Source organism: Urocitellus parryii, chromosome Y (genome assembly GCF_045843805.1).
Source record: "Urocitellus parryii isolate mUroPar1 chromosome Y, mUroPar1.hap1, whole genome shotgun sequence".
Lineage (NCBI taxonomy): Eukaryota > Metazoa > Chordata > Mammalia > Rodentia > Sciuridae > Urocitellus > Urocitellus parryii.
This window is the reverse complement of record NC_135548.1, coordinates 56,836,314-56,908,402: the sequence shown is the minus strand read 5'-3', so window position 1 is coordinate 56,908,402 and position 72,089 is coordinate 56,836,314.

Genomic DNA, 72,089 nt, shown 5'->3' with positions numbered 1-72,089 from the left:
TGCTGTCGGGCTTATCGGGATGCGCTTTGTCTCCCTCAGGCTCTGTCCCTCTAGGAGGATGTGAACAACGCGGCTGTCTTCCACCTGCTCGCTGGAGTGAAGCAGTGAGGAGCTGCTACTCACAGCTGCTGGGGTCCTGGATGCCACTGCCACAGAAGGTTCCAAGAACTGTGGGGGATGACAACATCAGCAAAGCCCAGCAACTGCACCCCACCCAGCCTGGCAGTTGGCTCTGTGGGCATTCTACAACATCCATCCAGAACCTGAGGTTCTTGTCCCCTTGGAGGATGTGGAGTGGCACCAGGAGTAAAGACTGAAGAAGGTGGCTGTTTTGGGAACAAGAGATCCAGCACCTGCTGGGTGGGGATGAAATCCCAGGAGATTAACCCCATGTTGCTGCTGAAATGTAGGTTCCTCCCACAAATGACAGGCAGGAGCTCATTCCTAAGCTGGTCCTGCCTGTAAGGTTCAAGGCTCTGAACCCTGAAGGGCTCCTCCGTGTTCTGATCATTTTCACCCTGGGTTGGGACCAAGAATGGTGGGTTCAAAATGGAAATGGTGACAAACAGAAAAATGACTTGTGCCAATACACTAGAGTCAAAGCACAATGGGACAGTTCCCATCAGTACAAACACACACACACACACACACACACACACACACACACACACACAGAGTCAGAATAGGAGTCCTGGGCCATTCATCAGGGATCAGACTAGAGGGCCTGCTGGGCTCACCTGCCCTGTGCTACTCACTGTTACTCTTGAGCTCCTCTGCGACAATCGCCAGAGGCTCTGGCGTCTAAGATGAAGCCTCACCCAGTGTATCCACAAAAGGGCTAGTTGCCCCCCCTGAGATTCCTGGGAGCCTGAGGCTCGGCATTGTCTGCAACCACAGGAGAACATCCTTCTCCCTCCAGTGGCTCCAACCAAGTGAGCTCGGATGGCTTGGTCAGTGAAGTGGGTGCCTGGATACCAGGGTTCCATGTTCTGTTTGATCCATTGTCAAGGCAATGATGTCATTTCCTGTGCCCATACCTGAGCCTCTTTTCACATAAGACCACTTTCAACAGCCCTATGGGCTGCCGATTTCTCCTCCATGCCTACCCATCTCAGGTGCACAGGTGTTCACCAACAACTACCCAAACATCCCCACCAGCATCTGCCCTGCTTGGTGCCACTAGAGTTCCAGCTTGGAGCCTTCAAAAATGCATTCACAACCAGTCCTTCCCTCTCAGCAGCTTTTGGACCCTGGTCCCATCATTGTGCAACTCATGGTGTGCCCAGTCTTTTCTGGAAAGTAGGGTAGCATCTAATCTCTAGGGTTTATTGTGTCTATTGGCCCATAACACCCTCTGTTCTCTCTGAAACCAGAGATGGGACTCACAGGTGGCTAAAGCACGAATGTAGAGATGGGATAATCACAAGAAAGGGAGAGACAAAGAATGCACCCTAACTCAATCAGGCCTGTGTCCCACACAGGGACATGGCCAATGTCCGTCCCATCGTGGCTGCAGTTCCCTCTCTACACCATGGCAAGTTGGAGGGGACTGAGATGCAGAGGCTGCTCCCCTCTGCCATACAACTTCCCAAGGCTTCTCCTAAGATTTCAAAAGGGCCAAGTGTGTCTAGTGTTGGGGTCTCACAGAGACTCCGAGGTACCACAGCATCCTGCTGCCCAGAACCGGTTCACCCCTCACCTCAAGGGGGCTCAGCCTCTGGATTCATGGGAATTGAAGTGGGTACAGGTGATGGGATATCACCTCCAAGACTGAGTTATGCCAAGTCCATGACCCCTGTCTGCATCCCTGTCTCCAGCACCACTCCCCCCTCTCTCTTTCCTCCTCAGAGCAAACAAATCCATTTAGCAAGTGTGTCCTGTGATAAAGACATGACGGTCACCCATCCTCTCATTACAGAAACACTGAGGCTCAGCCAACATGGATCCTACAGGGAACACAGGCATAAACTCAGACTCCGATCCTCCCAGCCGAGCCTCAGTGGAGCCTGGACTCCCAGCCTCCTGAGTCAAGGAAACAGAGGTTCCTAGCCGAGCCACCTTGGATGCAGCCGCACACAAACTGAACTCATCAATGCCCCTTGCTCTCAGTTGTGAGTAAGAGGGGAAGTGGTGTTTCACAACCCTGGACATCAAGTGCAGTCTCCAGGCTTTGGGGTGTGCCCTGGCCTCTGTCTATCTGCCCAGGCTCTCCAACCCACACTGGCCTCTTACCAACCTCCTCCTAGGGCCAAACTCAATCCTGCCTCTCAATTTCTGCTGCCTTCCCCAACACACTGCTCCCCAAAATGAGCAGGGCTGGCTCTCGGTTATCATGCTGGTGCCAGCAGCAATGCCACCCCACTGACATAATTCTGAGTCCCAACCTAGGCACTCCAGCTGTCTTTGCCACACCTGGCCTGTTTGGGCTCTGGCTCTTGCTCTTTTCTTTCATGTGCATGTGTTTTGAGGTTTTGAGTTTCTCCCACTGCAGAACTGCAGCTGTGGCAGGGTAGAGCTCATGAGGGTGACATTCTGAGCCACATCCAATCCCATCAGGACTGTTCACTGGGGTGACTGCTGGAACACAGTGATGAGTGAACACATGGGAGGTGGTTGGACCCACCTTGCCTCTGAGTGGCTTCCTTTCAGGACAGGAATGTAGGCATGGGTGCCCCTGGCGTGGGATGCTTTGCACAAGGCGTGACCATGGGCTCTCTTTCCTGGCAAAAATGGCTCCACTCAGCATGGAGAGCACTGTCATTCCTGGTGGCTAACAAGAGCCCTGGACCCCAGAAAGGAACCCACACTCAAGATTAACGTCTGAGTGTGTGTGTCCTCGAGGAAATGAGGTCTCCTGATCCCAGGTGCAAAGGGGTAAGTCCTCTAACTCCAGTGGCCATGAAGGGACATCTGAGTTTCCCTTGTCCTTCTTTCCCTCTCTAACTAACCACAGTTAGGACCCTGGCCTCATTCCCCAGTGAGGATCATTAGGCTCCATAAAGGAGAGTCTCTAAGATGCTCAGTGGACCAACACCCTCTGCACAACCCATAACCCTATTCACCCAAGAGGCAAGAGGATTTCTATTCAGGAAAACCAGGAAAGGGAGAGCCTTTCTCAAGGACACAAGGACATTAGTGAGTGAGGGAGTGATTAATGGATGGAGAACTATTTCCAACACCAACTTCCAGGAGCATATATGGCCCCCTGGAGAATTCTGCAGTGTGTTGGTGATTAAGGAGAACGTGTGAATTCAGGGGTCACTAGGTCCTCTCAGCCATAAGGAGGGAAACTGCCATAAAGGAACTAGGACAAGGGTGCGAGGAATGCTCACTGGTGGGAGATCGGAAGGAAGGAAAGTGTACTCATTAGAAAAGTGTCGCCTGAAAATTCTTAGCCAGCCAAAAGCCGTGCGAACTTGTGTGGGAAAAGAGTCTTTGCACAGTGATGAAGCTAAGAGCTCACATGATGGAACACAGCATCAACTGGGACCAAATCCAATATCTGATATTCTTGTAGGAAGAGGAGAGTCTGGACCCAGATACCAGGGAGACTGGGGGATACCGGATATGTGAGGTTGGAGCCAGGGCGGGATGCCCATATGGGAACCACAGATCGTGGGCAGCAATAGGAGAGTGGGCAAGGGCTGGGACAGTTGGGGAGACAGTCCCCTTGAAACCTGGGAGGGGTTATGGCACTGGGACAGCCCAACACCTACTGTGTTGAGCCTCTGGAGCTCAACGGAAGACACTTCCTCTGTTGTCGGCCACCCAGTTAACAGAGTTTGGTTGCAGCAGCCTAGGACCCAGCTGAAGGTCTGAGCATGTTGGCCATGCAGGTTGGATCTGGACCACAGACACCCTCATCAGAGATTGTAGGGTCTCAGCCCTGAGGCAAGACAGGCACTAAGTCAGGCCAGGTGGGGAAACGGATAGGCACACACTCTGGGGGCTGGTGCCTGTGTTACTGGGAGCACTTCTGATCGCAATTCCCTGATCTGCTGCCAACACAGGCTACAGAGGAGGGTACAGAAACACAGACCACGGATCTGCCCCACTCAGTGGGCCCAGGCCAACACCACACCCAGCAGCCTCGTGCCATACCCAATGAGTCTCGAAGCGGCCCCCTCTTCCCATCCTGAGAGCTCTTCCCTTCCTCATGTGCCAATAGCTCCCTACTGTCACTGGCAATATCTACTCTGTGAGATGTCAACATCCGTGGGTACTGTTCTCTCATCCCAGGACAGTGTGGTCCCACACACCCTGGTGAAATGGGCCACCTGGAGGCTGGACCTGGAGGTTGTTGAGGCTGAATGGCAGCGGTGGTCCTCTGGCACTTAATATTATTTAAGTTAAAAAAAAAAAAAAAACAAAAACAAAAATCGGGTCTTGGTGCTCAAAAATGTTTGATTTGCATATTCTCATCCCCTAACCCCAATATTTTCATTATTTCCTCACATATGAAATCTTACTAGCATAAAGGTAATTTCGTATTAAACAAAGTGGATTGAAATAACATTGGTAAAAATAATCAATCACCATACTTTCAATTTTTGTTCTGCTTTCCTATTAGAAACCACTTGGATACAAGAGAACAGAGGACAGACTCATGGAAATGCTTGAAATGACAAGAAGCTCCCACTCAAGCTCAGCATTCAGTCCTGGACAGGGTAAGACCAGGCCACTTTGACATCTGTGCCAAAGAGTCTACCAGACAGAATCCTCTGACTGATCCCTGACTGAGCCATAGGAACTGGCTAGAAAAGCCTTCACATCCTCAATACATTCTTCACGTCAGAATACTTGACAACCATTGATATCCATCTCTCGTTAACTTGCTCCCCAGCCAACCATTCTTCAACAAATTCAAAGGAGAAACTCATGCAAGCACACAGAAAGGGGTGTTCACTACACACATCCATGTGCGAAAAAGACAACTGGTATTTCTTGTTTGGGCTATTTCAAATGAAATCCCTTCTGCATGCCCTCCACAAACCAAAGGAAAATATTTGTGAAATTCCCACGTAGAAGACAAGATACACTTGCCAAGGAGGCAGTGGCAAGAATTTTGACACTCCAAATGTAGAGTGTGTGTTTAGGAAGCAGTCACAGTTTCCATGAGAGAGTCCCATGAAATCAATTAGGAAGATCCATGCTCTAGCCCTACCATGCAAGTGATGTGACTTGAAAGAGTCACTTAGTCTTAGAAACCATAATCACTAACAACTAAGTCAATGAATAAAGGTCCTCAGGTGCCAAGCTACAAAATGTGGGATGAGCATGGATGAGGACGGGTGGGAGAAGTCTCCAACTCTAACACAATTAGGGAAGGATGTGCTGACCTCAAGTGGCTGGGGGGCTGGGATCCTGCCACAGAGGGGGATTCCAAACCTCACATCCCCTGACCCAGGCCAGAAGACCAGGTAGAGTCCAAGGACACTGGGGTGGCCCAATGGCAATAAAGGTCAAAAGGAACTAGGGATCTGCCTGGTCCCTCAATCCCCTACTCTGAGCAGGGCTGCATGACGAGGCCAGAGGCCATCCACAGCAATCGGCCTTTACAGGAAAACAGGGACTGCAGGCTGCCTCTGGCTCACTGAATCAGGGTGGTGTTTTCATAAAGCAAGACCACTTCCTCACATTTGACCAGCAGCTCATGTGTTGACAGCACAATGACTGACTTGACTCAGGCCCTGATGAATGAAATAGAAAATTCATAGCAAACCCATCTTTAGCTCTTCCACATCATCAGGGGCTCTGATTCAATTCCGTCCAGAAAGGTGTCTGAAATGATTTCTAAACATGCTGGGGACTCACCTCTGTGTGGAACTTTTCAGGAAAAAGGGGATCAAATCTCATGAAGCAACTCTTCTCTCTTCTAGCCCATGGGCAATGCAAGGAACCTGCATGATACCAGAGGCTCACTTCTCTCTTCTCATGTCTTCTGGAAAGGATTCGTTAATGCTTCCTGCAAGGTGAAGCAGAAGCCTGCATCCCCAGCTGCACAGAAGTGTTTTAGGGCAGTGTCTCCCTTAAAACCCAAAAATAAAAAAAACAGGTCATTCAACAGGCACATGGATTCGAGTACATGTTCAATGATCCCTCCTCCCTGGAGCCTTCCACATGCCCATCTTCCACATTCACAGAGCAATGCTTGGCCATTCTCAAGACCAGGAGACCATGATGCTCATCACCAGGAAGTCAATAAGGAACATGAAGAGAGCAGCATGGATTGCAGAAGGTGGCACATCAAGGATCTTCAGCTCTGCTGCTAGAACACAAGAGCTTAACTTCAGTATTGACTTTTTGCCAACTACCAAGTACGATAGCAGTGTCAAGCCCAATATGCAGATATGCAAGTAGTAGGTGACACCCCGCATCCATTCACAAAAGTGGGCAACATCTGCATCAGAACAAGGAAGTATCTTACCCTTACTCATAAAAATCATCAGAAACAAAATAAAATGGATGCAAGACTTCTCATTTCACTATTAGGTAGCTGTTGGAATTCCCTATTAAATAATACCTCCTCCAAAATAAAAAGTATCTCAGACATGTGTCAACTATTCAATGGATGACATTTTAAAAACTATGGACTTTACTTAATATTTATGTATGCTATATCCCTGCCTAAGGCTCTATGAGAAAGGAGCACATAGAATTGGATCTTTGAAAATCTCACATTTGCTGATAAATATTACTGCTGATCTCAGGCATGGCGAAGTAAAAAGTGGGACTTTGGATATTCCAAGAATGCTATGTTGTGGGATTGGTGTCCCTGATTCATACATAGCATATGGTTTCTATGAAATCCAGTGAGGGAGCAGGAGTAACGAAGCTGATTGCACAGATGACCTCAGGGAATACTGACAGATAGGCCAAATGAAAAATATGCTCCAGCTAACCATTGGTATTTGGGCTTCTGATCCCAGTCCTGTTTTTAAAAAAGGTGCAGACAGGCAGTGTTCATTAAAAACTGTCTACCATGTAAAAGTGGGTAATTTAAATGGCATCTAGTTACACATCTGATAGAATGGTCTGGCAACATATGAATTTCATTCTAACAACAACAACAACAACAAAACATAGAAAATGAGACATAAAGATAAAACCTTGTCTTCACCAGGATGCCTAAAAATAGGTTTTATTTGGCTCATGCAAATAAATATCTTTCAATAGAATTTCTGATTTCTGAATGAATCCATTCAACTTCATACTGCACAGATCACAAGGTTTTCTTTACAGAATATTCTCTTCTTCTTCTTAAAGCCTCACATAGAAAATGTCTCACAGGACATAGGAGGGGAATGACCCAAAGGATGAGAGAATGGCTGGAACCGTTCTCAAATGTGCCCATGTAGCCTAAAGTTTGAAGGCATCTAATTGTACTCTAAAACAATTATGAACCTATTCGATCCATTATTAATAAATATCACCACTTTACCACTTGAACCAAATCACACAAAATTGGAAACAGATGATCATTGGCTTTGATACCTTTACTTCTGTTTCATTACTCAGAGTCGATCAACTCTATACTTCAAGTGACACAGATTTATTACAGAATGCCTAAGATCCTAAGGATCTATTTTAGCTCAGCCCATGGTATTGCTTCATTATTTTATTATTTTGTAAGTAATAAAATATAACTTCATGTTGGATGATATATTCAAGCCATGAATATATCATCCAACATTGTTCTTCCCAAAATATTAGCCCAATTTCTGCGCGTGCTCACTTACTGTTCAGGAATTTTACTAATTGTTTGAAGGTTCTAGAGGACCTGTTAGACTCCTAATGGACAAACCATACAACATACTCCAGAGAACGGACGAGTGCCATAAGAAGAAAATAAGGTCAGCCTACAGCAATGGGCAGCTGCCTGCCCTCGGCTGGGAGGAGCCCTGGCCATGGCACCAGGGCTGCTGGGCAGCAGAAGCCTCCACAGCCCTGCAGGGAGCCTGGAGCACAGCTCTGCCTAACCATGCTCAGCCCTGGACAGATGCACATGAGTTCCCATCACAGGCTCGAGTGTGACAGTCCCAGGTGCATGCCTGTCATGCCAGCCACCAGGGAGGCTGAGGCAAGAGGAACGTTTGAGGTCAGCCTTGGCAACTTAGACCCCGAGGCAAAGGGGAAATACTTTTACAGGGGTCTCTGAGGGTGTAGCTCAGGTAGGTCACTTGCCTCACAGGCTCAAGGCCCTGGGTTCAATCCCCAGAACCCACGTACACACAAAAAGTGAACTTGGAATATTGTTTAAAATGATGGGTCAGGTACACACAAGGACTTCAATATGACCTCTCAGAGGAGCTCAATTTGAGATCAGACTGAACAAAAGACCACCTGGACCATTGACTCAGTGTCTGAAACCCTCTGTGAGCATGGGAAGCACTGCTGGCAAGACACCAGAGGGCCAAAGCACTTGTGCCCCCTGCAGGGGCGTCTCTTGCCTACCGCCAAAGACTGTTCCCCTCCTGGGGCAGCTGAGAGCAAGCTGGGCCTTGGAGCAAGGACTAGTGCTTTAGATATAGACTATGCAAGCAAGGGGCAATGTCTTTAATAAAACTAAAATTAAAAAGTCACATTGAAAAAATTTTAAAAAGAAGAAAATAAGGTCAAGTAGAGGAAGCCCATTTTCACAGGAAAAAATCCCCCAGTGAAAAGCATCAGAATAGATACCAAGAAAAATACCAACAAAAACAGTGTGCTCCCACTATGTATCTACTCAACATGCAAAAGTTAGAAAGCTAGATAATACAATCCTGGCCACAGGTAGAGCTATGCAGAAGAGCCACCTGGCAGTGCTTAGTCAAAGAAGTAAACATGCACACTTTGACCTAGAAATTCCACCTGTGTGTAAACCAGGCGGTGCTTAAGCAGTTTCACAAGGGGACATGCACAGGGAAATTTATCCTCAGGTTCTTATAGAGTTGTCTGTGCTTACAGGGAGTTGATGGTTGTCAAGATGCCCACAGCTGCGAAAGTCAAAAGCTAAAAAAATAATAGATGCCAACCTGGATATATTAATAATCCCGTATCTATGATCACCTTCATAAGGTAGCTTCCCAACTTCTGTGTGGAAGTGTGTTTCTCCTTGGCCCTTACACTGTTGTGGAGACCACTAGGAGTTCAGCTTTGTGCAGGATCATCTGACCTGGGCTTTTGGCAAGACCTGTACAGCCCTCACACATGCTCAGATGCTACAGGACTTTTCAGACCAGTCCAGACAACAGTAGGCATCCATTCATTGTCTGCACTCTACAGATTCCTAGATGCACGACATTCATTACCATCAAATGCAGAATTTTCATCAAAAACTAATATATATATATCATTCCAATCTGAATCAAGAAAATCGGAAATATCCCCAAATCCAAAGAGTGGATCCCCATTGTGATGCTACAAGTTGAAAATTCCACAGCTGACCTCATGGGATGGTTCACAGTCAAAAGACAGCTGCATGAAAAATATTACATGACCTTCCTGCTATGTGAAAAGTGGCATGTGAAGTACACATGCATGTCTTCCTCAGACATGGGTTCATTTGCAAGACACCTTGTGCAATTGAAAATACTCCAAAAGGGGAGAAATCAGAACCATGTCTCCAAAGTATTTCAGCAGAGACCAACTCCATCTGTCTATCTATCTCTCAGTGAGTGTGTGTGCTCTTGTGTGTGTTTGTGTGTCTTTGTTTGTGTTTGTACCATCATAGCTGATACTTCATTGCCCCCATTGGAAAACTGACTCAGATAATGCCATCTGCCAAACTCCTAAAAACCAAAGTTCTTGCTGATAGAATGAAACATTCCTTCCTGTTGGTTTGGATGTGTCCTTTAGGAATCACTGCTACATTTAGTATACTCAAATCATCACAGTAGATCAGGTAACAAAAACATATATATTTTAAAATAATAATAATATATTAATGGAAACAACAAATACAGGATAGAGTAACAACTGTGTTACTAAACAAGGTCAAGGACAATGGCAAACTATAGATTCAAACTTTGAAGAAAATAGTAATCAATGTAAATATTCCTGGGCTGCCTCAGCCCTGCCCAGGCACACAGCAACAGAATGGTTTTGCAAGCATCCTCAGGAGGGCAGGAGCCTTCTTTGCAGGACGAGAGGGAGGTTGAGGCTCGATCCACCCATCATTCTTTTGGGAGAGGCTCCTTTTCCTCAGCACAAAGTTGGATTTTTTGTGAGGATTCTTGGCATCAAATACGTTGGCCTCTGCTGGAATCCTCAGCTCTGGGGAGAGAGGGGTGTACAAAAAGAAGGTGGTACTCAGGAGGTGCTCCCTAGGACACGCCAACATCTGAGAGCCTGTGCCAGAAGAGGCCAGAGCCACACACCTGAGAGCTCTCCAATTCAGCACCAATACCAACAAAGACAGCCTCCACAGTCCTCCCTGAGGAAGAACTAGGCAGAGCACTTCAACAGACCTAATGTCTGTTCCTACCGAAGGCTTTGGACTCCAGAATATCTCAGGTCCTCTTGCATCTGCCAAAGCACACCACTAGGGTTTGCATCTGAAATCTCCCACAAAAGGCTCCTGTTCTGAAGATTCAGTCCCCACATGAGCCATCTTCATAGGTGGGTTTGGAGGGAAGCATTGGATGGTGAGTGCTCTGATGTCAACATGAAATTCTCATTCAAGATGAATACACTACTGGGGGGTGGGAGGGACTGGAAGAAAGGTTGAGCATGGTTGGAGTAAGACCTAAACAGGGTTGTGCCCTGGGCAACAGTACCTTGTTCCTGTTGGCTCCACTGAATCCTCATTCTCCAAGGAGAGGTCCTCCCTCTCCATCTTTCTCTCTCTCCCTCTCTGCCAGCCTCGTTCTCTCTCTCCCAGTCTATGCCTTTGTGGCAAGGGCTGAGGAGCTCTCCACTGCCACACACTAGAGCTTTATGGACAGCCTCAGTGCACAACCAAAGAGAAAGCTATGAAACCCAGAGAAAACAGGCCTAGGATTCCTCCTCTGAGTTATTTTCCTCAAGTATGGCCACAGTGAGGACAGGCTGACCAGCACGGATACCACGTTAGAGCCATGCTTCTGCGTTGGTGGAGCCCGCCTCCATGTGAACCAGGCTTCTGAGAATGGAGGCCACATTCCAAATACTGCCCTACTGAGAACAATGGTTCCAAAGACCAGCAAAGGGACTGCTTCCCTCCAACATGGTGTATGGCCTAGTGGTGCCATGACCCCGAGTGGGGGAATACAACAGCCGCTTCTCCTTCCTCTGAACATGTGTTTCCTGTCGCCCTCTCTAACCTAGAGCCTGTTCTCCATCCCTTCTGGGTTGGATGTGGAGATCTCTGCTATGAATTTCTTAGGCTACCAAGGCCCCAGACAGACTTCCTCTTCCATAGACTCTACTAACCTAACAGTAGGTTAAGATAGGAGACAAGTGATCCTAGAACTCATAGGGATGGTGGTCTTCAGGGTACATAGGCTGGGATAATGGCTGCTGTGGTGTTTGGCTCACAAAAACCAACCAACCAACCAACGAAAAAGCGCTGGCATTATTATCAGATGAGCTCTGTGGCTACGTGCTCAGGAAGCCCTCATCTGACTTTAGTTAGGGATCACAACCTGGCTATTGTGATCACTCCTTGCCTAGTGGACTCAGGTGCGTAAGACCATGGAATTTATGCAAAAACAGATGATTCAGGCTGTCTCCCAGGCTGTGTTTTCTTCCCAATTTCATCCTGTTACTGCTTGCTAGAATCCTGGCAATGCTCTGCCCAGGCAGTGGTTTTTTGGTCACACAGAAGGCTTTCAATAGTACTGCTTCAGTCCACAAAATGCCAGTTCCCTCTTTAGCCCATGCATTCCCATGTTCCTTTGAAACCACTCCTATCCCAGACCATGAAAACATACTGCTCCTGGAGAGAGGCTTTCCTCCTCACTCCTCAAAGATGTCAGCTTTGGATGCCTGTTCATGTCCAGGGGAGGGCACCTGGTGGGGAGCCGCAATATCCACCGGGGTATACCATTGGACCTCAAGACCTTCCACCAGCAGAAGTGCAGTTGGCTTTGTGCACGAACCCAACACACCTGTTGGAGTGTTCTTGGGGGTCAGAGACTACTCTTTGTTGCTAAGAGTTGACCTGAGTCCACATCCTGACCCTTGCTCTCTGCTATCTGATTGTCTCACTTACTCTGACGGCGAGAGATGATTTGGCCCAGCTCATAATCCTCTGGATTCTCCTCAGTAAGGAAGTGTAGGTCGAGGGCGCTGCGGATGACGACAGGAGCCCTATCGTGGCAGGTCACCTGGAGCAGCATGGGAGACAGGCCTTCAGGAAATGGGCCTTGAAGTGACTACTCAAGGACAGTGGGCAGGGGCATTCTGGAGGCACCTCCACTCTAAATACAAGGGCAACATCCATGACCCTACTACCCGAGGCTGACCTCCTGCTCATCGTGTGGGCTCTTCCCACAGGCTACTAGCCCAATCCTTGTACATAGGACTTCCTGGGCCTGCCATTGCTCTTTGTGGAGCTGCACTCCTCTCGGAGTGAAAGGACCCCACTACCTGCATACAGATGCAATCTCATCCCACAAGTTGGGAGGAATGGGACAATAGCCTCCAAGATCCCAGGTCTGCCCGAGGATGCAGGCGGCATTGGGAATGGCCTAGGCACAAAACCTAGAGGCTTTGGTCTGGATTGCCAGGGCCAAAAACAGACCCAGGAACATGACCACACACAGGAGAGCTGAAAGATAGCCACGAGAGCTCCTGGCCTCCAGAGGCTCAGTGCTGGCTGGGATGTAGGAGGGCACCTCATCCGGCAAGGGTGGTCATTGGGTTACCTGGACATTTAGTGTGCTTGCTCCACATCCATATCGACTCTGCAGAGAGACTCTCTCAGCTCCTTGTTCAAGGAACATGGAGAACCTCACACTGCTGTCCTCCTCCATAGACGTCAGCATCCCATACAAGGGAACCTGCAACCTAGTTCCTGTCCTATTCTCATCTGTCACCCATACCTGTCCCTGCCCTTCTGGACTGCATGCTGCCACCTGACACACAGACTCCCTCAGACATGGCAGTGGACAAGCTGCTGCACTCGCTCATCTCAGCTCCAGCCCTTCACACTGACCTCTCCCTTCTTGATTCCCATCTATCCTCCTGATCATCCAGAAGCTCCAAATTCAAGAGGGCATGAGTAGTCCATGGTATTGGACCAGTGTCTGCTCCCCACCCAGGTGTAAGCACCACGGGACACCCCTGCTCCCAGGCTTACCAGAACACTCTTGGCCATCTCTGGACTTTGTGTTTCTAAGTGGGCACGAATTAAGCAGGTGTCTCCCACCTGCTTGTGGGAAAGCGGCCTGGAGGACTTGCAGGTTGATTCTGAGAACTGTGGGGGATGGACCATCAGCAAACCCAGAAACAGAAAGCCACCCCAGACTGTCAGTTGGCTCTATGGGCTTCCAGCAAATATGTCCAGGTGCTGAGGCTTCTTATTTCCTCAGGTCGGAGTGGAATGGCAGCACATGCACAGCTTGAATAAGGTAGGTGTTTACCTCCTTTCCCTTGAACTGGGGGCGTTTCCTCACCATGAAATATTGTATTCCCAGATTCATGGACAGACACACGAGTGAGTGGTCAGAGACCTTGATTTCTGCAGAGCGAAGTGGAGAGAATTGTTAGGTGGCACTCAAGGATTATACCACAAAACACCCACAACCCCTGAGAGTCTCCGCCAGGCCCATCACACTTTGGTATTTTGGGGCCAAGGCCCACTTTCTCTTGGCTGTCAGTTATCCTGAGCCCACTGTGGATTATGTCTCCCCACTGTCTGATTGTCCTACTTACTCTCATCCTCAGACATCATATACAGCAGCTCAAAGTTGTCCACATCCTCATGCTGCAACAAATTTTGGTCCAAGGCCCTGCGGATGAGGCTTGTCACCGTCTCCTGAAAGGTCACCTGGATCAGGGTGGGACAAATGTCATCAGAGAATGGCTTTTAGAAGAGCTACCCAGAAGACTGTGGTCAAACATTCAGGAGAAATCTCAGCTACATATACAAGGGCACAATCTTGTTATCCTGCTACCTGAGTGTGTCCTCCATATACCACCTGGGTTCTTGCAATGTGCTACTAGAACAATCCTGGTACAAATATCTGCCTGTACCTGCCATCTCCCCTCCCCCTGGGGAGCCACATTCCACTCATGTCAAAGGACCAAACTGCCTATGCACAGACACACTCTCATCTCACTGAGATGAGAGCAATGGGCCAGGGATCTGCGCACCAAGTGTGATCTGGGATGCAGGCTGCCTTTGTGGGTGCAAGAGGCAGATGCACTGAAAATTTGGGTCCTGACTGCCACGACACAAAACAGACTCAGATACAAGAGTGTGCACTTGAGTGCTTCATGATAGCTTTGAGAGGCCCTGGCCTCTGGAAGCTCGGTGCGGGTCTGGTTGTAATGATGTACTTGACTCAGCACTGGCAGTCACTGAACATGTCTCCTCTGCAGCTGGACACCTGCAGCATTAGCGTGTCTACTGCACATCCATAGAAATTCTGCCAAGAACCCCTTTAGCTCCGTATTTACATACATGCAAAGCCTAACATTCCGAAGCTTTGGCATGACCCCCCAGGTGATCCTGACCCCAAATTCCTACACCTAGTCATGCTAAGGAGGTTCTCTTCCCTGCCACCAGGAACACATCCCCTCCTACACATGTGACAAGTCACTGCCACCTCCTCTGCTCCAACTTCACTCATTGAGAATACCAAGTTCTAGGCACTGCAGCCTGCACCCTGGACATATCTCTGCCTTCATCTGTCCACAGCACTTCCGTCTGCACTTCTGGCCTGCAAAACCCACAATACACAGGCCCACTCACCACTGAAGCTGGGCATGCTGATGCTCTCCCTCCTCAGGTCAAGCCCTTAAGACGGACCTCTCTCTTCTTTATTTCCCACCATAGCCCTGGGGTTGGCTGTGTCTCCTGCCTTCCACTGTGTGGACACCCAGGAGGCAGCCCTGCTGTCGGGCTTACCGGGATGCGCTTTGTCTCCCTCAGGCTCTGTCCCTCTAGGAGGACGTGAACAACGCGGCTGTCTTCCACCTGCTCGCTGGAGTGAAGCAGTGAGGAGCTGCTACTCACAGCTGCTGGGGTCCTGGATGCCACTGCCACAGAAGGTTCCAAGAACTGTGGGGGATGACAACATCAGCAAAGCCCAGCAACTGCACCCCACCCAGCCTGGCAGTTGGCTCTGTGGGCATTCTACAACATCCATCCAGAACCTGAGGTTCTTGTCCCCTTGGAGGATGTGGAGTGGCACCAGGAGTAAAGACTGAAGAAGGTGGCTGTTTTGGGAACAAGAGATCCAGCACCTGCTGGGTGGGGATGAAATCCCAGGAGATTAACCCCATGTTGCTGCTGAAATGTAGGTTCCTCCCACAAATGACAGGCAGGAGCTCATTCCTAAGCTGGTCCTGCCTGTAAGGTTCAAGGCTCTGAACCCTGAAGGGCTCCTCCGTGTTCTGATCATTTTCACCCTGGGTTGGGACCAAGAATGGTGGGTTCAAAATGGAAATGGTGACAAACAGAAAAATGACTTGTGCCAATACACTAGAGTCAAAGCACAATGGGACAGTTCCCATCAGTACAAACACACACACACACACACACACACACACACACACACACAGAGTCAGAATAGGAGTCCTGGGCCATTCATCAGGGATCAGACTAGAGGGCCTGCTGGGCTCACCTGCCCTGTGCTACTCACTGTTACTCTTGAGCTCCTCTGCGACAATCGCCAGAGGCTCTGGCGTCTAAGATGAAGCCTCACCCAGTGTATCCACAAAAGGGCTAGTTGCCCCCCCTGAGATTCCTGGGAGCCTGAGGCTCGGCATTGTCTGCAACCACAGGAGAACATCCTTCTCCCTCCAGTGGCTCCAACCAAGTGAGCTCGGATGGCTTGGTCAGTGAAGTGGGTGCCTGGATACCAGGGTTCCATGTTCTGTTTGATCCATTGTCAAGGCAATGATGTCATTTCCTGTGCCCATACCTGAGCCTCTTTTCACATAAGACCACTTTCAACAGCCCTATGGGCTGCCGATTTCTCCTCCATGCCTACCCATCTCAGGTGCACAGGTGTTCACCAACAACTACCCAAACATCCCCACCAGCATCTGCCCTGCTTGGTGCCACTAGAGTTCCAGCTTGGAGCCTTCAAAAATGCATTCACAACCAGTCCTTCCCTCTCAGCAGCTTTTGGACCCTGGTCCCATCATTGTGCAACTCATGGTGTGCCCAGTCTTTTCTGGAAAGTAGGGTAGCATCTAATCTCTAGGGTTTATTGTGTCTATTGGCCCATAACACCCTCTGTTCTCTCTGAAACCAGAGATGGGACTCACAGGTGGCTAAAGCACGAATGTAGAGATGGGATAATCACAAGAAAGGGAGAGACAAAGAATGCACCCTAACTCAATCAGGCCTGTGTCCCACACAGGGACATGGCCAATGTCCGTCCCATCGTGGCTGCAGTTCCCTCTCTACACCATGGCAAGTTGGAGGGGACTGAGATGCAGAGGCTGCTCCCCTCTGCCATACAACTTCCCAAGGCTTCTCCTAAGATTTCAAAAGGGCCAAGTGTGTCTAGTGTTGGGGTCTCACAGAGACTCCGAGGTACCACAGCATCCTGCTGCCCAGAACCGGTTCACCCCTCACCTCAAGGGGGCTCAGCCTCTGGATTCATGGGAATTGAAGTGGGTACAGGTGATGGGATATCACCTCCAAGACTGAGTTATGCCAAGTCCATGACCCCTGTCTGCATCCCTGTCTCCAGCACCACTACCCCCTCTCTCTTTCCTCCTCAGAGCAAACAAATCCATTTAGCAAGTGTGTCCTGTGATAAAGACATGACGGTCACCCATCCTCTCATTACAAAAACACTGAGGCTCAGCCAACATGGATCCTACAGGGAACACAGGCATAAACTCAGACTCCGATCCTCCCAGCCGAGCCTCAGTGGAGCCTGGACTCCCAGCCTCCTGAGTCAAGGAAACAGAGGTTCCTAGCCGAGCCACCTTGGATGCAGCCGCACACAAACTGAACTCATCAATGCCCCTTGCTCTCAGTTGTGAGTAAGAGGGGAAGTGGTGTTTCACAACCCTGGACATCAAGTGCAGTCTCCAGGCTTTGGGGTGTGCCCTGGCCTCTGTCTATCTGCCCAGGCTCTCCAACCCACACTGGCCTCTTACCCAACCTCCTCCTAGGGCCAAACTCAATCCTGCCTCTCAATTTCTGCTGCCTTCCCCAACACACTGCTCCCCAAAATGAGCAGGGCTGGCTCTCGGTTATCATGCTGGTGCCAGCAGCAATGCCACCCCACTGACATAATTCTGAGTCCCAACCTAGGCACTCCAGTTGTCTTTGCCACACCTGGCCTGTTTGGGCTCTGGCTCTTGCTCTTTTCTTTCATGTGCATGTGTTTTGAGGTTTTGAGTTTCTCCCACTGCAGAACTGCAGCTGTGGCAGGGTAGAGCTCATGAGGGTGACATTCTGAGCCACATCCAATCCCATCAGGACTGTTCACTGGGGTGACTGCTGGAACACAGTGATGAGTGAACACATGGGAGGTGGTTGGACCCACCTTGCCTCTGAGTGGCTTCCTTTCAGGACAGGAATGTAGGCATGGGAGCCCCTGGCGTGGGATGCTTTGCACAAGGCGTGACCATGGGCTCTCTTTCCTGGCAAAAATGGCTCCACTCAGCATGGAGAGCACTGTCATTCCTGGTGGCTAACAAGAGCCCTGGACCCCAGAAAGGAACCCACACTCAAGATTAACGTCTGAGTGTGCGTGTCCTCGAGGAAATGAGGTCTCCTGATCCCAGGTGCAAAGGGGTAAGTCCTCTAACTCCAGGGGCCATGAAGGGACATCTGAGTTTCCCTTGTCCTTCTTTCCCTCTCTAACTAACCACAGTTAGGACCCTGGCCTCATTCCCCAGTGAGGATCATTAGGCTCCATAAAGGACAGTCTCTAAGATGCTCAGTGGACCAACACCCTCTGCACAACCCATAACCCTATTCACCCAAGAGGCAAGAGGATTTCTATTCAGGAAAACCAGGAAAGGGAGAGCCTTTCTCAAGGACACAAGGACATTAGTGAGTGAGGGAGTGATTAATGGATGGAGAACTATTTCCAACACCAACTTCCAGGAGCATATATGGCCCCCTGGAGAATTCTGCAGTGTGTTGGTGATTAAGGAGAACGTGTGAATTCAGGGGTCACTAGGTCCTCTCAGCCATAAGGAGGGAAATTGCCATAAAGGAACTAGGACAAGGGTGCGAGGAATGCTCACTGGTGGGAGATCGGAAGGAAGGAAAGTGTACTCATTAGAAAAGTGTCGCCTGAAAATTCTTAGCCAGCCAAAAGTTGCGAACTTGTGTGGGAAGAGTCTTTGCACAGTGATGAAGCTAAGAGCTCACATGATGGAACACAGCATCAACTGGGACCAAATCCAATATCTGATATTCTTGTAGGAAGAGGAGAGTCTGGACCCAGATACCAGGGAGACTGGGGGATACCGGATATGTGAGGTTGGAGCCAGGGCGGGATGCCCATATGGGAACCACAGATCGTGGGCAGCAATAGGAGAGTGGGCAAGGGCTGGGACAGTTGGGGAGACAGTCCCCTTGAAACCTGGGAGGGGTTATGGCACTGGGACAGCCCAACACCTACTGTGTTGAGCCTCTGGAGCTCAACGGAAGACACTTCCTCTGTTGTCGGCCACCCAGTTAACAGAGTTTGGTTGCAGCAGCCTAGGACCCAGCTGAAGGTCTGAGCATGTTGGCCATGCAGGTTGGATCTGGACCACAGACACCCTCATCAGAGATTGTAGGGTCTCAGCCCTGAAGCAAGACAGGCACTAAGTCAGGCCAGGTGGGGAAACGGATAGGCACACACTCTGGGGGCTGGTGCCTGTGTTACTGGGAGCACTTCTGATCGCAATTCCCTGATCTGCTGCCAACACAGGCTACAGAGGAGGGTACAGAAACACAGACCACGGATCTGCCCCACTCAGTGGGCCCAGGCCAACACCACACCCAGCAGCCTCGTGCCATACCCAATGAGTCTCGAAGCGGCCCCCTCTTCCCATCCTGAGAGCTCTTCCCTTCCTCATGTGCCAATAGCTCCCTACTGTCACTGGCAATATCTACTCTGTGAGATGTCAACATCCGTGGGTACTGTTCTCTCATCCCAGGACAGTGTGGTCCCACACACCCTGGTGAAATGGGCCACCTGGAGGCTGGACCTGGAGGTTGTTGAGGCTGAATGGCAGCGGTGGTCCTCTGGCACTTAATATTATTTAAGTTAAACAAAAACAAAAACAAAAACAAAAAACGGGTCTTGGTGCTCAAAAATGTTTGATTTGCATATTCTCATCCCCTAACCCCAATATTTTCATTATTTCCTCACATATGAAATCTTACTAGCATAAAGGTAATTTCGTATTAAACAAAGTGGATTGAAATAACATTGGAAAAAATAATCAATCACCATACTTTCAATTTTTGTTCTGCTTTCCTATTAGAAACCACTTGGATACAAGAGAACAGAGGACAGACTCATGGAAATGCTTGAAATGACAAGAAGCTCCCACTCAAGCTCAGCATTCAGTCCTGGACAGGGTAAGACCAGGCCACTTTGACATCTGTGCCAAAGAGTCTACCAGACAGAATCCTCTGACTGATCCCTGACTGAGCCATAGGAACTGGCTAGAAAAGCCTTCACATCCTCAATACATTCTTCACGTCAGAATACTTGACAACCATTGATATCCATCTCTCGTTAACTTGCTCCCCAGCCAACCATTCTTCAACAAATTCAAAGGAGTAACTCATGCAAGCACACAGAAAGGGATGTTCACTACACACATCCATGTGCGAAAAAGACAACTGGTATTTCTTGTTTGGGCTATTTCAAATGAAATCCCTTCTGCATGACCTCCACAAACCAAAGGAAAATATTTGTGAAATTCCCACGTAGAAGACAAGATACACTTGCCAAGGAGGCAGTGGCAAGAATTTTGACACTCCAAATGTAGAGTGTGTGTTTAGGAAGCAGTCACAGTTTCCATGAGAGAGTCCCATGAAATCAATTAGGAAGATCCATGCTCTAGCCCTACCATGCAAGTGATGTGACTTGAAAGAGTCACTTAGTCTTAGTAACCATCATCACTAACAACTAAGTCAATGAATAAAGGTCCTCAGGTGCCAAGCTACAAAATGTGGGATGAGCATGGATGAGGATGGGTGGGAGAAGTCTCCAACTCTAACACAATTAGGGAAGGATGTGCTGACCTCAAGTGGCTGGGGGGCTGGGATCCTGCCACAGAGGGGGATTCCAAACCTCACATCCCCTGACCCAGGCCAGAAGACCAGGTAGAGTCCAAGGACCCTGGGGTGGCCCAATGGCAATAAAGGTCAAAAGGAACTAGGGATCTGCCTGGTCCCTCAATCCCCTACTCTGAGCAGGGCTGCATGACGAGGCCAGAGGCCTTCCAAAGCAATCTGCCTTTACAGGAAAACAGGGACTGCAGGCTGCCTCTGGCTCACTGAATCAGGGTGGTGTTTTCATAAAGCAAGACCACTTCCTCACATTTGACCAGCAGCTCATGTGTTGACAGCACAATGACTGACTTGACTCAGGCCCTGATGAATGAAATAGAAAATTCATAGCAAACCCATCTTTAGCTCTTCCACATCATCAGGGGCTCTGATTCAATTCCGTCCAGAAAGGTGTCTGAAATGATTTCTAAACATGCTGGGGACTCACCTCTGTGTGGAACTTTTCAGGAAAAAGGGGATCAAATCTCATGAAGCAACTCTTCTCTCTTCTAGCCCATGGGCAATGCAAGGAACCTGCATGATACCAGAGGCTCACTTCTCTCTTCTCATGTCTTCTGGAAAGGATTCGTTAATGCTTCCTGCAAGGTGAAGCAGAAGCCTGCATCCCCAGCTGCACAGAAGTGTTTTAGGGCAGTGTCTCCCTTAAAACCAAAAATTAAAAAAACAGGTCATTCAACAGGCACATGGATTCGAGTACATGTTCAATGATCCCTCCTCCCTGGAGCCTTCCACATGCCCATCTTCCACATTCACAGAGCAATGCTTGGCCATTCTCAAGACCAAGAGACCATGATGCTCATCACCAGGAAGTCAATAAGGAACATGAAGAGAGCAGCATGGATTGCAGAAGGTGGCACATCAAGGATCTTCAGCTCTGCTGCTAGAACACAAGAGCTTAACTTCAGTATTGACTTTTTGCCAACTACCAAGTACGATAGCAGTGTCAAGCCCAATATGCAGATATGCAAGTAGTAGGTGACACCCCGCATCCATTCACAAAAGTGGGCAACATCTGCATCAGAACAAGGAAGTATCTTACCCTTACTCATAAAAATCATCAGAAACAAAATAAAATGGATGCAAGACTTCTCATTTCACTATTAGGTAGCTGTTGGAATTCCCTATTAAATAATACCTCCTCCAAAATAAAAAGTATCTCAGACATGTGTCAACTATTCAATGGATGACATTTTAAAAACTATGGACTTTACTTAATATTTATGTATGCTATATCCCTGCCTAAGGCTCTATGAGAAAGGAGCACATAGAATTGGATATTTGAAAATCTCACATTTGCTGATAAATATTACTGCTGATCTCAGGCATGGCGAAGTGAAAAGTGGGACTTTGGATATTCCAAGAATGCTATGTTGTGGGATTGGTGTCCCTGATTCAAACATAGCATATGGTTTCTATGAAATCCAGTGAGGGAGCAGGAGTAACGAAGCTGATTGCACAGATGACCTCAGGGAATACTGACAGATAGGCCAAATGAAAAATATGCTCCAGCTAACCATTGGTATTTGGGCTTCTGTTCCCAGTCCTGTTTTTAAAAAAGGTGCAGACAGGCAGTGTTCATTAAAAACTGTCTACCATGTAAAAGTGGGTAATTTAAATGGCATCTAGTTACACATCTGATAGAATGGTCTGGCAACATATGAATTTCATTCTAACAACAACAACAACAACAAAACATAGAAAATGAGACATAAAGATAAAACCTTGTCTTCACCAGGATGCCTAAAAATAGGTTTTATTTGGCTCAAGCAAATAAATATCTTTCAATAGAATTTCTGATTTCTGAATGAATCCATTCAACTTCATACTGCACAGATCACAAGGTTTTCTTTACAGAATATTCTCTTCTTCTTCTTAAAGCCTCACATAGAAAATGTCTCACAGGACATAGGAGGGGAATGACCCAAAGGATGAGAGAATGGCTGGAACCGTTCTCAAATGTGCCCATGTAGCCTAAAGTTTGAAGGCATCTAATTGTACTCTAAAACAATTATGAACCTATTCGATCCATTATTAATAAATATCACCACTTTACCACTTGAACCAAATCACAGAAAATTGGAAACAGATGATCATTGGCTTTGATACCTTTACTTCTGTTTCATTACTCAGAGTCGATCAACTCTATACTTCAAGTGACACAGATTTATTACAGAATGCCTAAGATCCTAAGGATCTATTTTAGCTCAGCCCATGGTATTGCTTCATTATTTTATTATTTTGTAAGTAATAAAATATAACTTCATGTTGGATGATATATTCAAGCCATGAATATATCATCCAACATTGTTCTTCCCAAAATATTAGCCCAATTTCTGCGCGTGCTCACTTACTGTTCAGGAATTTTACTAATTGTTTGAAGGTTCTAGAGGACCTGTTAGACTTCTAATGGACAAACCAAACAACATACTCCAGAGAACGGACGAGTGCCATAAGAAGAAAATAAGGTCAGCCTACAGCAATGGGCAGCTGCCTGCCCTTGGCTGGGAGGAGCCCTGGCCATGGCACCAGGGCTGCTGGGCAGCAGAAGCCTCCACAGCCCTGCAGGGAGCCTGGAGCACAGCTCTGCCTAACCATGCTCAGCCCTGGACAGATGCACATGAGTTCCCATCACAGGCTCGAGTGTGACAGTCCCAGGTGCATGCCTGTCATGCCAGCCACCAGGGAGGCTGAGGCAAGAGGAACGTTTGAGGTCAGCCTTGGCAACTTAGACCCCGAGGCAAAGGGGAAATACTTTTACAGGGGTCTCTGAGGGTATAGCTCAGGTAGGTCACTTGCCTCACAGGCTCAAGGCCCTGGGTTCAATCCCCAGAACCCACGTACACACAAAAAGTGAACTTGGAATATTGTTTAAAATGATGGATCAGGTACACACAAGGACTTCAATATGACCTCTCAGAGGAGCTCAATTTGAGATCAGACTGAACAAAAGACCACCTGGACCATTGACTCAGTGTCTGAAACCCTCTGTGAGCATGGGAAGCACTGCTGGCAAGACACCAGAGGGCCAAAGCACTTGTGCCCCCTGCAGGGGCGTCTCTTGTCTACCGCCAAAGACTGTTCCCCTCCTGGGGCAGCTGAGAGCAAGCTGGGCCTTGGAGCAAGGACTAGTGCTTTAGATATAGACTATGCAAGCAAGGGGCAATGTCTTTAATAAAACTAAAATTAAAAAGTCACATTGAAAAAATTTTAAAAAGAAGAAAATAAGGTCAAGTAGAGGAAGCCCATTTTCACAGGAAAAAATCCCCCAGTGAAAAGCATCAGAATAGATACCAAGAAAAATACCAACAAAAACAGTGTGCTCCCACTATGTATCTACTCAACATGCAAAAGTTAGAAAGCTAGATAATACAATCCTGGCCACAGGTAGAGCTATGCAGAAGAGCCACCTGGCAGTGCTTAGTCAAAGAAGTAAACATGCACACTTTGACCTAGAAATTCCACCTGTGTGTAAACCAGGCGGTGCTTAAGCAGTTTCACAAGGGGACATGCACAGGGAAATTTATCCTCAGGTTCTTATAGAGTTGTCTGTGCTTACAGGGAGTTGATGGTTGTCAAGATGCCCACAGCTGCGAAAGTCAAAAGCTAAAAAAATAATAGATGCCAACCTGGATATATTAATAATCCCGTATCTATGATCACCTTCATAAGGTAGCTTCCCAACTTCTGTGTGGAAGTGTGTTTCTCCTTGGCCCTTACACTGTTGTGGAGACCACTAGGAGTTCAGCTTTGTGCAGGATCATCTGACCTGGACTTTTGGCAAGACCTGTACAGCCCTCACACATGCTCAGATGCTACAGGACTTTTCAGACCAGTCCAGACAACAGTAGGCATCCATTCATTGTCTGCACTCTACAGATTCCTAGATGCACGACATTCATTACCATCAAATGCAGAATTTTCATCAAAAACTAATATATATATATATATCATTCCAATCTGAATCAAGAAAATCGGAAATATCCCCAAATCCAAAGAGTGGATCCCCATTGTGATGCTACAAGTTGAAAATTCCACAGCTGACCTCATGGGATGGTTCACAGTCAAAAGACAGCTGCATGAAAAATATTACATGACCTTCCTGCTATGTGAAAAGTGGCATGTGAAGTACACATGCATGTCTTCCTCAGACATGGGTTCATTTGCAAGACACCTTGTGCAATTGAAAATACTCCAAAAGGGGAGAAATCAGAACCATGTCTCCAAAGTATTTCAGCAGAGACCAACTCCATCTGTCTATCTATCTCTCAGTGAGTGTGTGTGCTCTTGTGTGTGTTTGTGTGTCTTTGTTTGTGTTTGTACCATCATAGCTGATACTTCATTGCCCCCATTGGAAAACTGACTCAGATAATGCCATCTGCCAAACTCCTAAAAACCAAAGTTCTTGCTGACAGAATGAAACATTCCTTCCTGTTGGTTTGGATGTGTCCTTTAGGAATCACTGCTACATTTAGTATACTCAAATCATCACAGTAGATCAGGTAACAAAAACATATATATTTTAAAATAATAATATATTAATGGAAACAACAAATACAGGATAGAGTAACAACTGTGTTACTAAACAAGGTCAAGGACAATGGCAAACTATAGATTCAAACTTTGAAGAAAATAGTAATCAATGTAAATATTCCTGGGCTGCCTCAGCCCCGCCCAGGCACACAGCCCCAGAATGGTTTGCAAGCATCCTCAGGAGGGCTGGAGCCTTCTTTGCAGGACGAGAGGGAGGTTGAGGCTCGATCCACCCATCATTCTTTTGGGAGAGGCTCCTTTTCCTCAGCACAAAGTTGGATTTTTTGTGAGGATTCTTGGCATAAAATACGTTGGCCTCTGCTGGAATCCTCAGCTCTGGGGAGAGAGGGGTGTACAAAAAGAAGGTGGCACTCAGGAAGTGCTCCCTAGGACACGCCAACATCTGAGAGTCTGTGCCAGAAAAGGCCAGAGCCACACACCTGAGAGCTCTCCAATTCAGCACCAATACCAACAAAGACAGCCTCCACAGTCCTCCCTGAGGAAGAACTAGGCAGAGCACTTCAACAGACCTAATGTCTGTTCCTACCGAAGGCTTTGGACTCCAGAATATCTCAGGTCCTCTTGCATCTGCCAAAGCACACCACTAGGGTTTGCATCTGAAATCTCCCACAAAAGGCTCCTGTGCCGAAGATTCAGTCCCCACATGAGCCATCTTCATAGGTGGGTTTGGAGGGAAGCATTGGATGGTGAGTGCTCTGATGTCAACATGAAATTCTCATTCAAGATGAATACACTACTGGGGGGTGGGAGGGACTGGAAGAAAGGTTGAGCATGGTTGGAGTAAGACCTAAACAGGGTTGTGCCCTGGGCAACAGTACCTTGTTCCTGTTGGCTCCACTGAATCCTCATTCTCCAAGGAGAGGTCCTCCCTCTCCATCTTTCTCTCTCTCCCTCTCTGCCAGCCTCGTTCTCTCTCTCCCAGTCTATGCCTTTGTGGCAAGGGCTGAGGAGCTCTCCACTGCCACACACTAGAGCTTTATGGACAGCCTCAGTGCACAACCAAAGAGAAAGCTATGAAACCCAGAGAAAAAAGGCCTAGGATTCCTCCTCTGAGTTATTTTCCTCAAGTATGGCCACAGTGAGGACAGGCTGACCAGCACGGATACCACGTTAGAGCCATGCTTCTGCGTTGGTGGAGCCCGCCTCCATGTGAACCAGGCTTCTGAGAATGGAGGCCACATTCCAAATACTGCCCTACTGAGAACAATGGTTCCAAAGACCAGCAAAGGGACTGCTTCCCTCCAACATGGTGTATGGCCCAGTGGTGCCATGACCCCGAGTGGGGGAATACAACAGCCGCTTCTCCTTCCTCTGAACATGTGTTTCCTGTCGCCCTCCTCTAACCTAGAGCCTGTTCTCCATCCCTTCTGGGTTGGATGTGGAGATCTCTGCTATGAATTTCTTAGGCTACCAAGGCCCCAGACAGACTTCCTCTTCCATAGACTCTACTAACCTAACAGTAGGTTAAGATAGGAGACAAGTGATCCTAGAACTCATAGGGATGGTGGTCTTCAGGGTACATAGGCTGGGATAATGGCTGCTGTGGTGTTTGGCTCACAAAAACCAACCAACCAACCAACGAAAAAGCGCTGGCATTATTATCAGATGAGCTCTGTGGCTACGTGCTCAGGAAGCCCTCATCTGACTTTAGTTAGGGATCACAACCTGGCTATTGTGATCACTCCTTGCCTAGTGGACTCAGGTGCGTAAGACCATGGAATTTATGCAAAAACAGATGATTCAGGCTGTCTCCCAGGCTGTGTTTTCTTCCCAATTTCATCCTGTTACTGCTTGCTAGAATCCTGGCAATTCTCTGCCCAGGCAGTGGTTTTTTGGTCACACAGAAGGCTTTCAATAGTACTGCTTCAGTCCACAAAATGCCAGTTCCCTCTTTAGCCCATGCATTCCCATGTTCCTTTGAAACCACTCCTATCCCAGACCATGAAAACACACTGCTCCTGGAGAGAGGCTTTCCTCCTCACTCCTCAAAGATGTCAGCTTTGGATGCCTGTTCATGTCCAGGGGAGGGCACCTGGTGGGGAGCCGCAATATCCACCGGGGTACACCATTGGACCTCAAGACCTTCCACCAGCAGAAGTGCAGTTGGCTTTGTGCACGAACCCAACACACCTGTTGGAGTGTTCTTGGGGGTCAGAGACTACTCTTTGTTGCTAAGAGTTGACCTGAGTCCACATCCTGACCCTTGCTCTCTGCTATCTGATTGTCTCACTTACTCTGACGGCGAGAGATGATTTGGCCCAGCTCATAATCCTCTGGATTCTCCTCAGTAAGGAAGTGTAGGTCGAGGGCGCTGCGGATGACGACAGGAGCCCTATCGTGGCAGGTCACCTGGAGCAGCATGGGAGACAGGCCTTCAGGAAATGGGCCTTGAAGTGACTACTCAAGGACAGTGGGCAGGGGCACTCTGGAGGCACCTCCACTCTAAATACAAGGGCAACATCCATGACCCTACTACCCGAGGCTGACCTCCTGCTCATCGTGTGGGCTCTTCCCACAGGCTACTAGCCCAATCCTTGTACATAGGACTTCCTGGGCCTGCCATTGCTCTTTGTGGAGCTGCACTCCTCTCGGAGTGAAAGGACCCCACTACCTGCATACAGATGCAATCTCATCCCACAAGTTGGGAGGAATGGGACAATAGCCTCCAAGATCCCAGGTCTGCCCGAGGATGCAGGCGGCATTGGGAATGGCCTAGGCACAAAACCTAGAGGCTTTGGTCTGGATTGCCAGGGCCAAAAACAGACCCAGGAACATGACCACACACAGGAGAGCTGAAAGATAGCCACGAGAGCTCCTGGCCTCCAGAGGCTCAGTGCTGGCTGGGATGTAGGAGGGCACCTCATCCGGCAAGGGTGGTCATTGGGTTACCTGGACATTTAGTGTGCTTGCTCCACATCCATATCGACTCTGCAGAGAGACTCTCTCAGCTCCTTGTTCAAGGAACATGGAGAACCTCACACTGCTGTCCTCCTCCATAGACGTCAGCATCCCATACAAGGGAACCTGCAACCTAGTTCCTGTCCTATTCTCATCTGTCACCCATACCTGTCCCTGCCCTTCTGGACTGCATGCTGCCACCTGACACACAGACTCCCTCAGACATGGCAGTGGACAAGCTGCTGCACTCGCTCATCTCAGCTCCAGCCCTTCACACTGACCTCTCCCTTCTTGATTCCCATCTATCCTCCTGATCATCCAGAAGCTCCAAATTCAAGAGGGCATGAGTAGTCCATGGTATTGGACCAGTGTCTGCTCCCCACCCAGGTGTAAGCACCATGGGACACCCCTGCTCCCAGGCTTACCAGAACACTCTTGGCCATCTCTGGACTTTGTGTTTCTAAGTGGACACGAATTAAGCAGGTGTCTCCCACCTGCTTGTGGGAAAGCGGCCTGGAGGACTTGCAGGTTGATTCTGAGAACTGTGGGGGATGGAACATCAGCAAACCCAGAAACAGAAAGCCACCCCAGACTGTCAGTTGGCTCTATGGGCTTCCAGCAAATATGTCCAGGTGCTGAGGCTTCTTATTTCCTCAGGTCGGAGTGGAATGGCAGCACATGCACAGCTTGAATAAGGTAGGTGTTTACCTCCTTTCCCTTGACCTGGGGGCGTTTCCTCACCATGAAATATTGTATTCCCAGATTCATGGACAGACACACGAGTGAGTGGTCAGAGACCTTGATTTCTGCAGAGCGAAGTGGAGAGAATTGTTAGGTGGCACTCAAGGATTATACCACAAAACACCCACAACCCCTGAGAGTCTCCGCCAGGCCCATCACACTTTGGTATTTTGGGGCCAAGGCCCACTTTCTCTTGGCTGTCAGTTATCCTGAGCCCACTGTGGATCATGTCTCCCCACTGTCTGATTGTCCTACTTACTCTCATCCTCAGACATCATATACAGCAGCTCAAAGTTGTCCACATCCTCATGCTGCAACAAATTTTGGTTCAAGGCCCTGCGGATGAGGCTTGTCACCGTCTCCTGAAAGGTCACCTGGATCAGGGTGGGACAAATGTCATCAGAGAATGGCTTTTAGAAGAGCTACCCAGAAGACTGTGGTCAAACATTCAGGAGAAATCTCAGCTACATATAAAAGGGCACAATCTTGTTATCCTGCTACCTGAGTGTGTCCTCCATATACCACCTGGGTTCTTGCAATGTGCTACTAGAACAATCCTGGTACAAATATCTGCCTGTACCTGCCATCTCCCCTCCCCCTGGGGAGCCACATTCCACTCATGTCAAAGGACCAAACTGCCTATGCACAGACACACTCTCATCTCACTGAGATGAGAGCAATGGGCCAGGGATCTGCACACCAAGTGTGATCTGGGATGCAGGCTGCCTTTGTGGGTGGAAGAGGCAGATGCACTGAAAATTTGGGTCCTGACTGCCACGACACAAAACAGACTCAGATACAAGAGTGTGCACTTGAGTGCTTCATGATAGCTTTGAGAGGCCCTGGCCTCTGGAAGCTCGGTGCGGGTCTGGTTGTCATGATGTACTTGACTCAGCACTGGCAGTCACTGAACATGTCTCCTCTGCAGCTGGACACCTGCAGCATTAGGGTGTCTACTGCACATCCATAGAAATTCTGCCAAGAACCCCTTTAGCTCCGTATTTACATACATGCAAAGCCTAACATTCCGAAGCTTTGGCATGACCCCCCAGGTGATCCCGACCCCAAATTCCTACACCTAGTCATGCTAAGGAGGTTCTCTTCCCTGCCACCAGGAACACATCCCCTCCTACACATGTGACAAGTCACTGCCACCTCCTCTGCTCCAACTTCACTCATTGAGAATACCAAGTTCTAGGCACTGCAGCCTGCACCCTGGACATATCTCTGCCTTCATCTGTCCACAGCACTTCCGTCTGCACTTCTGGCCTGCAAAACCCACAATACACAGGCCCACTCACCACTGAAGCTGGGCATGCTGATGCTCTCCCTCCTCAGGTCAAGCCCTTAAGACGGACCTCTCCTTTATTTCCCACCATAGCCCTGGGGTTGGCTGTGTCTCCTGCCTTCCACTGTGTGGACACCCAGGAGGCAGCCCTGCTGTCGGGCTTACCGGGATGCGCTTTGTCTCCCTCAGGCTCTGTCCCTCTAGGAGGACGTGAACAACGCGGCTGTCTTCCACCTGCTCGCTGGAGTGAAGCAGTGAGGAGCTGCTACTCACAGCTGCTGGGGTCCTGGATGCCACTGCCACAGAAGGTTCCAAGAACTGTGGGGGATGACAACATCAGCAAAGCCCAGCAACTGCACCCCACCCAGCCTGGCAGTTGGCTCTGTGGGCATTCTACAACATCCATCCAGAATCTGAGGTTCTTGTCCCCTTGGAGGATGTGGAGTGGCACCAGGAGTAAAGACTGAAGAAGGTGGCTGTTTTGGGAACAAGAGATCCAGCACCTGCTGGGTGGGGATGAAATCCCAGGAGATTAACCCCATGTTGCTGCTGAAATGTAGGTTCCTCCCACAAATGACAGGCAGGAGCTCATTCCTAAGCTGGTCCTGCCTGTAAGGTTCAAGGCTCTGAACCCTGAAGGGCTCCTCCGTGTTCTGATCATTTTCACCCTGGGTTGGGACCAAGAATGGTGGGTTCAAAATGGAAATGGTGACAAACAGAAAAATGACTTGTGCCAATACACTAGAGTCAAAGCACAATGGGACAGTTCCCATCAGTACAAACACACACACACACACACACACACACACACACAGAGTCAGAATAGGAGTCCTGGGCCATTCATCAGGGATCAGACTAGAGGGCCTGCTGGGCTCACCTGCCCTGTGCTACTAACTGTTACTCTTGAGCTCCTCTGCGACAATCGCCAGAGGCTCTGGCGTCTAAGATGAAGCCTCACCCAGTGTATCCACAAAAGGGCTAGTTGGCCCCCCTGAGATTCCTGGGAGCCTGAGGCTCGGCATTGTCTGCAACCACAGGAGAACATCCTTCTCCCTCCAGTGGCTCCAACCAAGTGAGCTCGGATGGCTTGGTCAGTGAAGTGGGTGCCTGGATACCAGGGTTCCATGTTCTGTTTGATCCATTGTCAAGGCAATGATGTCATTTCCTGTGCCCATACCTGAGCCTCTTTTCACATAAGACCACTTTCAACAGCCCTATGGGCTGCCGATTTCTCCTCCATGCCTACCCATCTCAGGTGCACAGGTGTTCACCAACAACTACCCAAACATCCCCACCAGCATCTGCCCTGCTTGGTGCCACTAGAGTTCCAGCTTGGAGCCTTCAAAAATGCATTCACAACCAGTCCTTCCCTCTCAGCAGCTTTTGGACCCTGGTCCCATCATTGTGCAACTCATGGTGTGCCCAGTCTTTTCTGGAAAGTAGGGTAGCATCTAATCTCTAGGGTTTATTGTGTCTATTGGCCCATAACACCCTCTGTTCTCTCTGAAACCAGAGATGGTACTCACAGGTGGCTAAAGCACAAATGTAGAGATGGGATAATCACAAGAAAGGGAGAGACAAAGAATGCACCCTAACTCAATCAGGCCTGTGTCCCACACAGGGACATGGCCAATGTCCGTCCCATCGTGGCTGCAGTTCCCTCTCTACACCATGGCAAGTTGGAGGGGACTGAGATGCAGAGGCTGCTCCCCTCTGCCATACAACTTCCCAAGGCTTCTCCTAAGATTTCAAAAGGGCCAAGTGTGTCTAGTGTTGGGGTCTCACAGAGACTCCGAGGTACCACAGCATCCTGCTGCCCAGAACCGGTTCACCCCTCACCTCAAGGGGGCTCAGCCTCTGGATTCATGGGAATTGAAGTGGGTACAGGTGATGGGATATCACCTCCAAGACTGAGTTATGCCAAGTCCATGACCCCTGTCTGCATCCCTGTCTCCAGCACCACTCCCCCCTCTCTCTTTCCTCCTCAGAGCAAACAAATCCATTTAGCAAGTGTGTCCTGTGATAAAGACATGACGGTCACCCATCCTCTCATTACAAAAACACTGAGGCTCAGCCAACATGGATCCTACAGGGAACACAGGCATAAACTCAGACTCCGATCCTCCCAGCCGAGCCTCAGTGGAGCCTGGACTCCCAGCCTCCTGAGTCAAGGAAACAGAGGTTCCTAGCCGAGCCACCTTGGATGCAGCCGCACACAAACTGAACTCATCAATGCCCCTTGCTCTCAGTTGTGAGTAAGAGGGGAAGTGGTGTTTCACAACCCTGGACATCAAGTGCAGTCTCCAGGCGTTGGGGTGTGCCCTGGCCTCTGTCTATCTGCCCAGGCTCTCCAACCCACACTGGCCTCTTACCCAACCTCCTCCTAGGGCCAAACTCAATCCTGCCTCTCAATTTCTGCTGCCTTCCCCAACACACTGCTCCCCAAAATGAGCAGGGCTGGCTCTCGGTTATCATGCTGGTGCCAGCAGCAATGCCACCCCACTGACATAATTCTGAGTCCCAACCTAGGCACTCCAGCTGTCTTTGCCACACCTGGCCTGTTTGGGCTCTGGCTCTTGCTCTTTTCTTTCATGTGCATGTGTTTTGAGGTTTTGAGTTTCTCCCACTGCAGAACTGCAGCTGTGGCAGGGTAGAGCTCATGAGGGTGACATTCTGAGCCACATCCAATCCCATCAGGTCTGTTCACTGGGGTGACTGCTGGAACACAGTGATGAGTGAACACATGGGAGGTGGTTGGACCCACCTTGCCTCTGAGTGGCTTCCTTTCAGGACAGGAATGTAGGCATGGGAGCCCCTGGCGTGGGATGCTTTGCACAAGGCGTGACCATGGGCTCTCTTTCCTGGCAAAAATGGCTCCACTCAGCATGGAGAGCACTGTCATTCCTGGTGGCTAACAACAGCCCTGGACCCCAGAAAGGAACCCACACTCAAGATTAACGTCTGAGTGTGCGTGTCCTCGAGGAAATGAGGTCTCCTGATCCCAGGTGCAAAGGGGTAAGTCCTCTAACTCCAGGGGCCATGAAGGGACATCTGAGTTTCCCTTGTCCTTCTTTCCCTCTCTAACTAACCACAGTTAGGACCCTGGCCTCATTCCCCAGTGAGGATCATTAGGCTCCATAAAGGACAGTCTCTAAGATGCTCAGTGGACCAACACCCTCTGCACAACCCATAACCCTATTCACCCAAGAGGCAAGAGGATTTCTATTCAGGAAAACCAGGAAAGGGAGAGCCTTTCTCAAGGACACAAGGACATTAGTGAGTGAGGGAGTGATTAATGGATGGAGAACTATTTCCAACACCAACTTCCAGGAGCATATATGGCCCCCTGGAGAATTCTGCAGTGTGTTGGTGATTAAGGAGAACGTGTGAATTCAGGGGTCACTAGGTCCTCTCAGCCATAAGGAGGGAAACTGCCATAAAGGAACTAGGACAAGGGTGCGAGGAATGCTCACTGGTGGGAGATCGGAAGGAAGGAAAGTGTACTCATTAGAAAAGTGTCGCCTGAAAATTCTTAGCCAGCCAAAAGTCGTGCGAACTTGTGTGGGAAAAGAGTCTTTGCACAGTGATGAAGCTAAGAGCTCACATGATGGAACACAGCATCAACTGGGACCAAATCCAATATCTGATATTCTTGTAGGAAGAGGAGAGTCTGGACCCAGATACCAGGGAGACTGGGGGATACCGGATATGTGAGGTTGGAGCCAGGGCGGGATGCCCATATGGGAACCACAGATCGTGGGCAGCAATAGGAGAGTGGGCAAGGGCTGGGAGAGTTGGGGAGACAGTCCCCTTGAAACCTGGGAGGGGTTATGGCACTGGGACAGCCCAACACCTACTGTGTTGAGCCTCTGGAGCTCAACGGAAGACACTTCCTCTGTTGTCGGCCACCCAGTTAACAGAGTTTGGTTGCAGCAGCCTAGGACCCAGCTGAAGGTCTGAGCATGTTGGCCATGCAGGTTGGATCTGGACCACAGACACCCTCATCAGAGATTGTAGGGTCTCAGCCCTGAGGCAAGACAGGCACTAAGTCAGGCCAGGTGGGGAAACGGATAGGCACACACTCTGGGGGCTGGTGCCTGTGTTACTGGGAGCACTTCTGATCGCAATTCCCTGATCTGCTGCCAACACAGGCTACAGAGGAGGGTACAGAAACACAGACCACGGATCTGCCCCACTCAGTGGGCCCAGGCCAACACCACACCCAGCAGCCTCGTGCCATACCCAATGAGTCTCGAAGCGGCCCCCTCTTCCCATCCTGAGAGCTCTTCCCTTCCTCATGTGCCAATAGCTCCCTACTGTCACTGGCAATATCTACTCTGTGAGATGTCAACATCCGTGGGTACTGTTCTCTCATCCCAGGACAGTGTGGTCCCACACACCCTGGTGAAATGGGCCACCTGGAGGCTGGACCTGGAGGTTGTTGAGGCTGAATGGCAGCGGTGGTCCTCTGGCACTTAATATTATTTAAGTTAAAAAAAAAACAAAAACAAAAACAAAAAACGGGTCTTGGTGCTCAAAAATGTTTGATTTGCATATTCTCATCCCCTAACCCCAATATTTTCATTATTTCCTCACATATGAAGTCTTACTAGCATAAAGGTAATTTCGTATTAAACAAAGTGGATTGAAATAACATTGGTAAAAATAATCAATCACCATACTTTCAATTTTTGTTCTGCTTTCCTATTAGAAACCACTTGGATACAAGAGAACAGAGGACAGACTCATGGAAATGCTTGAAATGACAAGACGCTCCCACTCAAGCTCAGCATTCAGTCCTGGACAGGGTAAGACCAGGCCACTTTGACATCTGTGCCAAAGAGTCTACCAGACAGAATCCTCTGACTGATCCCTGACTGAGCCATAGGAACTGGCTAGAAAAGCCTTCACATCCTCAATACATTCTTCACGTCAGAATACTTGACAACCATTGATATCCATCTCTCGTTAACTTGCTCCCCAGCCAACCATTCTTCAACAAATTCAAAGGAGTAACTCATGCAAGCACACAGAAAGGGGTGTTCACTACACACATCCATGTGCGAAAAAGACAACTGGTATGTCTTGTTTGGGCTATTTCAAATGAAATCCCTTCTGCATGACCTCCACAAACCAAAGGTAAATATTTGTGAAATTCCCACGTAGAAGACAAGATACACTTGCCAAGGAGGCAGTGGCAAGAATTTTGACACTCCAAATGTAGAGTGTGTGTTTAGGAAGCAGTCACAGTTTCCATGAGAGAGTCCCATGAAATCAATTAGGAAGATCCATGCTCTAGCCCTACCATGCAAGTGATGTGACTTGAAAGAGTCACTTAGTCTTAGTAACCATCATCACTAACAACTAAGTCAATGAATAAAGGTCCTCAGGTGCCAAGCTACAAAATGTGGGATGAGCATGGATGAGGATGGGTGGGAGAAGTCTCCAACTCTAACACAATTAGGGAAGGATGTGCTGACCTCAAGTGGCTGGGGGGCTGGGATCCTGCCACAGAGGGGGATTCCAAACCTCACATCCCCTGACCCAGGCCAGAAGACCAGGTAGAGTCCAAGGACCCTGGGGTGGCCCAATGGCAATAAAGGTCAAAAGGAACTAGGGATCTGCCTGGTCCCTCAATCCCCTACTCTGAGCAGGGCTGCATGACGAGGCCAGAGGCCATCCACAGCAATCTGCCTTTACAGGAAAACAGGGACTGCAGGCTGCCTCTGGCTCACTGAATCAGGGTGGTGTTTTCCTAAAGCAAGACCACTTCCTCACATTTGACCAGCAGCTCATGTGTTGACAGCACAATGACTGACTTGACTCAGGCCCTGATGAATGAAATAGAAAATTCATAGCAAACCCATCTTTAGCTCTTCCACATCATCAGGGGCTCTGATTCAATTCCGTCCAGAAAGGTGTCTGAAATGATTTCTAAACATGCTGGGGACTCACCTCTGTGTGGAACTTTTCAGGAAAAAGGGGATCAAATCTCATGAAGCAACTCTTCTCTCTTCTAGCCCATGGGCAATGCAAGGAACCTGCATGATACCAGAGGCTCACTTCTCTCTTCTCATGTCTTCTGGAAAGGATTCGTTAATGCTTCCTGCAAGGTGAAGCAGAAGCCTGCATCCCCAGCTGCACAGAAGTGTTTTAGGGCAGTGTCTCCCTTAAAACCCAAAAATAAAAAAACAGGTCATTCAACAGGCACATGGATTCGAGTACATGTTCAATGATCCCTCCTCCCTGGAGCCTTCCACATGCCCATCTTCCACATTCACAGAGCAATGCTTGGCCATTCTCAAGACCAGGAGACCATGATGCTCATCACCAGGAAGTCAATAAGGAACATGAAGAGAGCAGCATGGATTGCAGAAGGTGGCACATCAAGGATCTTCAGCTCTGCTGCTAGAACACAAGAGCTTAACTTCAGTATTGACTTTTTGCCAACTACCAAGTACGATAGCAGTGTCAAGCCCAATATGCAGATATGCAAGTAGTAGGTGACACCCCGCATCCATTCACAAAAGTGGGCAACATCTGCATCAGAACAAGGAAGTATCTTACCCTTACTCATAAAAACCATCAGAAACAAAATAAAATGGATGCAAGACTTCTCATTTCACTATTAGGTAGCTGTTGGAATTCCCTATTAAATAATACCTCCTCCAAAATAAAAAGTATCTCAGACATGTGTCAACTATTCAATGGATGACATTTTAAAAACTATGGACTTTACTTAATATTTATGTATGCTATATCCCTGCCTAAGGCTCTATGAGAAAGGAGCACATAGAATTGGATCTTTGAAAATCTCACATTTGCTGATAAATATTACTGCTGATCTCAGGCATGGCGAAGTGAAAAGTGGGACTTTGGTTATTCCAAGAATGCTATGTTGTGGGATTGGTGTCCCTGATTCATACATAGCATATGGTTTCTATGAAATCCAGTGAGGGAGCAGGAGTAACGAAGCTGATTGCACAGATGACCTCAGGGAATACTGACAGATAGGCCAAATGAAAAATATGCTCCAGCTAACCATTGGTATTTGGGCTTCTGATCCCAGTCCTGTTTTTAAAAAAGGTGCAGACAGGCAGTGTTCATTAAAAACTGTCTACCATGTAAAAGTGGGTAATTTAAATGGCATCTAGTTACACATCTGATAGAATGGTCTGGCAACATATGAATTTCATTCTAACAACAACAACAACAACAAAACATAGAAAATGAGACATAAAGATAAAACCTTGTCTTCACCAGGATGCCTAAAAATAGGTTTTATTTGGCTCATGCAAATAAATATCTTTCAATAGAATTTCTGATTTCTGAATGAATCCATTCAACTTCATACTGCACAGATCACAAGGTTTTCTTTACAGAATATTCTCTTCTTCTTCTTAAAGCCTCACATAGAAAATGTCTCACAGGACATAGGAGGGGAATGACCCAAAGGATGAGAGAATGGCTGGAACCGTTCTCAAATGTGCCCATGTAGCATAAAGATTGAAGGCATCTAATTGTACTCTAAAACAATTATGAACCTATTCGATCCATTATTAATAAATATCACCACTTTACCACTTGAACCAAATCACAGAAAATTGGAAACAGATGATCATTGGCTTTGATACCTTTACTTCTGTTTCATTACTCAGAGTCGATCAACTCTATACTTCAAGTGACACAGATTTATTACAGAATGCCTAAGATCCTAAGGATCTATTTTAGCTCAGCCCATGGTATTGCTTCATTATTTTATTATTTTGTAAGTAATAAAATATAACTTCATGTTGGATGATATATTCAAGCCATGAATATATCATCCAACATTGTTCTTCCCAAAATATTAGCCCAATTTCTGCGCGCGCTCACTTACTGTTCAGGAATTTTACTAATTGTTTGAAGGTTCTAGAGGACCTGTTAGACTCCTAATGGACAAACCATACAACATACTCCAGAGAACGGACGAGTGCCATAAGAAGAAAATAAGGTCAGCCTACAGCAATGGGCAGCTGCCTGCCCTCGGCTGGGAGGAGCCCTGGCCATGGCACCAGGGCTGCTGGGCAGCAGAAGCCTCCACAGCCCTGCAGGGAGCCTGGAGCACAGCTCTGCCTAACCATGCTCAGCCCTGGACAGATGCACATGAGTTCCCATCACAGGCTCGAGTGTGACAGTCCCAGGTGCATGCCTGTCATGCCAGCCACCAGGGAGGCTGAGGCAAGAGGAACGTTTGAGGTCAGCCTTGGCAACTTAGACCCCGAGGCAAAGGGGAAATACTTTTACAGGGGTCTCTGAGGGTGTAGCTCAGGTAGGTCACTTGCCTCACAGGCTCAAGGCCCTGGGTTCAATCCCCAGAACCCACGTACACACAAAAAGTGAACTTGGAATATTGTTTAAAATGATGGGTCAGGTACACACAAGGACTTCAATATGACCTCTCAGAGGAGCTCAATTTGAGATCAGACTGAACAAAAGACCACCTGGACCATTGACTCAGTGTCTGAAACCCTCTGTGAGCATGGGAAGCACTGCTGGCAAGACACCAGAGGGCCAAAGCACTTGTGCCCCCTGCAGGGGCGTCTCTTGTCTACCGCCAAAGACTGTTCCCCTCCTGGGGCAGTTGAGAGCAAGCTGGGACTTGGAGCAAGGACTAGTGCTTTAGATATAGACTATGCAAGCAAGGGGCAATGTCTTTAATAAAACTAAAATTATAAAGTCACATTGAAATAATTTTAAAAAGAAGAAAATAAGGTCAAGTAGAGGAAGCCCATTTTCACAGGAAAAAATCCCCCAGTGAAAAGCATCAGAATAGATACCAAGAAAAATACCAACAAAAACAGTGTGCTCCCACTATGTATCTACTCAACATGCAAAAGTTAGAGAGCTAGATAATACAATCCTGGCCACAGGTAGAGCTATGCAGAAGAGCCACCTGGCAGTGCTTAGTCAAAGAAGTAAACGTGCACACTTTGACCTAGAAATTCCACCTGTGTGTATACCAGGCGGTGCTTAAGCAGTTTCACAAGGGGACATGCACAGGGAAATTTATCCTCAGGTTCTTATAGAGTTGTCTGTGCTTACAGGGAGTTGATGGTTGTCATGATGCCCACAGCTGCGAAAGTCAAAAGCTAAAAAAATAATAGATGCCAACCTGGATATATTAATAATCCCGTATCTATGATCACCTTCATAAGGTAGCTTCCCAACTTCTGTGTGGAAGTGTGTTTCTCCTTGGCCCTTACACTGTTGTGGAGACCACTAGGAGTTCAGCTTTGTGCAGGATCATCTGACCTGGACTTTTGGCAAGACCTGTACAGCCCTCACACATGCTCAGATGCTACAGGACTTTTCAGACCAGTCCAGACAACAGTAGGCATCCATTCATTGTCTGCACTCTACAGATTCCTAGATGCACGACATTCATTACTATCAAATGCAGAATTTTCATCAAAAACTAATATATATATCATTCCAATCTGAATCAAGAAAATCGGAAATATCCCCAAATCCAAAGAGTGGATCCCCATTGTGATGCTACAAGTTGAAAATTCCACAGCTGACCTCATGGGATGGTTCACAGTCAAAAGACAGCTGCATGAAAAATATTACATGACCTTCCTGCTATGTGAAAAGTGGCATGTGAAGTACACATGCATGTCTTCCTCAGACATGGGTTCATTTGCAAGACACCTTGTGCAATTGAAAATACTCCAAAAGGGGAGAAATCAGAACCATGTCTCCAAAGTATTTCAGCAGAGACCAACTCCATCTGTCTATCTATCTCTCAGTGAGTGTGTGTGCTCTTGTGTGTGTTTGTGTGTCTTTGTTTGTGTTTGTACCATCATAGCTGATACTTCATTGCCCCCATTGGAAAACTGACTCAGATAATGCCATCTGCCAAACTCCTAAAAACCAAAGTTCTTGCTGATAGAATGAAACATTCCTTCCTGTTGGTTTGGATGTGTCCTTTAGGAATCACTGCTACATTTAGTATACTCAAATCATCACAGTAGATCAGGTAACAAAAACATATATATTTTAAAATAATAATATATTAATGGAAACAACAAATACAGGATAGAGTAACAACTGTGTTACTAAACAAGGTCAAGGACAATGGCAAACTATAGATTCAAACTTTGAAGAAAATAGTAATCAATGTAAATATTCCTGGGCTGCCTCAGCCCCGCCCAGGCACACAGCCCCAGAATGGTTTTGCAAGCATCCTCAGGAGGGCTGGAGCCTTCTTTGCAGGATGAGAGGGAGGTTGAGGCTCGATCCACCCATCATTCTTTTGGGAGAGGCTCCTTTTCCTCAGCACAAAGTTGGATTTTTTGTGAGGATTCTTGGCATCAAATACGTTGGCCTCTGCTGGAATCCTCAGCTCTGGGGAGAGAGGGGTGTACAAAAAGAAGGTGGCACTCAGGAGGTGCTCCCTAGGACACGCCAACATCTGAGAGCCTGTGCCAGAAAAGGCCAGAGCCACACACCTGAGAGCTCTCCAATTCAGCACCAATACCAACAAAGACAGCCTCCACAGTCCTCCCTGAGGAAGAACTAGGCAGAGCACTTCAACAGACCTAATGTGTGTTCCTACCGAAGGCTTTGGACTCCAGAATATCTCAGGTCCTCTTGCATCTGCCAAAGCACACCACTAGGGTTTGCATCTGAAATCTCCCACAAAAGGCTCCTGTGCCGAAGATTCAGTCCCCACATGAGCCATCTTCATAGGTGGGTTTGGAGGGAAGCATTGGATGGTGAGTGCTCTGATGTCAACATGAAATTCTCATTCAAGATGAATACACTACTCGGGGGTGGGAGGGACTGGAAGAAAGGTTGAGCATGGTTGGAGTAAGACCTAAACAGGGTTGTGCCCTGGGCAACAGTACCTTGTTCCTGTTGGCTCCACTGAATCCTCATTCTCCAAGGAGAGGTCCTCCCTCTCCATCTTTCTCTCTCTCCCTCTCTGCCAGCCTCGTTCTCTCTCTCCAAGTCTATGCCTTTGTGGCAAGGGCTGAGGAGCTCTCCACTGCCACACACTAGAGCTTTATGGACAGCCTCAGTGCACAACCAAAGAGAAAGCTATGAAACCCAGAGAAAAAAGGCCTAGGATTCCTCCTCTGAGTTATTTTCCTCAAGTATGGCCACAGTGAGGACAGGCTGACCAGCACGGATACCACGTTAGAGCCATGCTTCTGCGTTGGTGGAGCCCGCCTCCATGTGAACCAGGCTTCTGAGAATGGAGGCCATATTCCAAATACTGCCCTACTGAGAACAATGGTTCCAAAGACCAGCAAAGGGACTGCTTCCCTCCAACATGGTGTATGGCCCAGTGGTGCCATGACCCCGAGTGGGGGAATACAACAGCCACTTCTCCTTCCTCTGAACATGTGTTTCCTGTCGCCCTCCTCTAACCTAGAGCCTGTTCTCCATCCCTTCTGGGTTGGATGTGGAGATCTCTGCTATGAATTTCTTAGGCTACCAAGGCCCCAGACAGACTTCCTCTTCCATAGACTCTACTAACCTAACAGTAGGTTAAGATAGGAGACAAGTGATCCTAGAACTCATAGGGATGGTGGTCTTCAGGGTACATAGGCTGGGATAATGGCTGCTGTGGTGTTTGGCTCACAAAAACCAAGCAACCAACCAACGAAAAAGCGCTGGCATTATTATCAGATGAGCTCTGTGGCTACGTGCTCAGGAAGCCCTCATCTGACTTTAGTTAGGGATCACAACCTGGCTATTGTGATCACTCCTTGCCTAGTGGACTCAGGTGCGTAAGACCATGGAATTTATGCAAAAACAGATGATTCAGGCTGTCTCCCAGGCTGTGTTTTCTTCCCAATTTCATCCTGTTACTGCTTGCTAGAATCCTGGCAATGCTCTGCCCAGGCAGTGGTTTTTTGGTCACACAGAAGGCTTTCAATAGTACTGCTTCAGTCCACAAAATGCCAGTTCCCTCTTTAGCCCATGCATTCCCATGTTCCTTTGAAACCACTCCTATCCCAGACCATGAAAACATACTGCTCCTGGAGAGAGGCTTTCCTCCTCACTCCTCAAAGATGTCAGCTTTGGATGCCTGTTCATGTCCAGGGGAGGGCACCTGGTGGGGAGCCGCAATATCCACCGGGGTATACCATTGGACCTCAAGACCTTCCACCAGCAGAAGTGCAGTTGGCTTTGTGCACGAACCCAACACACCTGTTGGAGTGTTCTTGGGGGTCAGAGACTACTCTTTGTTGCTAAGAGTTGACCTGAGTCCACATCCTGACCCTTGCTCTCTGCTATCTGATTGTCTCACTTACTCTGACGGGGAGAGATGATTTGGCCCAGCTCATAATCCTCTGGAGTCTCCTCAGTAAGGAAGTGTAGGTCGAGGGCGCTGCGGATGACGACAGGAGCCCTATCGTGGCAGGTCACCTGGAGCAGCATGGGAGACAGGCCTTCAGGAAATGGGCCTTGAAGTGACTACTCAAGGACAGTGGGCAGGGGCATTCTGGAGGCACCTCCACTCTAAATACAAGGGCAACATCCATGACCCTACTAGCAGGAGGCTGACCTCCTGCTCATCGTGTGGGCTCTTCCCACAGGCTACTAGCCCAATCCTTGTACATAGGACTTCCTGGGCCTGCCATTGCTCTTTGTGGAGCTGCACTCCTCTCGGAGTGAAAGGACCCCACTACCTGCATACAGATGCAATCTCATCCCACAAGTTGGGAGGAATGGGACAATAGCCTCCAAGATCCCAGGTCTGCCCGAGGATGCAGGCGGCATTGGGAATGGCCTAGGCACAAAACCTAGAGGCTTTGGTCTGGATTGCCAGGGCCAAAAACAGACCCAGGAACATGACCACACACAGGAGAGCTGAAAGATAGCCACGAGAGCTCCTGGCCTCCAGAGGCTCAGTGCTGGCTGGGATGTAGGAGGGCACCTCATCCGGCAAGGGTGGTCATTGGGTTACCTGGACATTTAGTGTGCTTGCTCCACATCCATATCGACTCTGCAGAGAGACTCTCTCAGCTCCTTGTTCAAGGAACATGGAGAACCTCACACTGCTGTCCTCCTCCATAGACGTCAGCATCCCATACAAGGGAACCTGCAACCTAGTTCCTGTCCTATTCTCATCTGTCACCCATACCTGTCCCTGCCCTTCTGGACTGCATGCTGCCACCTGACACACAGACTCCCTCAGACATGGCAGTGGACAAGCTGCTGCACTCGCTCATCTCAGCTCCAGCCCTTCACACTGACCTCTCCCTTCTTGATTCCCATCTATCCTCCTGATCATCCAGAAGCTCCAAATTCAAGAGGGCATGAGTAGTCCATGGTATTGGACCAGTGTCTTCTCCCCACCCAGGTGTAAGCACCACGGGACACCCCTGCTCCCAGGCTTACCAGAACACTCTTGGCCATCTCGGGACTTTGTGTTTCTAAGTGGACACGAATTAAGCAGGTGTCTCCCACCTGCTTGTGGGAAAGCGGCCTGGAGGACTTGCAGGTTGATTCTGAGAACTGTGGGGGATGGAACATCAGCAAACCCAGAAACAGAAAGCCACCCGAGACTGTCAGTTGGCTCTATGGGCTTCCAGCAAATATGTCCAGGTGCTGAGGCTTCTTATTTCCTCAAGTCGGAGTGGAATGGCAGCACATGCACAGCTTGAATAAGGTAGGTGTTTACCTCCTTTCCCTTGACCTGGGGGCGTTTCCTCACCATGAAATATTGTATTCCCAGATTCATGGACAGACACACGAGTGAGTGGTCAGAGACCTTGATTTCTGCAGAGCGAAGTGGAGAGAATTGTTAGGTGGCACTCAAGGATTATACCACAAAACACCCACAACCCCTGAGAGTCTCCGCCAGGCCCATCACACTTTGGTATTTTGGGGCCAAGGCCCACTTTCTCTTGGCTGTCAGTTATCCTGAGCCCACTGTGGATCATGTCTCCCCACTGTCTGATTGTCCTACTTACTCTCATCCTCAGACATCATATACAGCAGCTCAAAGTTGTCCACATCCTCATGCTGCAACAAATTTTGGTCCAAGGCCCTGCGGATGAGGCTTGTCACCGTCTCCTGAAAGGTCACCTGGATCAGGGTGGGACAAATGTCATCAGAGAATGGCTTTTAGAAGAGCTACCCAGAAGACTGTGGTCAAACATTCAGGAGAAATCTCAGCTACATATACAAGGGCACAATCTTGTTATCCTGCTACCTGAGTGTGTCCTCCATATACCACCTGGGTTCTTGCAATGTGCTACTAGAACAATCCTGGTACAAATATCTGCCTGTACCTGCCATCTCCCCTCCCCCTGGGGAGCCACATTCCACTCATGTCAAAGGACCAAACTGCCTATGCACAGACACACTCTCATCTCACTGAGATGAGAGCAATGGGCCAGGGATCTGCGCACCAAGTGTGATCTGGGATGCAGGCTGCCTTTGTGGGTGCAAGAGGCAGATGCACTGAAAATTTGGGTCCTGACTGCCACGACACAAAACAGACTCAGATACAAGAGTGTGCACTTGAGTGCTTCATGATAGCTTTGAGAGGCCCTGGCCTCTGGAAGCTCGGTGCGGGTCTGGTTGTCATGATGTACTTGACTCAGCACTGGCAGTCACTGAACATGTCTCCTCTGCAGCTGGACACCTGCAGCATTAGCGTGTCTACTGCACATCCATAGAAATTCTGCCAAGAACCCCTTTAGCTCCGTATTTACATACATGCAAAGCCTAACATTCCGAAGCTTTGGCATGACCCCCCAGGTGATCCCGACCCCAAATTCCTACACCTAGTCATGCTAAGGAGGTTCTCTTCCCTGCCACCAGGAACACATCCCCTCCTACACATGTGACAAGTCACTGCCACCTCCTCTGCTCCAACTTCACTCATTGAGAATACCAAGTTCTAGGCACTGCAGCCTGCACCCTGGACATATCTCTGCCTTCATCTGTCCACAGCACTTCCGTCTGCACTTCTGGCCTGCAAAACCCACAATACACAGGCCCACTCACCACTGAAGCTGGGCATGCTGATGCTCTCCCTCCTCAGGTCAAGCCCTTAAGACGGACCTCTCCTTTATTTCCCACCATAGCCCTGGGGTTGGCTGTGTCTCCTGCCTTCCACTGTGTGGACACCCAGGAGGCAGCCCTGCTGTTGGGCTTACCGGGATGCGCTTTGTCTCCCTCAGGCTCTGTCCCTCTAGGAGGACGTGAACAACGCGGCTGTCTTCCACCTGCTCGCTGGAGTGAAGCAGTGAGGAGCTGCTACTCACAGCTGCTGGGGTCCTGGATGCCACTGCCACAGAAGGTTCCAAGAACTGTGGGGGATGACAACATCAGCAAAGCCCAGCAACTGCACCCCACCCAGCCTGGCAGTTGGCTCTGTGGGCATTCTACAACATCCATCCAGAATCTGAGGTTCTTGTCCCCTTGGAGGATGTGGAGTGGCACCAGGAGTAAAGACTGAAGAAGGTGGCTGTTTTGGGAACAAGAGATCCAGCACCTGCTGGGTGGGGATGAAATCCCAGGAGATTAACCCCATGTTGCTGCTGAAATGTAGGTTCCTCCCACAAATGACAGGCAGGAGCTCATTCCTAAGCTGGTCCTGCCTGTAAGGTTCAAGGCTCTGAACCCTGAAGGGCTCCTCCGTGTTCTGATCATTTTCACCCTGGGTTGGGACCAAGAATGGTGGGTTCAAAATGGAAATGGTGACAAACAGAAAAATGACTTGTGCCAATACACTAGAGTCAAAGCACAATGGGACAGTTCCCATCAGTACAAACACACACACACACACACACACACACACACACACACACACACACAGAGTCAGAATAGGAGTCCTGGGCCATTCATCAGGGATCAGACTAGAGGGCCTGCTGGGCTCACCTGCCCTGTGCTACTCACTGTTACTCTTGAGCTCCTCTGCGACAATCGCCAGAGGCTGTGGCGTCTAAGATGAAGCCTCACCCAGTGTATCCACAAAAGGGCTAGTTGGCCCCCCTGAGATTCCTGGGAGCCTGAGGCTCGGCATTGTCTGCAACCACAGGAGAACATCCTTCTCCCTCCAGTGGCTCCAACCAAGTGAGCTCAGATGGCTTGGTCAGTGAAGTGGGTGCCTGGATACCAGGGTTCCATGTTCTGTTTGATCCATTGTCAAGGCAATGATGTCATTTCCTGTGCCCATACCTGAGCCTCTTTTCACATAAGACCACTTTCAACAGCCCTATGGGCTGCCGATTTCTCCTCCATGCCTACCCATCTCAGGTGCGCAGGTGTTCACCAACAACTACCCAAACATCCCCACCAGCATCTGCCCTGCTTGGTGCCACTAGAGTTCCAGCTTGGAGCCTTCAAAAATGCATTCACAACCAGTCCTTCCCTCTCAGCAGCTTTTGGACCCTGGTCCCATCATTGTGCAACTCATGGTGTGCCCAGTCTTTTCTGGAAAGTAGGGTAGCATCTAATCTCTAGGGTTTATTGTGTCTATTGGCCCATAACACCCTCTGTTCTCTCTGAAACCAGAGATGGGACTCACAGGTGGCTAAAGCACAAATGTAGAGATGGGATAATCACAAGAAAGGGAGAGACAAAGAATGCACCCTAACTCAATCAGGCCTGTGTCCCACACAGGGACATGGCCAATGTCCGTCCCATCGTGGCTGCAGTTCCCTCTCTACACCATGGCAAGTTGGAGGGGACTGAGATGCAGAGCCTGCTCCCCTCTGCCATACAACTTCCCAAGGCTTCTCCTAAGATTTCAAAAGGGCCAAGTGTGTCTAGTGTTGGGGTCTCACAGAGACTCCGAGGTACCACAGCATCCTGCTGCCCAGAACCGGTTCACCCCTCACCTCAAGGGGGCTCAGCCTCTGGATTCATGGGAATTGAAGTGGGTACAGGTGATGGGATATCACCTCCAAGACTGAGTTATGCCAAGTCCATGACCCCTGTCTGCATCCCTGTCTCCAGCACCACTCCCCCCTCTCTCTTTCCTCCTCAGAGCAAACAAATCCATTTAGCAAGTGTGTCCTGTGATAAAGACATGACGGTCACCCATCCTCTCATTACAAAAACACTGAGGCTCAGCCAACATGGATCCTACAGGGAACACAGGCATAAACTCAGACTCCGATCCTCCCAGCCGAGCCTCAGTGGAGCCTGGACTCCCAGCCTCCTGAGTCAAGGAAACAGAGGTTCCTAGCCGAGCCACCTTGGATGCAGCCGCACACAAACTGAACTCATCAATGCCCCTTGCTCTCAGTTGTGAGTAAGAGGGGAAGTGGTGTTTCACAACCCTGGACATCAAGTGCAGTCTCCAGGCTTTGGGGTGTGCCCTGGCCTCTGTCTATCTGCCCAGGCTCTCCAACCCACACTGGCCTCTTACCCAACCTCCTCCTAGGGCCAAACTCAATCCTGCCTCTCAATTTCTGCTGCCTTCCCCAACACACTGCTCCCCAAAATGAGCAGGGCTGGCTCTCGGTTATCATGCTGGTGCCAGCAGCAATGCCACCCCACTGACATAATTCTGAGTCCCAACCTAGGCACTCCAGCTGTCTTTGCCACACCTGGCCTGTTTGGGCTCTGGCTCTTGCTCTTTTCTTTCATGTGCATGTGTTTTGAGGTTTTGAGTTTCTCCCACTGCAGAACTGCAGCTGTGGCAGGGTAGAGCTCATGAGGGTGACATTCTGAGCCACATCCAATCCCATCAGGACTGTTCACTGGGGTGACTGCTGGAACACAGTGATGAGTGAACACATGGGAGGTGGTTGGACCCACCTTGCCTCTGAGTGGCTTCCTTTCAGGACAGGAATGTAGGCATGGGAGCCCCTGGCGTGGGATGCTTTGCACAAGGCGTGACCATGGGCTCTCTTTCCTGGCAAAAATGGCTCCACTCAGCATGGAGAGCACTGTCATTCCTGGTGGCTAACAACAGCCCTGGACCCCAGAAAGGAACCCACACTCAAGATTAACGTCTGAGTGTGCGTGTCCTCGAGGAAATGAGGTCTCCTGATCCCAGGTGCAAAGGGGTAAGTCCTCTAACTCCAGGGGCCATGAAGGGACATCTGAGTTTCCCTCGTCCTTCTTTCCCTCTCTAACTAACCACAGTTAGGACCCTGGCCTCATTCCCCAGTGAGGATCATTAGGCTCCATAAAGGACAGTCTCTAAGATGCTCAGTGGACCAACACCCTCTGCACAACCCATAACCCTATTCACCCAAGAGGCAAGAGGATTTCTATTCAGGAAAACCAGGAAAGGGAGAGCCTTTCTCAAGGACACAAGGACATTAGTGAGTGAGGGAGTGATTAATGGATGGAGAACTATTTCCAACACCAACTTCCAGGAGCATATATGGCCCCCTGGAGAATTCTGCAGTGTGTTGGTGATTAAGGAGAACGTGTGAATTCAGGGGTCACTAGGTCCTCTCAGCCATAAGGAGGGAAACTGCCATAAAGGAACTAGGACAAGGGTGCGAGGAATGCTCACTGGTGGGAGATCGGAAGGAAGGAAAGTGTACTCATTAGAAAAGTGTCGCCTGAAAATTCTTAGCCAGCCAAAAGCCGTGCGAACTTGTGTGGGAAAAGAGTCTTTGCACAGTGATGAAGCTAAGAGCTCACATGATGGAACACAGCATCAACTGGGACCAAATCCAATATCTGATATTCTTGTAGGAAGAGGAGAGTCTGGACCCAGATACCAGGGAGACTGGGGGATACCGGATATGTGAGGTTGGAGCCAGGGCGGGATGCCCATATGGGAACCACAGATCGTGGGCAGCAATAGGAGAGTGGGCAAGGGCTGGGACAGTTGGGGAGACAGTCCCCTTGAAACCTGGGAGGGGTTATGGCACTGGGACAGCCCAACACCTACTGTGTTGAGCCTCTGGAGCTCAACGGAAGACACTTCCTCTGTTGTCGGCCACCCAGTTAACAGAGTTTGGTTGCAGCAGCCTAGGACCCAGCTGAAGGTCTGAGCATGTTGGCCATGCAGGTTGGATCTGGACCACAGACACCCTCATCAGAGATTGTAGGGTCTCAGCCCTGAGGCAAGACAGGCACTAAGTCAGGCCAGGTGGGGAAACGGATAGGCACACACTCTGGGGGCTGGTGCCTGTGTTACTGGGAGCACTTCTGATCGCAATTCCCTGATCTGCTGCCAACACAGGCTACAGAGGAGGGTACAGAAACACAGACCACGGATCTGCCCCACTCAGTGGGCCCAGGCCAACACCACACCCAGCAGCCTCGTGCCATACCCAATGAGTCTCGAAGCGGCCCCCTCTTCCCATCCTGAGAGCTCTTCCCTTCCTCATGTGCCAATAGCTCCCTACTGTCACTGGCAATATCTACTCTGTGAGATGTCAACATCCGTGGGTACTGTTCTCTCATCCCAGGACAGTGTGGTCCCACACACCCTGGTGAAATGGGCCACCTGGAGGCTGGACCTGGAGGTTGTTGAGGCTGAATGGCAGCGGTGGTCCTCTGGCACTTAATATTATTTAAGTTAAAAAAAAAAAAACAAAAACAAAAACAAAAAACGGGTCTTGGTGCTCAAAAATGTTTGATTTGCATATTCTCATCCCCTAACCCCAATATTTTCATTATTTCCTCACATATGAAATCTTACTAGCATAAAGGTAATTTCGTATTAAACAAAGTGGATTGAAATAACATTGGTAAAAATAATCAATCACCATACTTTCAATTTTTGTTCTGCTTTCCTATTAGAAACCACTTGGATACAAGAGAACAGAGGACAGACTCATGGAAATGCTTGAAATGACAAGAAGCTCCCACTCAAGCTCAGCATTCAGTCCTGGACAGGGTAAGACCAGGCCACTTTGACATCTGTGCCAAAGAGTCTACCAGACAGAATCCTCTGACTGATCCCTGACTGAGCCATAGGAACTGGCTAGAAAAGCCTTCACATCCTCAATACATTCTTCACGTCAGAATACTTGACAACCATTGATATCCATCTCTCGTTAACTTGCTCCCCAGCCAACCATTCTTCAACAAATTCAAAGGAGTAACTCATGCAAGCACACAGAAAGGGGTGTTCACTACACACATCCATGTGCGAAAAAGACAACTGGTATTTCTTGTTTGGGCTATTTCAAATGAAATCCCTTCTGCATGACCTCCACAAACCAAAGGAAAATATTTGTGAAATTCCCACGTAGAAGACAAGATACACTTGCCAAGGAGGCAGTGGCAAGAATTTTGACACTCCAAATGTAGAGTGTGTGTTTAGGAAGCAGTCACAGTTTCCATGAGAGAGTCCCATGAAATCAATTAGGAAGATCCATGCTCTAGCCCTACCATGCAAGTGATGTGACTTGAAAGAGTCACTTAGTCTTAGTAACCATCATCACTAACAACTAAGTCAATGAATAAAGGTCCTCAGGTGCCAAGCTACAAAATGTGGGATGAGCATGGATGAGGATGGGTGGGAGAAGTCTCCAACTCTAACACAATTAGGGAAGGATGTGCTGACCTCAAGTGGCTGGGGGGCTGGGATCCTGCCACAGAGGGGGATTCCAAACCTCACATCCCCTGACCCAGGCCAGAAGACCAGGTAGAGTCCAAGGACCCTGGGGTGGCCCAATGGCAATAAAGGTCAAAAGGAACTAGGGATCTGCCTGGTCCCTCAATCCCCTACTCTGAGCAGGGCTGCATGACGAGGCCAGAGGCCATCCACAGCAATCTGCCTTTACAGGAAAACAGGGACTGCAGGCTGCCTCTGGCTCACTGAATCAGGGTGGTGTTTTCATAAAGCAAGACCACTTCCTCACATTTGACCAGCAGCTCATGTGTTGACAGCACAATGACTGACTTGACTCAGGCCCTGATGAATGAAATAGAAAATTCATAGCAAACCCATCTTTAGCTCTTCCACATCATCAGGGGCTCTGATTCAATTCCGTCCAGAAAGGTGTCTGAAATGATTTCTAAACATGCTGGGGACTCACCTCTGTGTGGAACTTTTCAGGAAAAAGGGGATCAAATCTCATGAAGCAACTCTTCTCTCTTCTAGCCCATGGGCAATGCAAGGAACCTGCATGATACCAGAGGCTCACTTCTCTCTTCTCATGTCTTCTGGAAAGGATTCGTTAATGCTTCCTGCAAGGTGAAGCAGAAGCCTGCATCCCCAGCTGCACAGAAGTGTTTTAGGGCAGTGTCTCCCTTAAAACCCAAAAATAAAAAAACAGGTCATTCAACAGGCACATGGATTCGAGTACATGTTCAATGATCCCTCCTCCCTGGAGCCTTCCACATGCCCATCTTCCACATTCACAGAGCAATGCTTGGCCATTCTCAAGACCAGGAGACCATGATGCTCCTCACCAGGAAGTCAATAAGGAACATGAAGAGAGCAGCATGGATTGCAGAAGGTGGCACATCAAGGATCTTCAGCTCTGCTGCTAGAACACAAGAGCTTAACTTCAGTATTGACTTTTTGCCAACTACCAAGTACGATAGCAGTGTCAAGCCCAATATGCAGATATGCAAGTAGTAGGTGACACCCCGCATCCATTCACAAAAGTGGGCAACATCTGCATCAGAACAAGGAAGTATCTTACCCTTACTCATAAAAATCATCAGAAACAAAATAAAATGGATGCAAGACTTCTCATTTCACTATTAGGTAGCTGTTGGAATTCCCTATTAAATAATACCTCCTCCAAAATAAAAAGTATCTCAGACATCTGTCAACTATTCAATGGATGACATTTTAAAAACTATGGACTTTACTTAATATTTATGTATGCTATATCCCTGCCTAAGGCTCTATGAGAAAGGAGCACATAGAATTGGATCTTTGAAAATCTCACATTTGCTGATAAATATTACTGCTGATCTCAGGCATGGCGAAGTGAAAAGTGGGACTTTGGATATTCCAAGAATGCTATGTTGTGGGATTGGTGTCCCTGATTCATACATAGCATATGGTTTCTATGAAATCCAGTGAGGGAGCAGGAGTAACGAAGCTGATTGCACAGATGACCTCAGGGAATACTGACAGATAGGCCAAATGAAAAATATGCTCCACCTAACCATTGGTATTTGGGCTTCTGATCCCAGTCCTGTTTTTAAAAAAGGTGCAGACAGGCAGTGTTCATTAAAAACTGTCTACCATGTAAAAGAGGGTAATTTAAATGGCATCTAGTTACACATCTGATAGAATGGTCTGGCAACATATGAATTTCATTCTAACAACAACAACAACAACAAAACATAGAAAATGAGACATAAAGATAAAACCTTGTCTTCACCAGGATGCCTAAAAATAGGTTTTATTTGGCTCATGCCAATAAATATCTTTCAATAGAATTTCTGATTTCTGAATGAATCCATTCAACTTCATACTGCACAGATCACAAGGTTTTCTTTACAGAATATTCTCTTCTTCTTCTTAAAGCCTCACATAGAAAATGTCTCACAGGACATAGGAGGGGAATGACCCAAAGGATGAGAGAATGGCTGGAACCGTTCTCAAATGTGCCCATGTAGCCTAAAGTTTGAAGGCATCTAATTGTACTCTAAAACAATTATGAACCTATTCGATCCATTATTAATAAATATCACCACTTTACCACTTGAACCAAATCACAGAAAATTGGAAACAGATGATCATTGGCTTTGATACCTTTACTTCTGTTTCATTACTCAGAGTCGATCAACTCTATACTTCAAGTGACACAGATTTATTACAGAATGCCTAAGATCCTAAGGATCTATTTTAGCTCAGCCCATGGTATTGCTTCATTATTTTATTATTTTGTAAGTAATAAAATATAACTTCATGTTGGATGATATATTCAAGCCATGAATATATCATCCAACATTGTTCTTCCCAAAATATTAGCCCAATTTCTGCGCATGCTCACTTACTGTTCAGGAATTTTACTAATTGTTTGAAGGTTCTAGAGGACCTGTTAGACTCCTAATGGACAAACCATACAACATACTCCAGAGAACGGACGAGTGCCATAAGAAGAAAATAAGGTCAGCCTACAGCAATGGGCAGCTGCCTGCCCTCGGCTGGGAGGAGCCCTGGCCATGGCACCAGGGCTGCTGGGCAGCAGAAGCCTCCACAGCCCTGCAGGGAGCCTGGAGCACAGCTCTGCCTAACCATGCTCAGCCCTGGACAGATGCACATGAGTTCCCATCACAGGCTCGAGTGTGACAGTCCCAGGTGCATGCCTGTCATGCCAGCCACCAGGGAGGCTGAGGCAAGAGGAACGTTTGAGGTCAGCCTTGGCAACTTAGACCCCGAGGCAAAGGGGAAATACTTTTACAGGGGTCTCTGAGGGTGTAGCTCAGGTAGGTCACTTGCCTCACAGGCTCAAGGCCCTGGGTTCAATCCCCAGAACCCACGTACACACAAAAAGTGAACTTGGAATATTGTTTAAAATGATGGATCAGGTACACACAAGGACTTCAATATGACCTCTCAGAGGAGCTCAATTTGAGATCAGACTGAACAAAAGACCACCTGGACCATTGACTCAGTGTCTGAAACCCTCTGTGAGCATGGGAAGCACTGCTGGCAAGACACCAGAGGGCCAAAGCACTTGTGCCCCCTGCAGGGGCGTCTCTTGTCTACCGCCAAAGACTGTTCCCCTCCTGGGGCAGCTGAGAGCAAGCTGGGCCTTGGAGCAAGGACTAGTGCTTTAGATATAGACTATGCAAGCAAGGGGCAATGTCTTTAATAAAACTAAAATTAAAAAGTCACATTGAAAAAATTTTAAAAAGAAGAAAATAAGGTGAAGTAGAGGAAGCCCATTTTCACAGGAAAAAATCCCCCAGTGAAAAGCATCAGAATAGATACCAAGAAAAATACCAACAAAAACAGTGTGCTCCCACTATGTATCTACTCAACTTGCAAAAGTTAGAAAGCTAGATAATACAATCCTGGCCACAGGTAGAGCTATGCAGAAGAGCCACCTGGCAGTGCTTAGTCAAAGAAGTAAACATGCACACTTTGACCTAGAAATTCCACCTGTGTGTAAACCAGGCGGTGCTTAAGCAGTTTCACAAGGGGACATGCACAGGGAAATTTATCCTCAGGTTCTTATAGAGTTGTCTGTGCTTACAGGGAGTTGATGGTTGTCAAGATGCCCACAGCTGCGAAAGTCAAAAGCTAAAAAAATAATAGATGCCAACCTGGATATATTAATAATCCCGTATCTATGATCACCTTCATAAGGTAGCTTCCCAACTTCTGTGTGGAAGTGTGTTTCTCCTTGGCCCTTACACTGTTGTGGAGACCACTAGGAGTTCAGCTTTGTGCAGGATCATCTGACCTGGACTTTTGGCAAGACCTGTACAGCCCTCACACATGCTCAGATGCTACAGGACTTTTCAGACCAGTCCAGACAACAGTAGGCATCCATTCATTGTCTGCACTCTACAGATTCCTAGATGCACGACATTCATTACCATCAAATGCAGAATTTTCATCAAAAACTAATATATATATCATTCCAATCTGAATCAAGAAAATCGGAAATATCCCCAAATCCAAAGAGTGGATCCCCATTGTGATGCTACAAGTTGAAAATTCCACAGCTGACCTCATGGGATGCTTCACAGTCAAAAGACAGCTGCATGAAAAATATTACATGACCTTCCTGCTATGTGAAAAGTGGCATGTGAAGTACACATGCATGTCTTCCTCAGACATGGGTTCATTTGCAAGACACCTTGTGCAATTGAAAATACTCCAAAAGGGGAGAAATCAGAACCATGTCTCCAAAGTATTTCAGCAAAGACCAACTCCATCTGTCTATCTATCTCTCAGTGAGTGTGTGTGCTCTTGTGTGTGTTTGTGTGTCTTTGTTTGTGTTTGTACCATCATAGCTGATACTTCATTGCCCCCATTGGAAAACTGACTCAGATAATGCCATCTGCCAAACTCCTAAAAACCAAAGTTCTTGCTGATAGAATGAAGCATTCCTTCCTGTTGGTTTGGATGTGTCCTTTAGGAATCACTGCTACATTTAGTATACTCAAATCATCACAGTAGATCAGGTAACAAAAACATATATATTTTAAAATAATAATAATATATTAATGGAAACAACAAATACAGGATAGAGTAACAACTGTGTTACTAAACAAGGTCAAGGACAATGGCAAACTATAGATTCAAACTTTGAAGAAAATAGTAATCAATGTAAATATTCCTGGGCTGCCTCAGCCCCGCCCAGGCACACAGCAACAGAATGGTTTTGCAAGCATCCTCAGGAGGGCAGGAGCCTTCTTTGCAGAACGAGAGGGAGGTTGAGGCTCGATCCACCCATCATTCTTTTGGGAGAGGCTCCTTTTCCTCAGCACAAAGTTGGATTTTTTGTGAGGATTCTTGGCATCAAATACGTTGGCCTCTGCTGGAATCCTCAGCTCTGGGGAGAGAGGGGTGTACAAAAAGAAGGTGGCACTCAGGAGGTGCTCCCTAGGACACGCCAACATCTGAGAGCCTGTGCCAGAAAAGGCCAGAGCCACACACCTGAGAGCTCTCCAATTCAGCACCAATACCAACAAAGACAGCCTCCACAGTCCTCCCTGAGGAAGAACTAGGCAGAGCACTTCAACAGACCTAATGTGTGTTCCTACCGAAGGCTTTGGACTCCAGAATATCTCAGGTCCTCTTGCATCTGCCAAAGCACACCACTAGGGTTTGCATCTGAAATCTCCCACAAAAGGCTCCTGTGCCGAAGATTCAGTCCCCACATGAGCCATCTTCATAGGTGGGTTTGGAGGGAAGCATTGGATGGTGAGTGCTCTGATGTCAACATGAAATTCTCATTCAAGATGAATACACTACTGGGGGGTGGGAGGGACTGGAAGAAAGGTTGAGCATGCTTGGAGTAAGACCTAAACAGGGTTGTGCCCTGGGCAACAGTACCTTGTTCCTGTTGGCTCCACTGAATCCTCATTCTCCAAGGAGAGGTCCTCCCTCTCCATCTTTCTCTCTCTCCCTCTCTGCCAGCCTCGTTCTCTCTCTCCCAGTCTATGCCTTTGTGGCAAGGGCTGAGGAGCTCTCCACTGCCACACACTAGAGCTTTATGGACAGCCTCAGTGCACAACCAAAGAGAAAGCTATGAAACCCAGAGAAAAAAGGCCTAGGATTCCTCCTCTGAGTTATTTTCCTCAAGTATGGCCACAGTGAGGACAGGCTGACCAGCACGGATACCACGTTAGAGCCATGCTTCTGCATTGGTGGAGCCCGCCTCCATGTGAACCAGGCTTCTGAGAATGGAGGCCACATTCCAAATACTGCCCTACTGAGAACAATGGTTCCAAAGACCAGCAAAGGGACTGCTTCCCTCCAACATGGTGTATGGCCCAGTGGTGCCATGACCCCGAGTGGGGGAATACAACAGCCGCTTCTCCTTCCTCTGAACATGTGTTTCCTGTCGCCCTCCTCTAACCTAGAGCCTGTTCTCCATCCCTTCTGGGTTGGATGTGGAGATCTCTGCTATGAATTTCTTAGGCTACCAAGGCCCCAGACAGACTTCCTCTTCCATAGACTCTACTAACCTAACAGTAGGTTAAGATAGGAGACAAGTGATCCTAGAACTCATAGGGATGGTGGTCTTCAGGGTACATAGGCTGGGATAATGGCTGCTGTGGTGTTTGGCTCACAAAAACCAACCAACCAACCAACGAAAAAGCGCTGGCATTATTATCAGATGAGCTCTGTGGCTACGTGCTCAGGAAGCCCTCATCTGACTTTAGTTAGGGATCACAACCTGGCTATTGTGATCACTCCTTGCCTAGTGGACTCAGGTGCGTAAGACCATGGAATTTATGCAAAAACAGATGATTCAGGCTGTCTCCCAGGCTGTGTTTTCTTCCCAATTTCATCCTGTTACTGCTTGCTAGAATCCTGGCAATGCTCTGCCCAGGCAGTGGTTTTTTGGTCACACAGAAGGCTTTCAATAGTACTGCTTCAGTCCACAAAATGCCAGTTCCCTCTTTAGCCCATGCATTCCCATGTTCCTTTGAAACCACTCCTATCCCAGACCATGAAAACATACTGCTCCTGGAGAGAGGCTTTCCTCCTCACTCCTCAAAGATGTCAGCTTTGGATGCCTGTTCATGTCCAGGGGAGGGCACCTGGTGGGGAGCCGCAATATCCACCGGGGTATACCATTGGACCTCAAGACCTTCCACCAGCAGAAGTGCAGTTGGCTTTGTGCACGAACCCAACACACCTGTTGGAGTGTTCTTGGGGGTCAGAGACTACTCTTTGTTGCTAAGAGTTGACCTGAGTCCACATCCTGACCCTTGCTCTCTGCTATCTGATTGTCTCACTTACTCTGACGGCGAGAGATGATTTGGCCCAGCTCATAATCCTCTGGAGTCTCCTCAGTAAGGAAGTGTAGGTCGAGGGCGCTGCGGATGACGACAGGAGCCCTATCGTGGCAGGTCACCTGGAGCAGCATGGGAGACAGGCCTTCAGGAAATGGGCCTTGAAGTGACTACTCAAGGACAGTGGGCAGGGGCATTCTGGAGGCACCTCCACTCTAAATACAAGGGCAACATCCATGACACTACTACCCGAGGCTGACCTCCTGCTCATCGTGTGGGCTCTTCCCACAGGCTACTAGCCCAATCCTTGTACATAGGACTTCCTGGGCCTGCCATTGCTCTTTGTGGAGCTGCACTCCTCTCGGAGTGAAAGGACCCCACTACCTGCATACAGATGCAATCTCATCCCACAAGTTGGGAGGAATGGGACAATAGCCTCCAAGATCCCAGGTCTGCCCGAGGATGCAGGCGGCATTGGGAATGGCCTAGGCACAAAACCTAGAGGCTTTGGTCTGGATTGCCAGGGCCAAAAACAGACCCAGGAACATGACCACACACAGGAGAGCTGAAAGATAGCCACGAGAGCTCCTGGCCTCCAGAGGCTCAGTGCTGGCTGGGATGTAGGAGGGCACCTCATCCGGCAAGGGTGGTCATTGGGTTACCTGGACATTTAGTGTGCTTGCTCCACATCCATATCGACTCTGCAGAGAGACTCTCTCAGCTCCTTGTTCAAGGAACATGGAGAACCTCACACTGCTGTCCTCCTCCATAGACGTCAGCATCCCATACAAGGGAACCTGCAACCTAGTTCCTGTCCTATTCTCATCTGTCACCCATACCTGTCCCTGCCCTTCTGGACTGCATGCTGCCACCTGACACACAGACTCCCTCAGACATGGCAGTGGACAAGCTGCTGCACTCGCTCATCTCAGCTCCAGCCCTTCACACTGACCTCTCCCTTCTTGATTCCCATCTATCCTCCTGATCATCCAGAAGCTCCAAATTCAAGAGGGCATGAGTAGTCCATGGTATTGGACCAGTGACTGCTCCCCACCCAGGTGTAAGCACCAAGGGACACCCCTGCTCCCAGGCTTACCAGAACACTCTTGGCCATCTCTGGACTTTGTGTTTCTAAGTGGACACGAATTAAGCAGGTGTCTCCCACCTGCTTGTGGGAAAGCGGCCTGCAGGACTTGCAGGTTGATTCTGAGAACTGTGGGGGATGGAACATCAGCAAACCCAGAAACAGAAAGCCACCCCAGACTGTCAGTTGGCTCTATGGGCTTCCAGCAAATATGTCCAGGTGCTGAGGCTTCTTATTTCCTCAGGTCGGAGTGGAATGGCAGCACATGCACAGCTTGAATAAGGTAGGTGTTTACCTCCTTTCCCTTGACCTGGGGGCGTTTCCTCACCATGAAATATTGTATTCCCAGATTCATGGACAGACACACGAGTGAGTGGTCAGAGACCTTGATTTCTGCAGAGCGAAGTGGAGAGAATTGTTAGGTGGCACTCAAGGATTATACCACAAAACACCCACAACCCCTGAGAGTCTCCGCCAGGCCCATCACACTTTGGTATTTTGGGGCCAAGGCCCACTTTCTCTTGGCTGTCAGTTATCCTGAGCCCACTGTGGATCATGTCTCCCCACTGTCTGATTGTCCTACTTACTCTCATCCTCAGACATCATATACAGCAGCTCAAAGTTGTCCACATCCTCATGCTGCAACAAATTTTGGTCCAAGGCCCTGCGGATGAGGCTTGTCATCGTCTCCTGAAAGGTCACCTGGATCAGGGTGGGACAAATGTCATCAGAGAATGGCTTTTAGAAGAGCTACCCAGAAGACTGTGGTCAAACATTCAGGAGAAATCTCAGCTACATATACAAGGGCACAATCTTGTTATCCTGCTACCTGAGTGTGTCCTCCATATACCACCTGGGTTCTTGCAATGTGCTACTAGAACAATCCTGGTACAAATATCTGCCTGTACCTGCCATCTCCCCTCCCCCTGGGGAGCCACATTCCACTCATGTCAAAGGACCAAACTGCCTATGCACAGACACACTCTCATCTCACTGAGATGAGAGCAATGGGCCAGGGATCTGCGCACCAAGTGTGATCTGGGATGCAGGCTGCCTTTGTGGGTGCAAGAGGCAGATGCACTGAAAATTTGGGTCCTGACTGCCACGACACAAAACAGACTCAGATACAAGAGTGTGCACTTGAGTGCTTCATGATAGCTTTGAGAGGCCCTGGCCTCTGGAAGCTCGGTGCGGGTCTGGTTGTAATGATGTACTTGACTCAGCACTGGCAGTCACTGAACATGTCTCCTCTGCAGCTGGACACCTGCAGCATTAGCGTGTCTACTGCACATCCATAGAAATTCTGCCAAGAACCCCTTTAGCTCCGTATTTACATACATGCAAAGCCTAACATTCCGAAGCTTTGGCATGACCCCCCAGGTGATCCCGACCCCAAATTCCTACACCTAGTCATGCTAAGGAGGTTCTCTTCCCTGCCACCAGGAACACATCCCCTCCTACACATGTGACAAGTCACTGCCACCTCCTCTGCTCCAACTTCACTCATTGAGAATACCAAGTTCTAGGCACTGCAGCCTGCACCCTGGACATATCTCTGCCTTCATCTGTCCACAGCACTTCCGTCTGCACTTCTGGCCTGCAAAACCCACAATACACAGGCCCACTCACCACTGAAGCTGGGCATGCTGATGCTCTCCCTCCTCAGGTCAAGCCCTTAAGACGGACCTCTCTCTTCTTTATTTCCCACCATAGCCCTGGGGTTGGCTGTGTCTCCTGCCTTCCACTGTGTGGACAGCCAGGAGGCAGCCCTGCTGTCGGGCTTACCGGGATGCCCTTTGTCTCCCTCAGGCTCTGTCCCTCTAGGAGGACGTGAACAACGCGGCTGTCTTCCACCTGCTCGCTGGAGTGAAGCAGTGAGGAGCTGCTACTCACAGCTGCTGGGGTCCTGGATGCCACTGCCACAGAAGGTTCCAAGAACTGTGGGGGATGACAACATCAGCAAAGCCCAGCAACTGCACCCCACCCAGCCTGGCAGTTGGCTCTGTGGGCATTCTACAACATCCATCCAGAACCTGAGGTTCTTGTCCCCTTGGAGGATGTGGAGTGGCACCAGGAGTAAAGACTGAAGAAGGTGGCTGTTTTGGGAACAAGAGATCCAGCACCTGCTGGGTGGGGATGAAATCCCAGGAGATTAACCCCATGTTGCTGCTGAAATGTAGGTTCCTCCCACAAATGACAGGCAGGAGCTCATTCCTAAGCTGGTCCTGCCTGTAAGGTTCAAGGCTCTGAACCCTGAAGGGCTCTTCCGTGTTCTGATCATTTTCACCCTGGGTTGGGACCAAGAATGGTGGGTTCAAAATGGAAATGGTGACAAACAGAAAAATGACTTGTGCCAATACACTAGAGTCAAAGCACAATGGGACAGTTCCCATCAGTACAAACACACACACACACACACACACACACACACACACACACACACACAGAGTCAGAATAGGAGTCCTGGGCCATTCATCAGGGATAAGACTAGAGGGCCTGCTGGGCTCACCTGCCCTGTGCTACTCACTGTTACTCTTGAGCTCCTCTGCGACAATCGCCAGAGGCTCTGGCGTCTAAGATGAAGCCTCACCCAGTGTATCCACAAAAGGGCTAGTTGGCCCCCCTGAGATTCCTGGGAGCCTGAGGCTCGGCATTGTCTGCAACCACAGGAGAACATCCTTCTCCCTCCAGTGGCTCCAACCAAGTGAGCTCGGATGGCTTGGTCAGTGAAGTGGGTGCCTGGATACCAGGGTTCCATGTTCTGTTTGATCCATTGTCAAGGCAATGATGTCATTTCCTGTGCCCATACCTGAGCCTCTTTTCACATAAGACCACTTTCAACAGCCCTATGGGCTGCCGATTTCTCCTCCATGCCTACCCATCTCAGGTGCGCAGGTGTTCACCAACAACTACCCAAACATCCCCACCAGCATCTGCCCTGCTTGGTGCCACTAGAGTTCCAGCTTGGAGCCTTCAAAAATGCATTCACAACCAGTCCTTCCCTCTCAGCAGCTTTTGGACCCTGGTCCCATCATTGTGCAACTCATGGTGTGCCCAGTCTTTTCTGGAAAGTAGGGTAGCATCTAATCTCTAGGGTTTATTGTGTCTATTGGCCCATAACACCCTCTGTTCTCTCTGAAACCAGAGATGGGACTCACAGGTGGCTAAAGCACAAATGTAGAGATGGGATAATCACAAGAAAGGGAGAGACAAAGAATGCACCCTAACTCAATCAGGCCTGTGTCCCACACAGGGACATGGCCAATGTCCGTCCCATCGTGGCTGCAGTTCCCTCTCTACACCATGGCAAGTTGGAGGGGACTGAGATGCAGAGGCTGCTCCCCTCTGCCATACAACTTCCCAAGGCTTCTCCTAAGATTTCAAAAGGGCCAAGTGTGTCTAGTGTTGGGGTCTCACAGAGACTCCGAGGTACCACAGCATCCTGCTGCCCAGAACCGGTTCACCCCTCACCTCAAGGGGGCTCAGCCTCTGGATTCATGGGAATTGAAGTGGGTACAGGTGATGGGATATCACCTCCAAGACTGAGTTATGCCAAGTCCATGACCCCTGTCTGCATCCCTGTCTCCAGCACCACTCCCCCCTCTCTCTTTCCTCCTCAGAGCAAACAAATCCATTTAGCAAGTGTGTCCTGTGATAAAGACATGACGGTCACCCATCCTCTCATTACAAAAACACTGAGGCTCAGCCAACATGGATCCTACAGGGAACACAGGCATAAACTCAGACTCCGATCCTCCCAGCCGAGCCTCAGTGGAGCCTGGACTCCCAGCCTCCTGAGTCAAGGAAACAGAGGTTCCTAGCCGAGCCACCTTGGATGCAGCCGCACACAAACTGAACTCATCAATGCCCCTTGCTCTCAGTTGTGAGTAAGAGGGGAAGTGGTGTTTCACAACCCTGGACATCAAGTGCAGTCTCCAGGCTTTGGGGTGTGCCCTGGCCTCTGTCTATCTGCCCAGGCTCTCCAACCCACACTGGCCTCTTACCCAACCTCCTCCTAGGGCCAAACTCAATCCTGCCTCTCAATTTCTGCTGCCTTCCCCAACACACTGCTCCCCAAAATGAGCAGGGCTGGCTCTCGGTTATCATGCTGGTGCCAGCAGCAATGCCACCCCACTGACATAATTCTGAGTCCCAACCTAGGCACTCCAGCTGTCTTTGCCACACCTGGCCTGTTTGGGCTCTGGCTCTTGCTCTTTTCTTTCATGTGCATGTGTTTTGAGGTTTTGAGTTTCTCCCACTGCAGAACTGCAGCTGTGGCAGGGTAGAGCTCATGAGGGTGACATTCTGAGCCACATCCAATCCCATCAGGACTGTTCACTGGGGTGACTGCTGGAACACAGTGATGAGTGAACACATGGGAGGTGGTTGGACCCACCTTGCCTCTGAGTGGCTTCCTTTCAGGACAGGAATGTAGGCATGGGAGCCCCTGGCGTGGGATGCTTTGCACAAGGCGTGACCATGGGCTCTCTTCCTGGCAAAAATGGCTCCACTCAGCATGGAGAGCACTGTCATTCCTGGTGGCTAACAACAGCCCTGGACCCCAGAAAGGAACCCACACTCAAGATTAACGTCTGAGTGTGCGTGTCCTCGAGGAAATGAGGTCTCCTGATCCCAGGTGCAAAGGGGTAAGTCCTCTAACTCCAGGGGCCATGAAGGGACATCTGAGTTTCCCTCGTCCTTCTTTCCCTCTCTATCTAACCACAGTTAGGACCCTGGCCTCATTCCCCAGTGAGGATCATTAGGCTCCATAAAGGACAGTCTCTAAGATGCTCAGTGGACCAACACCCTCTGCACAACCCATAACCCTATTCACCCAAGAGGCAAGAGGATTTCTATTCAGGAAAACCAGGAAAGGGAGAGCCTTTCTCAAGGACACAAGGACATTAGTGAGTGAGGGAGTGATTAATGGATGGAGAACTATTTCCAACACCAACTTCCAGGAGCATATATGGCCCCCTGGAGAATTCTGCAGTGTGTTGGTGATTAAGGAGAACGTGTGAATTCAGGGGTCACTAGGTCCTCTCAGCCATAAGGAGGGAAACTGCCATAAAGGAACTAGGACAAGGGTGCGAGGAATGCTCACTGGTGGGAGATCGGAAGGAAGGAAAGTGTACTCATTAGAAAAGTGTCGCCTGAAAATTCTTAGCCAGCCAAAAGCCGTGCGAACTTGTGTGGGAAAAGAGTCTTTGCACAGTGATGAAGCTAAGAGCTCACATGATGGAACACAGCATCAACTGGGACCAAATCCAATATCTGATATTCTTGTAGGAAGAGGAGAGTCTGGACCCAGATACCAGGGAGACTGGGGGATACCGGATATGTGAGGTTGGAGCCAGGGCGGGATGCCCATATGGGAACCACAGATCGTGGGCAGCAATAGGAGAGTGGGCAAGGGCTGGGACAGTTGGGGAGACAGTCCCCTTGAAACCTGGGAGGGGTTATGGCACTGGGACAGCCCAACACCTACTGTGTTGAGCCTCTAGAGCTCAACGGAAGACACTTCCTCTGTTGTCGGCCACCCAGTTAACAGAGTTTGGTTGCAGCAGCCTAGGACCCAGCTGAAGGTCTGAGCATGTTGGCCATGCAGGTTGGATCTGGACCACAGACACCCTCATCAGAGATTGTAGGGTCTCAGCCCTGAGGCAAGACAGGCACTAAGTCAGGCCAGGTGGGGAAACGGATAGGCACACACTCTGGGGCCTGGTGCCTGTGTTACTGGGAGCACTTCTGATCGCAATTCCCTGATCTGCTGCCAACACAGGCTACAGAGGAGGGTACAGAAACACAGACCACGGATCTGCCCCACTCAGTGGGCCCAGGCCAACACCACACCCAGCAGCCTCGTGCCATACCCAATGAGTCTCGAAGCGGCCCCCTCTTCCCATCCTGAGAGCTCTTCCCTTCCTCATGTGCCAATAGCTCCCTACTGTCACTGGCAATATCTACTCTGTGAGATGTCAACATCCGTGGGTACTGTTCTCTCATCCCAGGACAGTGTGGTCCCACACACCCTGGTGAAATGGGCCACCTGGAGGCTGGACCTGGAGGTTGTTGAGGCTGAATGGCAGCAGTGGTCCTCTGGCACTTAATATTATTTAAGTTAAAAAAAAAAAAAAACAAAAACAAAAAACGGGTCTTGGTGCTCAAAAATGTTTGATTTGCATATTCTCATCCCCTAACCCCAATATTTTCATTATTTCCTCACATATGAAATCTTACTAGCATAAAGGTAATTTCGTATTAAACAAAGTGGATTGAAATAACATTGGTAAAAATAATCAATCACCATACTTTCAATTTTTGTTCTGCTTTCCTATTAGAAACCACTTGGATACAAGAGAACAGAGGACAGACTCATGGAAATGCTTGAAATGACAAGAAGCTCCCACTCAAGCTCAGCATTCAGTCCTGGACAGGGTAAGACCAGGCCACTTTGACATCTGTGCCAAAGAGTCTACCAGACAGAATCCTCTGACTGATCCCTGACTGAGCCATAGGAACTGGCTAGAAAAGCCTTCACATCCTCAATACATTCTTCACGTCAGAATACTTGACAACCATTGATATCCATCTCTCGTTAACTTGCTCCCCAGCCAACCATTCTTCAACAAATTCAAAGGAGTAACTCATGCAAGCACACAGAAAGGGGTGTTCACTACACACATCCATGTGCGAAAAAGACAACTGGTATTTCTTGTTTGGGCTATTTCAAATGAAATCCCTTCTGCATGACCTCCACAAACCAAAGGAAAATATTTGTGAAATTCCCACATAGAAGACAAGATACACTTGCCAAGGAGGCAGTGGCAAGAATTTTGACACTCCAAATGTAGAGTGTGTGTTTAGGAAGCAGTCACAGTTTCCATGAGAGAGTCCCATGAAATCAATTAGGAAGATCCATGCTCTAGCCCTACCATGCAAGTGATGTGACTTGAAAGAGTCACTTAGTCTTAGTAACCATCATCACTAACAACTAAGTCAATGAATAAAGGTCCTCAGGTGCCAAGCTACAAAATGTGGGATGAGCATGGATGAGGATGGGTGGGAGAAGTCTCCAACTCTAACACAATTAGGGAAGGATGTGCTGACCTCAAGTGGCTGGGGGGCTGGGATCCTGCCACAGAGGGGGATTCCAAACCTCACATCCCCTGACCCAGGCCAGAAGACCAGGTAGAGTCCAAGGACCCTGGGGTGGCCCAATGGCAATAAAGGTCAAAAGGAACTAGGGATCTGCCTGGTCCCTCAATCCCCTACTCTGAGCAGGGCTGCATGACGAGGCCAGAGGCCATCCACAGCAATCTGCCTTTACAGGAAAACAGGGACTGCAGGCTGCCTCTGGCTCACTGAATCAGGGTGGTGTTTTCATAAAGCAAGACCACTTCCTCACATTTGACCAGCAGCTCATGTGTTGACAGCACAATGACTGACTTGACTCAGGCCCTGATGAATGAAATAGAAAATTCATAGCAAACCCATCTTTAGCTCTTCCACATCATCAGGGGCTCTGATTCAATTCTGTCCAGAAAGGTGTCTGAAATGATTTCTAAACATGCTGGGGACTCACCTCTGTGTGGAACTTTTCAGGAAAAAGGGGATCAAATCTCATGAAGCAACTCTTCTCTCTTCTAGCCCATGGGCAATGCAAGGAACCTGCATGATACCAGAGGCTCACTTCTCTCTTCTCCTGTCTTCTGGAAAGGATTCGTTAATGCTTCCTGCAAGGTGAAGCAGAAGCCTGCATCCCCAGCTGCACAGAAGTGTTTTAGGGCAGTGTCTCCCTTAAAACCCAAAAATAAAAAAACAGGTCATTCAACAGGCACATGGATTCGAGTACATGTTCAATGATCCCTCCTCCCTGGAGCCTTCCACATGCCCATCTTCCACATTCACAGAGCAATGCTTGGCCATTCTCAAGACCAGGAGACCATGATGCTCCTCACCAGGAAGTCAATAAGGAACATGAAGAGAGCAGCATGGATTGCAGAAGGTGGCACATCAAGGATCTTCAGCTCTGCTGCTAGAACACAAGAGCTTAACTTCAGTATTGACTTTTTGCCAACTACCAAGTACGATAGCAGTGTCAAGCCCAATATGCAGATATGCAAGTAGTAGGTGACACCCCGCATCCATTCACAAAAGTGGGCAACATCTGCATCAGAACAAGGAAGTATCTTACCCTTACTCATAAAAATCATCAGAAACAAAATAAAATGGATGCAAGACTTCTCATTTCACTATTAGGTAGCTGTTGGAATTCCCTATTAAATAATACCTCCTCCAAAATAAAAAGTATCTCAGACATCTGTCAACTATTCAATGGATGACATTTTAAAAACTATGGACTTTACTTAATATTTATGTATGCTATATCCCTGCCTAAGGCTCTATGAGAAAGGAGCACATAGAATTGGATCTTTGAAAATCTCACATTTGCTGATAAATATTACTGCTGATCTCAGGCATGGCGAAGTGAAAAGTGGGACTTTGGATATTCCAAGAATGCTATGTTGTGGGATTGGTGTCCCTGATTCATACATAGCATATGGTTTCTATGAAATCCAGTGAGGGAGCAGGAGTAACGAAGCTGATTGCACAGATGACCTCAGGGAATACTGACAGATAGGCCAAATGAAAAATATGTTCCAGCTAACCATTGGTATTTGGGCTTCTGATCCCAGTCCTGTTTTTAAAAAAGGTGCAGACAGGCAGTGTTCATTAAAAACTGTCTACCATGTAAAAGTGGGTAATTTAAATGGCATCTAGTTACACATCTGATAGAATGGTCTGGCAACATATGAATTTCATTCTAACAACAACAACAACAACAAAACATAGAAAATGAGACATAAAGATAAAACCTTGTCTTCACCAGGATGCCTAAAAATAGGTTTTATTTGGCTCATGCAAATAAGTATCTTTCAATAGAATTTCTGATTTCTGAATGAATCCATTCAACTTCATACTGCACAGATCACAAGGTTTTCTTTACAGAATATTCTCTTCTTCTTCTTAAAGCCTCACATAGAAAATGTCTCACAGGACATAGGAGGGGAATGACCCAAAGGATGAGAGAATGGCTGGAACCGTTCTCAAATGTGCCCATGTAGCCTAAAGTTTGAAGGGATCTAATTGTACTCTAAAACAATTATGAACCTATTCGATCCATTATTAATAAATATCACCACTTTACCACTTGAACCAAATCACAGAAAATTGGAAACAGATGATCATTGGCTTTGATACCTTTACTTCTGTTTCTTTACTCAGAGTCGATCAACTCTATACTTCAAGTGACACAGATTTATTACAGAATGCCTAAGATCCTAAGGATCTATTTTAGCTCAGCCCATGGTATTGCTTCATTATTTTATTATTTTGTAAGTAATAAAATATAACTTCATGTTGGATGACATATTCAAGCCATGAATATATCATCCAACATTGTTCTTCCCAAAATATTAGCCCAATTTCTGCGCGCGCTGACTTACTGTTCAGGAATTTTACTAATTGTTTGAAGGTTCTAGAGGACCTGTTAGACTCCTAATGGACAAACCATACAACATACTCCAGAGAACGGACGAGTGCCATAAGAAGAAAATAAGGTCAGCCTACAGCAATGGGCAGCTGCCTGCCCTCGGCTGGGAGGAGCCCTGGCCATGGCACCAGGGCTGCTGGGCAGCAGAAGCCTCCACAGCCCTGCAGGGAGCCTGGAGCACAGCTCTGCCTAACCATGCTCAGCCCTGGACAGATGCACATGAGTTCCCATCACAGGCTCGAGTGTGACAGTCCCAGGTGCATGCCTGTCATGCCAGCCACCAGGGAGGCTGAGGCAAGAGGAACGTTTGAGGTCAGCCTTGGCAACTTAGACCCCGAGGCAAAGGGGAAATACTTTTACAGGGGTCTCTGAGGGTGTAGCTCAGGTAGGTCACTTGCCTCACAGGCTCAAGGCCCTGGGTTCAATCCCCAGAACCCACGTACACACAAAAAGTGAACTTGGAATATTGTTTAAAATGATGGGTCAGGTACACACAAGGACTTCAATATGACCTCTCAGAGGAGCTCAATTTGAGATCAGACTGAACAAAAGACCACCTGGACCATTGACTCAGTGTCTGAAACCCTCTGTGAGCATGAGAAGCACTGCGGGCAAGACACCAGAGGGCCAAAGCACTTGTGCCCCCTGCAGGGGCGTCTCTTGTCTACCGCCAAAGACTGTTCCCCTCCTGGGGCAGCTGAGAGCAAGCTGGGCCTTGGAGCAAGGACTAGTGCTTTAGATATAGACTATGCAAGCAAGGGGCAATGTCTTTAATAAAACTAAAATTAAAAAGTCACATTGAAAAAATTTTAAAAAGAAGAAAATAAGGTCAAGTAGAGGAAGCCCATTTTCACAGGAAAAAATCCCCCAGTGAAAAGCATCAGAATAGATACCAAGAAAAATACCAACACAAACAGTGTGCTCCCACTATGTATCTACTCAACCTGCAAAAGTTAGAAAGCTAGATAACACAATCCTGGCCACAGGTAGAGCTATGCAGAAGAGCCACCTGGCAGTGCTTAGTCAAAGAAGTAAACATGCACACTTTGACCTAGAAATTCCACCTGTGTGTAAACCAGGCGGTGCTTAAGCAGCTTCACAAGGGGACATGCACAGGGAAATTTATCCTCAGGTTCTTATAGAGTTGTCTGTGCTTACAGGGAGTTGATGGTTGTCAAGATGGCCACAGCTGCGAAAGTCAAAAGCTAAAAAAATAATAGATGCCAACCTGGATATATTAATAATCCCGTATCTATGATCACCTTCATAAGGTAGCTTCCCAACTTCTGTGTGGAAGTGAGTTTCTCCTTGGCCCTTACACTGTTGTGGAGACCACTAGGAGTTCAGCTTTGTGCAGGATCATCTGACCTGGACTTTTGGCAAGACCTGTACAGCCCTCACACATGCTCAGATGCTACAGGACTTTTCAGACCAGTCCAGACAACATTAGGCATCCATTCATTGTCTGCACTCTACAGATTCCTAGATGCACGACATTCATTACCATCAAATGCAGAATTTTCATCAAAAAAAACTAATATATATATCATTCCAATCTGAATCAAGAAAATCGGAAATATCCCCAAATCCAAAGAGTGGATCCCCATTGTGATGCTACAAGTTGAAAATTCCACAGCTGACCTCATGGGATGGTTCACAGTTAAAAGACAGCTGCATGAAAAATATTGCATGACCTTCCTGCTATGTGAAAAGTGGCATGTGAAGTACACATGCATGTCTTCCTCAGACATGGGTTCATTTGCAAGACACCTTGTGCAATTGAAAATACTCCAAAAGGGGAGAAATCAGAACCATGTCTCCAAAGTATTTCAGCAGAGACCAACTCAATCTGTCTATCTATCTCTCAGTGAGTGTGTGTGCTCTTGTGTGTGTTTGTGTGTCTTTGTTTGTGTTTGTACCATCACAGCTGATACTTCATTGCCCCCATTGGAAAACTGACTCAGATAATGCCATCTGCCAAACTCCTAAAAACCAAAGTTCTTGCTGATAGAATGAAACATTCCTTCCTGTTGGTTTGGATGTGTCCTTTAGGAATCACTGCTACATTTAGTATACTCAAATCATCACAGTAGATCAGGTAACAAAAACATATATATTTTCAAATAATAATAATATATTAATGGAAACAACAAATACAGGATAGAGTAACAACTGTGTTACTAAACAAGGTCAAGGACAATGGCAAACTATAGATTCAAACTTTGAAGAAAATAGTAATCAATGTAAATATTCCTGGGCTGCCTCAGCCCCGCCCAGGCACACAGCAACAGAATGGTTTTGCAAGCATCCTCAGGAGGGCAGGAGCCTTCTTTGCAGGACGAGAGGGAGGTTGAGGCTCGATCCACCCATCATTCTTTTGGGAGAGGCTCCTTTTCCTCAGCACAAAGTTGGATTTTTTGTGAGGATTCTTGGCATAAAGTACGTTGGCCTCTGCTGGAATCCTCAGCTCTGGGGAGAGAGGGGTGTACAAAAAGAGGTGGCACTCAGGAGGTGCTCCCTAGGACACGCCAACATCTGAGAGCCTGTGCCAGAAGAGGCCAGAGCCACACACCTGAGAGCTCTCCAATTCAGCACCAATACCAACAAAGACAGCCTCCACAGTCCTCCCTGAGGAAGAACTAGGCAGAGCACTTCAACAGACCTAATGTCTGTTCCTACCGAAGGCTTTGGACTCCAGAATATCTCAGGTCCTCTTGCATCTGCCAAAGCACACCACTAGGGTTTGCATCTGAAATCTCCCACAAAAGGCTCCTGTGCCGAAGATTCAGTCCCCACATGAGCCATCTTCATAGGTGGGTTTGGAGGGAAGCATTGGATGGTGAGTGCTCTGATGTCAACATGAAATTCTCATTCAAGATGAATACACTACTGGGGGGTGGGAGGGACTGGAAGAAAGGTTGAGCATGCTTGGAGTAAGACCTAAACAGGGTTGTGCCCTGGGCAACAGTACCTTGTTCCTGTTGGCTCCACTGAATCCTCATTCTCCAAGGAGAGGTCCTCCCTCTCCATCTTTCTCTCTCTCCCTCTCTGCCAGCCTCGATCTCTCTCTCCCAGTCTATGCCTTTGTGGCAAGGGCTGAGGAGCTCTCCACTGCCACACACTACAGCTTTATGGACAGCCTCAGTGCACAACCAAAGAGAAAGCTATGTAACCCAGAGAAAAAAGGCCTAGGATTCCTCCTCTGAGTTATTTTCCTCAAGTATGGCCACAGTGAGGACAGGCTGACCAGCACGGATACCACGTTAGAGCCATGCTTCTGCATTGGTGGAGCCCGCCTCCATGTGAACCAGGCTTCTGAGAATGGAGGCCACATTCCAAATACTGCCCTACTGAGAACAATGGTTCCAAAGACCAGCAAAGGGACTGCTTCCCTCCAACATGGTGTATGGCCCAGTGGTGCCATGACCCCGAGTGGGGGAATACAACAGCCGCTTCTCCTTCCTCTGAACATGTGTTTCCTGTCGCCCTCCTCTAACCTAGAGCCTGTTCTCCATCCCTTCTGGGTTGGATGTGGAGATCTCTGCTATGAATTTCTTAGGCTACCAAGGCCCCAGACAGACTTCCTCTTCCATAGACTCTACTAACCTAACAGTAGGTTAAGATAGGAGACAAGTGATCCTAGAACTCATAGGGATGGTGGTCTTCAGGGTACATAGGCTGGGATAATGGCTGCTGTGGTGTTTGGCTCACAAAAACCAACCAAACAACCAATGAAAAAGCGCTGGCATTATTATCAGATGAGCTCTGTGGCTACGTGCTCAGGAAGCCCTCATCTGACTTTAGTTAGGGATCACAACCTGGCTATTGTGATCACTCCTTGCCTAGTGGACTCAGGTGCGTAAGACCATGGAATTTATGCAAAAACAGATGATTCAGGCTGTCTCCCAGGCTGTGTTTTCTTCCCAATTTTATCCTGTTACTGCTTGCTAGATTCCTGGCGATGCTCTGCCCAGGCAGTGGTTTTTTGGTCACACAGAAGGCTTTCAATAGTACTGCTTCAGTCCACAAAATGCCAGTTCCCTCTTTAGCCCATGCATTCCCATGTTCCTTTGAAACCACTCCTATCCCAGACCATGAAAACATACTGCTCCTGGAGAGAGGCTTTCCTCCTCACTCCTCAAAGATGTCAGCTTTGGATGCCTGTTCATGTCCAGGGGAGGGCACCTGGTGGGGAGCCGCAATATCCACCGGGGTATACCATTGGACCTCAAGACCTTCCACCAGCAGAAGT